The sequence below is a fragment of the Acomys russatus genome, chromosome 29 (genome assembly GCF_903995435.1).
Source record: "Acomys russatus chromosome 29, mAcoRus1.1, whole genome shotgun sequence".
In the NCBI taxonomy this organism is placed as follows: Eukaryota; Metazoa; Chordata; class Mammalia; order Rodentia; family Muridae; genus Acomys; species Acomys russatus.
The window spans coordinates 18,023,621-18,094,318 of NC_067165.1; the positions used below are offsets into that span (position 1 = coordinate 18,023,621).

Below are 70,698 nucleotides of genomic sequence, written 5' to 3' on the forward strand. Positions count from 1 at the left end.
CCTAAATTAAGAGGAAGAACAAGAAACTAGTTGACAGGGATTAAATAGAAAGGAGGGACTTTGAGTTGAGGGGTATTTAAGACAGTGTGGAGAAGAAAAAGGTGCTTTTGGCTTTTAGCTTTTGGCTTTGGGTTTTTTGGCCAAAAGCTGGAAGATGAGCTGGGTGCTTTCTCTGCCTCTCTGAGCTGGTAGGTTTTCACCCCACTATCTGGCTCCTGAGTCCTTATTGGGACTTTGTTTTTTAAAACAACAGAATAGTGTCTGGCTCTTAATTAGTATCAATGGAGATACTTAAGTAAAATGTGCACTACGAATCTGTAGTAAGGCATAGCCCCTTCCTTCTATTCACCAAATTTTTTGTTTGTTTTGTTTTTGTTTTTGTTTTTCGAGACAGGGTTTCTCTGTGTAGCCTTGGACCTCCTGGACTCACTTTGTAGACCAGGCTGGCCTCGAACTCACAGTGATCCTCCTGCCTCTGCCTCCCGAGTGCTGGGATTAAAGGCGTACGCCACGACGCCCATCTTTGTAAAATATTTATTTATATGAGTGTTCTTCCTGCATGTATGTATGTGCATGTTGCCCATGGAGGTGAGAAGGAGGTGTTGTATCCCTTGGAACTGGAGTTACAGATAGTTCTGAGCCACCATGATGTGGGTCCTTTGGAAGTACTCTTAACTTCTGAGCCATCTCTCCAGCCTCCATGTGTAGCCCTGGCCATGTTGGAACTTGCTCTGTAGACTGGGCTGGCCTCGAACTTACAGAGACCCACCTGCCTCTGCCTCCTGAGTGCTGGGATTAAAGGCATGCGCCACCACAGCTCGGCTTCACGTGGTTATTTTACAGATAAAGCTCCCGAGGCACCAAAAGGCTTAATACAGGCTGGGGTGTAGCTCAGTGATTAGTGCTTGCCTACCACTCAAAAAGCCCTGGGTTCAATCTCTGCAACTTAAAAAAAAAAAAAGACTCAATACACAACTCAGGTTGTATAGGTGATAAAAGTCAGGATTTGTATTCAAGCACTTTGAATTTCTCCAGAATTTGGGTTCTTTGTCATCATGTCAGTCTGTTAATTCCACGGTTCTTTGGTCTTAAAATTAGACTGAGAAGAGCCAGTTTGGGAGGTGGAGACAGGAAGGTCATGAGTTCAAGGCTGGCGACAAAGCCACAAAAGAAGACCTTGGGCTACTTGACACCCTTTCTCAAAAATACAAAACAGGAGATGAAGTCTGGTGGAACAGGTTATGATCTCAGCTTCAAGGTCAGCCTGAGCAACTTAGTGAGGCTCTGTCTCAAAAGTTAAAAGAGAACTGGGGGATACAGCTCACTGGCAAATCACTCCGTTAGTACCCATGAGGTCCTGGGTTTGATCTCTAGAACCCTTACAGAAAAGGTACAAGAAAGGGCATAGCAAGCCAGGCGATGGTGGCGCACACCTTTAATCTTAGCACTTGGGAGGTAGAGACAGGCAGATCTCTGTGAGTTCAAGGCAAGTCCAGGACAGTCAAGGCTACAGAGAAACTGTGTCTTGAAAAACCACCACCACCACAGAAAGAAAGAAAAAAAGAAAGAAAGAAAGAAAGAAAGAAAGAAAGAAAGCAAGCAAGCATAGTGCTTCTGAGTTCCTATAGGATTCAGGGGCAAAACAGCGGGTGGTCAGCACACATGGGCTTGGCTTGCTGAGGGTGAGCTCCTGGTTGGGATTAGGGAGGTGACTTTTCTGCCGGCAGTCAGGGGCTGCTCTGGAGCAGGAACCAGGCATTTCTCACTCGGTTTCCTCTCTCCTCTTCCCTTCTTTGGCCCACTTGGGGCTCCCTGCATTCCTTTCACTATGGTAGATGCTGGGGCGCATGCAGAACAGAAAATGAACAATCTGACCTTCCTGTAACTGGTACACAGACAGACAATAAATATGCTAGGTATTTTTAGGTACGCTAAGTGTTTGGAGCAAGGAAGCAGGAAAACAAACTAGAGTATTGGAGCGGAGGAAGGCATGGGCCAAAGCGACTTCCTAGGGAGGTGCCAGTCCTGTGTGTGTGTGGGGAGGGGCGGGTTGCTGTGTTGGTGTAGGGGGCGCTGGCTAGATGGAACAGCAAGTGCAATACTCTGAGGCAGGAGAGAGCCTGATGAGTGTCAGAGATAGGAGAGGTCCCCATGGCTACAACTCATTGTTGGGAGAGATTGATGGAAGCTTCGGTCTATAAAAGGGGCAGGAACCAAATCATGCGGCTACTGTATTTATCCTGAAGACAATGGAAACAGCTGGAGACTTTTTACTCCTCTAGGGTGCTAGTATGTGAGGCAATCCTCTACCGGCTGAGCTACGCCCCAGCCTTGCCATGCCTGGGTTTTGAGCAAGCAGAGACACTTTAGAGTATGGTTTGTTTCACAGAGCAGGTGGAAATAGGCATGGAGGTGGAGGCTAATTCTGGAGGCTGCTTCAGTTGAGTCATCAGCAATCTACTGTATAGAGGGATCCAGAGGTAGATGGCCAATGCCGGTGGGAAGACACAGTGAGCTGTCCTCTCGTCATCTAGCGCTGTATATTGATAGCTAATGCTGTGTCATAGGTAGCTCCCAAACTAAATGATGCAGTGGGCCAGGCATTTAGAGGAGTTGAACACCTTTTCTATTCTTTTTGCTATTGACTCGTGCCATCTACTTGGCTGTATTTGTGACTGGGAAGTCCAGAAGGCATCATGATTGGTCTGGTGCCTTACTGCTTTTCTACATGGCCTTGGCCTCCATGAGGGGAGAATAGGCTTCTGCAGAGCAGGGTGGCCTGAGGGTAGTCAACACACATCTCTTTTTTAATTTATTTATTTTTAATATATTTTATTAATTTATTCATATTACATCTCAGTTGTTATCCCATCCCTTGTATCCTCCTATTCCTCCCTCCCTCCCATTTTCCCCTTATTCCCCTCCCCTATGACTGTGACTGAGGGGGACCTCCTCCCCCTGTATATGCTCATAGGGTATCAAGTCTCTTCTTGGTCACACATCTCTCTTAAAGCCTGGCCCTGTTCTCCTTCTGCCATGTGGTATTGGTTAAACCAGGCACAGGGTTGGCCCGTGACTTAGGAAGAGAGGAAACCTGTCTCCAGTGCGGGGAGTGGCAGCTAGAGTGCTCACCTTCAGCCTGCAACCATAGGCCACTGAATAGCCGCCCCGCTGTGCCTGTGCTGACCCACTTCTCATCTAAATCACGGGATGCTGTGTTGGCAGCAATTCTTAGGACTTTGTTATTTCCCTCTGAACAGGAGAGGAGCAGACTTTGCTGTTGTTTTGCTTTCTTTTCTTCCTCCTATGCCTTTCTAGACCCTAACACATACCAGGCATCATCTAGGGGTTGTTTGGCAAACACACACATCACAACACACAGACACGCACGCGCACACACACACACACACACACACACACACCCTATGAGCTTCGGCGGTCACTAGACAATAGGGACATATCTAAGACTACCTACCCGGAAGTTATACCCTGGTTCTCAATCCCTCTCCCCCTTCCCTGCTTCTCTCCTTCCCCCCTCTGCCTCTCTCCCCTTCTCCCCTTTTCTCCTCCTCTCCCCCTCTTCTCTCTGTCTCTGTCTGTCTGTCTGTCTGTCCATCAGTCTGTCCCTCTCCCTGCCCCTGCCTCCTGACCTGAGTGTTAGGATTACAGGTGTGCACTGCCGTGCCCACTTGGGATCCAGCTCAGCGAACACTTCACCTGTTGAGCTCCTTTCCCAGCCCTGAAAATAAACCTTTAGGGCAGGAGCTGCCTCCTCCTCCTCCTTTCTCAGTCTTTATCTCTCCACCTACTCCCTGGTTTTGTTGTGAGGAATTCATTAGAGAAGACTGATCTGACATGGGTTTAAGCCAACAGAGAGTCTTTATTAGTCAGCCAGGGAAACCCTGGCTTGAAAAACAAAACAAAACAACAAAAAGAACAAAAACCTATGTCCTGGGTTGACATACTTTGGTTAGCAAGACCAGTTGACCAGAAGCAGAACTAGAGAAACAAAAAAGCAAAGTTAGGACATTTAGGGACTTTTATATAATTATGAACTTTTATGGGTTAGGTCTTTGGTTTCATTTGGCATTTGCTGTCTAAGTGCTGAGTTTTATGGCCTGAATGGTATGTCCATCATGTAGTAAGTTAGGCTAAGGTCTGGGAGCCTACTTAATACAGTCTGGGGCTAAGTTATAGTTTTCTTTCTTTTTGTTTTAGATTGCCCATCTAAAACTCTCATACCCAGGGCCTCAGGAGCTTAAGAGGACCCAAGTTCAGTTCTCAAAAACTGCACTGGGAACCTCACAACCTCCTGCAATTCCAGCTGCAGAGAGTCCCAACAGTGCACTCATGTGTACCCACAGACTTAAAAATAAAAATAAATCTTTAGAGGCTGGAGAGATGGCTCAGAGGTTAAGAGCACTGGTTGCTCTTCCAGAGAACGTGGGTTTAAAAAAAAAGAAAAGAAAAGAAATTGGGTGCGGTGGTGCCCAACTTTAATCCCAGCACTCTAGAGACAAAGCAGGAGGACCTCTGTGAGTTTGCAGCTAGCCTAGTCTACACGGTGAGTTCCAGGCCAGCCTGGGCTATCTAGAGAGACTCAGTCCCAAAATAAATAAATAAGTAAGTAAATACATTGTATTCTTTTTGCCAGGTGTGTTGGCCCACACCTGTAGTCCCAGCACTCAGGGAGGCAGAGGCAGGTAGATCTCAGTGAGTTCAAGGCCAACCTGGTCTACAAAAGAGAGTCCAAGACAGTCAAAGTCTACACAGAGAAACCCTGTCTTGAAATTAATTAATTGATTGATTAATTGAGTAATTAAATGAAGGGCATCTCAGTAGGGTGTGGTGGTGCATACCTGTAATCCCAGCATTTGGGGAATGGAGGCAGGAGGGTCAGAGTTTGAAGTCATCCTTGGCTATTTAGAGGGGAGCCTGGGCTACGTGAGATCCTGTTTTTTAAAAACAGGGGGAGAGGGAAGGAAAGGGCTGCAGAGAAATCCTATCTCTGAGGAGGCAGACAGGATTCCCTGGGGCTAGCTAGCCAGCCTGCCTAATCTACCGCAAGCATACCAAGTTCCAGTGAGAGACCCTAATGCAAACGGAGGTGGACGGTTCCTGGGGAGACACACATGAAGCTGACCTCTGGTCTCCACACACAAACACATGTGCAATCAATCCAGCACACACTTGAATACACATACATACACAGAAGTGAAAGTGAAATTTGTTTGGAAGAATACTTACAGATTTCTTTTTTTTTTCTTTACAATTTGTTTACTTTTATTGTATGTGCATTGGTGTTTTGCCTGTTTATATGTCTCTGCGAGAATGTTGAATCTTTTGCATTCAAGCTGGAGTTACAGACAGCTGTAAATTGCCATGTGAGTGCTGGGATTTGAACCCTGGTCCTTTGGAAGAGCAAGCAGTGCTCTTAACTGCTGAGCCATTTGGCTGTCCTGGAACTCACTCTGTAGACCAGGCTGGCTGCGAACTTACAGATATCCACCTGCCTCTGTCTCCCAAGTGCTGGGAGTGAAGGCATGCATCACCATGCCCGGCTACATTTTTCTAGCTAGCAATAGCAATATTTTGCCTTCATAAAGTATTCACATGGTGTCGAGGTTTCTTTAGTCCTGTGCTCTGGAATGCTAGATTGGTCAAATCATTTAAATAATGTTATCTAATTTGGTGGTGGTGGTGGGGGTGGGGGGGGGTACTTTCTGGGCTATCTTTCTCAGTGTCCACAAGGCAGCATTGAAACCTCAACCATAGGCTGGGCATGGTGGCACACACCTTTAATCTCAGCACCCGGGAAGCAGGGGCAGGTGGATCCCGATCGCTGTGAGTTCGAGGCTAGCCTGGTCTACAAAGCAAGTCCAGGACAGCCAAGGCTACATAGAGAACCCCTGTCTCAAAAAACAAAACAAAACAAAAAGAAAGAAACCTCAGCCATGATCAATAAGGATGGAGTGAGTCTTGTGTCCTCTATAACAGCAGGTACTTCTAAGAATATTTATTTAGGATCTCAATAGTTAAGGACACTTGCTGTTCTCTCAGAGGACCCAGGTTTGTTTCCCAGCGCCCACATGGTGGCTTACAGCTCTATCCATAAGTTTAGTTCCAGGGGATCTGATGCTCTCATCTGACCTCTGTGGGCACCTGGCATTCTTGTGCAGGCAAAGCACTCATACACATAAAATAAAAATTAATCTAAAAAAATATTTATTTTTATTTCATGTGTATATATGTAGGCTGGAATGTATGTACATATGCCACATACATGCAGGAGTCTGTGGCGGCCAGAGGAAGCATCAGATCCATTGAAACTGGAGTTATTGACAGTTATGAGCCCTGTGTGGTTCCTGGAAACCAAACCAGGATCTTCTGTAAGAGCAGCTGGGCCTCTTAACTGATGAACCACCTCCATAGCTCTCCCTCCCTTCACCCCCTTCTCTGAGACATGGTCCCTACACAGTCCTGGCTGACCTGGAGTGCACTGTGTTGGTCTGGCTGGCTTTGAACTTCCATTGACTCTCCCGCATGTGCCTCACGGGTGCTGGGATCACGGGAGTCTATCACCCACATGCAGCTCGGCAGTATATGTCCTTATGGTTGTCATTACTGTTTACTGGGGTGGATACACCTACGGAATGCGTTAGGTAGCTCTGGGAAGGGTGATGTGACGCTGCTAAGGGCCCCAGGGAACTAACTAGTTTCGCTGTCCCTGGAATGCAGGCTTTGGCGGTCCCTTGTTTTATCTATAAGTGGGAACAACATCTTCGGCACAGGATGGACAGGAGTGTCTCCCAAAATAACATGTGTAGGAGGGACTCTGAAGACAGGATGAGGGAAGGATTACGTTAGTCTTTGAATGGAAGTAATATGAACATACTATTATGTACACCGCCCAAGCTGTGGTAACAGGAACATACTATTGTGCACACTACTCACGCTCTGGTAGCAAGAACATACTATTGTGCACACCACCCAAGCTTTGGTTCCCCCACCCTGAACCACAGCCAGTGGTTTCACTGCACAGTGAGCCATGGAGAGGCCTAAGGAAACAGAGTTCCCTACCTCAGTTGCTCTCCCTAGGGAGGAGCAGTAGGCTTCAAGGAAAACTTGTAGAGATGGGTTTTATGAAGGCATTTTTGTTTTTAATTTCTTTGCCTATTTGTTTCAAGTTGTGTGCTCAGAGGTGGAGCTAAAAGGAAACAGCCACAACCACAAGCCTATAATACTGAAAAACCAGGTCTTAATTTCTGTAGCTAAAAAAGCATCCTTTCAGGCCATGACCACAGAGAGATCTCTGCGGGCTCTGGACCAAGGCATAATGATGGCTTGCAGTGTGATGAAGGAGGCTGTTACTCTCTGTGGCTCAGCAGCCCAATCCCTGGCCTCAGCAATTACCCGGGTTGCTTAGCAACGCCACCAAAAACCTCCCACTAGGCCCAGCTGGGCAGCAAGTGGGTGCACCCAGCACAGACTGCTTGGCTCCTTGGCCACATCAAGGCTGGATCCAGCCCCGGGAGGGACTCGCCTGGTACCGATGAATGGGTGGGACCAGCTGAGTGAAAAAACCAATTCAGCTATTTGAAACTTACTTGTTTCATTGCCGTTAGGAAGCAACATAAGCGAATGACCAAAGTATCTTCCATCAAAAAAGGGCTGGCTGCCCAAAGGGTGTTAACCCAGCAGTCCTCCTGAGCTAGGTAAAGAAGAGAAGGTGAGCCTGGCTTGGTCTTTCTGCTTCTGAGAGAGAGAGAGAGAGAGAGAGAGAGAGAGAGAGAGAGAGGGGGGGGGGGCAGAGTGGTGCCTGGCTGTAATCCCAGCACTTGGGAGGCAGAGGCAGGCGGATCGAGGCCATGCTGGTCTACAAAGTGAGTCCAGGACAGCCAATGCTACACAGAGAAACCCTATCTAGAAAAACCAAAAAACCCCAAAACAAAACAAAACAAGAAAGGCAGGCAGAGCAGATTGTCAAGCCCATCTCTGCCCACATAGGGGATGGGTTCAGGACCAGCTTGGGCAAATCTAGTTGTAGAAAAGAAGAAAATCAAGGAGGCCTGAGAAAGTGAGTTTGTTTGTTTTTGTTTGTTGTTGATTCTGTAGCCACAAATAAGAGCTTTGGATGGAACGGGGTGGAATGTCAGATTCAGTGATGTTTTCGATGTCTGGTATTCATAGGTCCACTCTTGTGTGTCTCTAGGGCACGGGAAGAGCTTTGGAAGTTGTTAGTGAGTGCCAGCCTGCTCAGGAATTACTCTTCAAGAGGGAGACAGGGGCTGGGGAGGTGGCACACTTGGTAAAGCGAAGCTGTGTACATAAAAAGGCAGGTGCAGTGGTGATGGTGTGTAATGCCAGCGCTGGGAAGGGCTCGGTGAATCATGGCCGGCCAGCCTAGCCAAATAGAGGTTCAGGGAGAGGTGGGAGAGCTAGAGGGATGGTTCAGCAGATGAAAGGGTCTGCTATAACAGTCTCACAAGTTGAGCTCAGAATCTTGTGGGCTCCAGGTGGGTTGGTATCTGTAATCCCAGCACTCCTGTGGCCGGGAAGAGAGTCCCCTGGACGCTGGAGTGTGCTGACAGTGGTAAACAAGACACACTGCCTCAAAAACAAAGAGGAAGACAAGGACCAACACTCAAGGTGTCCCCCTACACACTGTAGCATGTGCACACTCTCACACGCAAACAGGCACACACACACACACACACACACATCATATACCAAAAAAAAGTAAATTAAAAAAAAAGTAAACTGAGACTAATTGAAAAGAGATACCTGAGGTCAACCTCTGGCCTCCACTAGCACATACACATGCACATACCCATGTGAACATGTACATACACCATACACACACACACACACACACACACACACACACACCACATCACATGAACTGGGTGTGACGGTACTTACCAATTTTTGAGAGATAAAGGTCAGGAGTTCAAGGTTACCCTGTCTCAAACAAACAAATCATACAAAAAGGAAACAAAACTTTACTAAAAGGTAAACAGAGACATATCTAACCAGATGATTCTTTTCTTCCTTGGAACCTCCGGTGTTGCCAAGTATTAGCATTGTTGAGTATTGGTATTACTGAGTATTAATAATTCTGAGTATTGGCACTACTGAGTATTAGCACTGTCAAGCATTAGTACTGCTGAGTATTAGTACTGCTGAGTGTTGCTACTGCTGAGTATCAGCACTGCTGAGCATTAGTATTGCTGAGTATCAGTATTGCTGAGCATTAGCACTGCTGGGTATTGGTACTACTGACTATTAGCACTGCTGAGTATCAGCACTGCTGAGCATTAGCACTGCTGGGTATTGGTACTACTGACTATTAGCACTGCTGAGTATCAGCACTGCTGGGTATTATTAGTACTATTAAGAGTGTTAGTACTGTTGAGCATCGTCACTGTTGAACATTATTAAACCTGAGTATTATTACGCTTCAGACGTTCTATTTGAAAAACAACTTTATCTCTGTGCTTTTAAACTCAGGTAGGGACTGAAGTAGAATCACTTAAATTTTTCTGGCCATAAATTAAATCATAACTTCAGGAGATATTATGTGATATGCAGTGAACTGAGGCAGATGAAAGTTGGCCGGGGGGGAACTCTCTCTGATCAAGGGTCTCTTATGACTGCCCCCCCTACCCCCAACCCCCCCACCCTACCCCCTCAACCTCCCACCCCCACCCCTGCCACCCCCCACCCCCCACCCCCCACCCCTCCCCCTGCCACCCCAACCCTCACCCCCTAGCCCCCACCCCTGCCACCCCCCCACCACCCCACTTTCCATTTTTCTTTCTTTTGTTCCAGAGCTTCATGTATGCCAGGCAGGTGCTCTGTCACTGAACTGTGTCTCCAGACATTTGTTTTTTTTCTTATTGATTTTAAATTTTGTTGTTTTGTGTTTTGAGATGGTCTCTCTATAGCTCTGGCTGTCCTGGATCTCCCTATGTAGACCAGGCTGGCCTCAAACTCGCAGAGATTTGCCTGCCTCTGTCTCCCTAAGTGCTGGTGTTAAAGGCCTACATCTTTACACCCAGTCCTATTGATTTGCATCTTAAACAAATTGCAGCCGGGCAGCATTCAGGAGGCAGAGGCAGGCGGATCATTGTGAGTTCCGAGGCCAGCTGGTCGACAAAGCAAGTCAAGGACAGCCAAGGCTACACAGAGAAATCTTGTCTTGAAAAACAAAACAAAGCAAAGCAAAAAAAAAAAAAATTGCACTTACATTTTTTATTCATTGTGTGGGCCACACACAGGCAAGTGCATGTTTGGAGCTCAGAAGACAATTTGCGGGGTTGGTTTTCTCCTTACAGCCTGTGGGTTCCAAGGATTAAACCAAGTTCTTCAGGCTTGGCAGCAGGTATGTTTTATCTGAGGAGCCCTACTAAGTTTTTAAAATTCTTATTTATTTTATTATTCTGTTCTATGTGTACAGGTGTTTTGCCTGCGCATGTATACTGTGTGCTTGGTGCTGCCCTCAGAGAGCACAAGAAGGTGTCAGACTGGAGTTACAGAAGCTGCGGGCCTCCAGGTGCATGCTGGGAATCAAACCCGAGTCCTTTGGAAGGGCCGCTCTTAACCACTGAGCCATCTCTCCACCTTGCTTTAGTTATTTTTAAGGTAGGCAGCAGCTGCTTTGGATAAACAAGCAGAGCTTTACCTTTTCTGTGCTTGGACCGGGTGAGGTCCCAAAGGAAGAAAGTGCTTTCCCTATTTTAATTCCTTGTAACAAACATTGTTTTACTTTTGAGGCAGAGTCTTGCTAGTACCTAGCCCAGATACTGAAATTGTTGTCCCGCTGCCTCAGCCGCCTAAGTGCCTGGGTCACCACATCTGGCTCAGATTTCTCTTTTTCTATTCTGCCTTTGCCTCTTTTTTTTTTTTTTTTTTTTTTTTTTTTAAGGGAGGGGTTCCAGGAATCAACTCCTATTATCAGGCTTGCCCTGAGAGTGCTTTGAGCCAAGGAGGCATTTTGATGGCTCTTTGTTTTTGAGACAGAGTCTTGCTATGTTAACCAGGTTGGTCTGAGCTTTCAGTCCTCCTGGGTCAGTCTCCAGAGACCTGGGATTACAGGCATCTGCTAATATTTTTGTTAAAGAATGCTTGCTAGCTGGGACTGTTTGGTGTATACCCATTATCCCCATATTTAGAAGGCTGAGGCAGAACTGTAGAGTCAAGGCTAGGACCACAGAGTGAAATTATGTGTCACCAAACCAAACCAAGCAACAAGCAAACAACAACAGAGTATCTGCCAACCTTGGGGCAAGGATCCTGATGACTCTTGGTGCCTGGGAGGCCATTTCCATTGAAAACCAATGGAGGCATCCTAACTGCCCACCCAGTTGTTCCCACGGGCAGGGTGAGAACATTTCACAGCAGTGCCATCCCATCCAGTTTTGATTTTTGTGTATATGTGTGGGTGGGGGGCGGGGCATTTCAAAAGAAGAGGCAGCAGAATCTGGCAGTACATTAGGAGGTGGATCATGCTGACAGGAAAGAAAATGCCAGGGACCCTCGGGACCTCTGCTTAATGACTAATGCAGCAGTCAGAGCAGCCAGGATCCACCTGAGTGACATGGTAATGGAGTGACCAAACTGGCAATTGGATAGCTCTTGTTGCTTTTGTATCTCAGAGAAACTACAGCGTGGTGCTGAGCTCATTGCCACCTGCTTTGCCCTGAGGGCCACGCCACACTTCGTTAGGCTTCTAAAAATATGTTGTTGCTCATCTAAAGGGGCCTTCCAGCCAGCGGTGATGGCATGTGCTTGTAATCCCTGCCCCTGGGAGGCAGAGGTAAGAGGACCAGGGGTTCAAGACTAGCCATGGCTACATAGCAAACTAATGGCAACAGGATGTCCTGGGCTATATGACATTTTGTCTCACGAAACCAAGGTTAATTAATTAATTAATTGTCCTTCTATAAGCTGTGCAACCTACGCCCAAGAAAGGGTAAAATAAATCACTTTAGATTAGACTTACTTTGTGAGGTACTACATAGGGAAAATTGATCTGATGTACGCTGTAAAACAAAGGGAACCTACAAGCCGGGAATGGTGGCACGTGCCTTTAATCGAGAGGCAGAGACAGGTGGATATTGGTGAGTTCAAGGCCAGCCTGGTCTACAGAGTGAGTTCCAGTACAGCCAGGGCTCCATAGTCAAAACAAAAAACAGCAACAAACAACTAAAAATTAGAACGGTCATAAAATGTAACATCCAGGACTGGAGAGACGGCTCGGTTGTTAAGAGTGCTGGCTGCTCTTTAGGAGAACCCAGGTTTACTTCCCAGCACCTACATAGTGGCTCACAACCATATGTATCCCAGTCCCAGCGCATCTGGTGCCTTCTTCCGGCATCCGTAGACACCAGGCACATTTATGGTGTACACAGATATGTGCAGACAGATACTCAAACTAATTCCTAAAGGAGGGGAAAAAAAAAAAAAGTCCCCATGGAAGTATTTTTTGGGTTGCTTATGCCTTTTAATTACTATAAATTGTTCCGCATTTTACATCCTTGGAACATAGGCATGTGGACTCATTCAGATACTTTTGCTGGGTAGAATTCTAGAGGTATCTTCATGAAAAGCTTTAAACAATTTTAAAAAATATTTATTTGCTGACCGTGGTGGCACACGCCTGTAATCCCTGCACTTGGGAGGCAGAGGCAGCCAGATCACTGTGAATTCAAGGCTAGCCTTGTCTACAAAGTGAGTCCAGGACAGTCAAGGCTACATAGAGAAACCTTGTCTTGAAAAACCAAAAACCAAAAATTATTTATTATTTATTTCAATATTCTGCCTGCATGCCAGAAGAGGGCACCAGATCTCATGGATAGCTGGTTGTGAGCCACCATATGGTTGCTGGGAATTGAAGTCAGGACCTGTGGAAGAACAGCCAGTGCTCTTAACCACTGAGCCATCTCTCCAGCCCACATTTTTTTTTCTTTTCTTTTTAAAGACAGGTCTCATCTGGTAGCCCTGAGTGGTCTGAAACTGCTTTGTAGACCAGGCTGGCCTCACACTCACAGAGATCCACCTGCCTCTGCTTCCCAAGTACCCAAGGGCTGGGGATAAAAGCACACCTAGCCTGGCTTACACATTTTATATTTACATTTTTATGTTCCTGTTGTGTATGTGCCATGATGTGTGTGTGGGGGGGGGGGTCCGAGGACAAGCTTTTTGGAGTCAGTTCTCTCCTCCCTCTTTTATGTGTGCTCTAGGGGTGGGACTCAGGTCACCAGGCGTGCTTACGCATCAAACCATCTCAACAACCATTTTTCTATTTAGAGGCCACGTGACTGCCTTTCCAAGGCTGCATCACCTTGTACCTCACGTACTGCCCTTGTTTCCACATGGCCTCCTTAGCTATGGGGTCATCAGTCTTTCTCACCTTTGCGACTGTGGTTGATAACATTCTCAAGGTACTTAACTGCACTCAGAAATTCAGGGGTGGGAGAGATAGAAAAAGAACAGGAAGATTGGGAGGGTGGGAGAGATTTGGAAAGCACACCTGTGAGAGTCACAGGCCCAGGTGATGGAGATGAGTCGGCGAGAGGCAGACAGGTAGAGAGGCCCAAGCAGGACAGACGCCGGAAAGATGAAAACGAAGGATTTCTAATGGCTGGTCTGTTGTAACAGCCCCAAGGAGCCCCAGATGGTCTCACTGCAATGTCAGGGAAGGTCACAGACATGAACAGCCGTGGCTCCTCTGAGTGAGCCTGGCATCTATATAGCTAACATGGTGAGCTTGAAGTCATAAAACTTGTGGACATCTTGAAAGGTGAAGTAAGAGAAAAATCTGGGAACATATCTTAGGCTTCTATTTCTGTGATAAAACTCGATGACAGACAACAAACCGTGGAGGAAAGGGTTTCTTTCAGTTTACAGTTCATCATGAAGGGAAGTCAGGACAGGAACAAAGCTTAGCCATGAAGGAAAGCTGCTTACTAGCTCGGTCCTCACAGCTCTTTCAGCTGGCTTTTTTATACATCCCAGCACCACCTGCCTAGGAGCGGCTGAGCCCTACAGTTCGCTCGGCCTACCTATGGCACGCCTTTAACCCCAGGACTTGGGAGACAGAGGCAGGCGGATAGCTGTGAATTGGAGGCCAGCCTGGTCTACAAAGTGAGTCTAGGACAGCCAAGGCTACACAGGGAAACCCTGTCTTGAAAACAAAAACAAAACAAAAGAATAGGCCCCACAGACTTGGCTTTTCGTTTTGCTTTTTTTTTTTTTTTTAATAACAGGGTTTCTCTGTGTAGCCTTGGCTGTCCTAGGCTTACTTTGTAGACCAGGCTGGCCTCCTGAGTGCTGGGATTAAAGGTGTGCGCCACCACGCCTGGCTTTTTTAAATTTTATTTTTATTTTATTTATTTATTTATTTATTTTTGTTTTGTTTTGTTTTTCGAGACAGGGTTTCTCTATGTAGCCTTGGCTGTCCTGGACTCACTTTGTAGACCAGGCTGGCCTCGAACTCACAGCGATCCACCTGCCTCTGCCTCCCGAGTGCTGGGATTAAAGGCGTGAGCCACCATGCCCGGCTCTAAATTTTATTTATTTATTTATTTATTATTATTATTTTAAAGATTTATTTATTATATATACAGTATGCATCAGATCACATTATAGATGGTTGTGAGCCACCATGTGGTTGCTGGGAATTGAACTCAGGACCTTTGGAAGAACAGTCAGTGCTCTTAAACGCTGAGCCATCTCTTCAGCCCTAAAGTTTATTTTTTTAAAGGCAGGGTTTCCCGGTATAACAGAACCTTGGCTATCCTGGACTCTATAGAGCAGGCTGGCCACCTCTCTCACAGAGATCTTCCTGCTGCTGCTGCCCAGTGCTGGGGCGAAAAGAAGGATCTTCTCAGTTCAAGTTCCTCTTCCCAGACACTCTAGCTGTGACAAGATGACATAAAATCTAACCAGAACATGTATCGTTCTACTTTTCTGGTTTCTTTTCTTTTTTCTTTGTGTGTGTGTGTGTGTGTGTTTTGGTTATTGGTTTTTAGATTTTTGAGACAGGGTTTTCTGTGTAGCCTTGGCTGTCCTGGACTCGCTTTTTAGACCTGGTGGCCTTGAACTCACAGATCTGCCTGCCTCTGCCTTCCTGAGTTCTGGGATTACAGGCGTGTGACAATGTGCTCACCTCTAGTTTCTTTTATAAGTATAAGTCTCGGGGCTGTAGAGATGGCTCAGCTGTTAAGAGCACTGTCTGTTCTTCCAGAGGTCCTGAGTTCAATTCCCAGCAACCACAGGGTGGCTCACAACCATCTATACCCTCTAGGGCCCTCTTCTGGGATACAGTGTACATGCAGATAGAGCACTCAAATACATAAAATAAATAAAATCTTAAAAAAAAAAAAGTAAAGCTGCATTGTCAATAGTGTGGAATTTTATTTCCTCATCTAGTGATCATATGTGGTAATTAAATTTATAATGGGGCTGCTTCTGAGGAAGGTAATAACTCCTAATTAAACTTATCTGTCTCTTTACAGTGCTGGGGATCCACCCCAGCACATGTTCACGTACATAAACACTTTACTCCTGAGCTACATTCCTAGCCCTGAACTTATTTAAATGCTTTAGTACTTATGATGGAAAGCTGCCGGGCTCAAGTCCACACTGCTGTTTTGCCAGTTTTTAAGAAGTAGGCAACAGCCAGGCGTGGTGGCTCACAACTTTAATCTCACACTCAGGGGAGGAAGAGGAAGGCATATCTCTGTGAGTTGGAGGCCAGCTTGGTCTACAAAGCGAGTCCAAGACAGCCAAGGCTACACAGAGAAACCCTGTCCCAAAAAAACAAAAACAAAAACAAAAGCTGCAGCTCACAGGACCCCATTTCCACACATTGTCCTACGCAGTGTCTGTTTGCAGAAGCAGATTAGTGGTTTCAAGAGACTAGGATGAGACTATGTGGGGCAGGGGGGCGGGCAGTGACTAATTAATGGGCGTGAGTTATTGGGAGGCTGAGGAAAACCTTTGGAACTAGATCCTGCTAAAGAATGGGCAACATTGTAAGCACGCTCAGTGTCACCAAATTGTATGCTTTAAATGGTTAAAATAGTTTCATGTTACTTAAAAAAAAAAAAAAATATATATATATATATATATATATATATTTATTTATTTATTTGTTTTGTGTGTGTGTGTTGGGGGGGTGTCAATTCTCTCCTTTACCAAGCTGGCTCTAGGAATCGATTTCAGGCCATCAGGCTAGATGCTGAGCCATCCTACCAGCTCAATTTTTTGTGTCATTTACCATAGTTTTAAAAAAAAGTAATTTGGGGCTTAACGTGTATGACTCCCTAGAGGTAACCATACAGCTGGTACATGAAAGAATGTGGCCTTTCTGTTGTTGGGATGGAGTTTAGCTGGTGTCACACCCTGGGGCTCAATTGCTCTTCTCACCCCAGTCTGCTGAGTCTTAGAACTACAGGCCATGGTGCTACACTGGGCTAGGACTATGGTTTTTACCTTGTCTTTGAGACTGGTCTCGCGCATCTCAGAGTGACCTCCCGTAGGCTATGTAGCAGAGGATGATCTCGAACTTCTGCTCTTTCTGATGTTGCCATCCAAGTGCTGGGATGACAGAGCAACCACACCTAGTTTATGTGGCACTGGGGATAAAACCAGCTTTGCACACGCGATGCAAGCACTCTGCTGATCGAGGTACACTCTTAGATCCCAAACTGTGTTTTAATTTTGGTCATCTGACTTCATGGATATGCAGTGTTTTGTTTAAAAGAGTGTATTCAGTTATTTATCTGCTTTATTATTTGTTTAGATAAGGTCTCCAGTAGCCCTGGTCTGCTTGGAACTCACTGTATTGTGGATGGTGCTCTTATCCTCTTTTCTTTCCTCCTCCTCCTCCTCCTCCTCCTCCTCCTCCTTCTTGTTTTAGTTTTTCAAGACAGAGTTTCTCTGTGTAGCCCTCGCTGTCCTGGACTCGCTTTGTAGACCAGGCTGGCTTCGAACTCACAGTGATCTGCCTGCCTCTGTCTCCCAAGTGCTGGGATTAAAGATATGTGCCACCCCGTCCGGCTCTCTTTTCTTTTTCTTTTTTCTTTTGATGTTTTGAGACAGGGTTTCTCTGTGTAACCGCTCTGGCTTTCCTGGAACTAGCTATGTAGAGCACGCTATCCTCGAACTCACAGAGATCTGCCTGCCTCTGCCTCCCAAGTGCTGGGATTAGAGGCGTGAGCCACCATCACCCGGCTTGCTCTTATCCTCTTGCCTCTGTTTCTCAAGTGATGGAATTACAGGTGCTCACCACCACATTCAGCTCATTTATTTATTTATTGTAAATCACATCTATTTATTACTTATTTATTTTTCTGTGTATTGTGTGGAAATTTGTTTTTCGAGTCAGGATTTCTCTGTGTAGCCTTGGCTGTGCCGAGACTTACTCTGTAGGCCAGGCTGTCCTCGAACTCATAGAGATCTGCCTGCCTCTGCTGCCTATGTGATGGGATTAAAAGCATGTGCCACCATCGGCAGTTTAAGACATTTTAATCATCTTTAGCTGCCTCCTAGCTACACGCTGGAAAGACCAGGAAAACAGTTTTCCAAACAGCCCAGGAAAGAGCCCCAGCCTGCGGACCAAAGGCTCACCTGTTTTCGCTGACGTTCATGTCTGTTTTAGGTTAAGGGAGGACCGGCACAATGGCTGCTGTACCCGATGTAGAGATGGAGAGTGTGAATCTGAACACGGAGAGAGAGGGAAAGGAAGATCTGGAGGAGGAGACAGTGAGAGAGGACGGGAAAAGTAAAGACCTCCCCCGGAGCAGAAAGGTCCACAGGATTGTCTCAAAGTGGATGCTCCCTGAGCCAGTCCGAAGGACTTACCTGGAGAGAGCCAGCTGCCTCCCGCCCCCACTGTTCATCATCCTCATCAGCCTGGCTGAGGTAAACACCACCAGCTGAGGGGCCCTCACAGCAGCTCAGACTGGAAGCTGCAGGCAAAGAGGGGCCAAAACCCACCTAGAGAAGAAACTGTGGAGGAGGGGAGCGCAGAGGGTCGATGGCACTGAAACCTCCTGAAACCTCCCAGAGCTAGCTGACTTGCTCAGTCACCGCCAACTCAGGGGTCTGTTTCATCCGTGATGAAAATCCACTGCCCAGGGTTAACCGACTTTACAAGCTTCATTTTAGCTCATGTGGTCTTTAGAAAACCAGGGAGCTTTGGGCCTGCAAATTAGTTTTGGGGTTTTTTTTGTTTTTGTTTTTTTTTTGTTTTTTTTGTTTTTGTTTTTTTTTTTTTTTGAGATGGGATTTGGCACTGTAGCCCAAGCTGGGCTCCAACTCACTATGTAACTCAGGCTGGCCACAAACTCACTATTCCTTTTGTCACAGTCACCTGGGCGTTGGGATTACAGGCATGCATCACCATGTTCAGCTTGCAAATTGGCTTTATCTCATGAAACAAAATAGACTGGTTGGTCAGGTCAGCCTGGGGCATGTATTTAGAACAGTCACCAGCTGCCAGCTGCCTGAGCCTTCAGAGGGAAACAGTGGCAGCTGCTGTGGGTGTCTACTTTGGGATATGTTCTGCAAACTGTACGACCTGCTTAGAGCTCTTGGTTTCCAGAAAGAGGGCAAAGCTCAGAGAGGTGGGCGGAGTCACCCCAGGGTGTGTCTTAGTGACTGGGAAGGGCTAGGCTCCTCCTGAGTTTTGTGATATCAAGGTTTTTCTTCTAGACTGTTATTTTAGGAGAGATTGCTGCTGGAGGCCATGACTTCAGGAGCATTAGGGTGTCCCTACTGTAACCCTCTTAATTCCCACTTACGCCCAGCTTTGGTGTCAGGGACTATACTGCAGGGTTCCCCAGCAGAACAGAATCAATAGGGTGACAGGGAAGGAACTGGAAAGGGAGGGAGGTCTCAGCTCCACAATCTTCAGGGCCAGCGGGTAGGCGGGGGACCCCACGGAGGGTTTTGTGTTGAGTTCAAGGCCATTTGCTGGGGTAATTCCTTTCCTCATGATAAACAGTCTTTTTCTATTAAGGCTTTTATCTGGCTGGGTGGGACGCTTTCACAAGGTGGGGGAGGGAGGGGGGAAGTAAATTAAACATTTACTTTCATCTCAAAAATGACCTCAGATGAGCATGGTGGTACTATCTTGTAACCTCAGAGCTTGGAAACCGAAACAGGAGGATCTTGGGTTTAAGGGAGCCTGGGCTACATAGTAAGTCTGAGGTTAGCCCAGGCTGTATAGTGAGATGCTTTAACTAAGTAATTTACTAACTAGCTAACTAACCAGATAACCAACTAACTTAGTTAATGGATAGACAATACACAACCAATAAAAAAATTTCAAATTCACAGACACATCTAGAATAATGTTTGAATATATATCCAAGTCTATCTGAACCTTGCCAAATTGAACATAAAATGAACCATTGCAGGAACCAAATCTTTTGTGGCAAATGTGCAAGCATTTCCCGAACATTCTTTTGTCAAGGCTGACTGGGATGTTGCTCTCCACTTTCTTACAGGGACCTATTGCAAGGCTGGGAAGCATTAGGCTCCGTGTAGCTGTGTTACCTAGTGGGACTGTGTGTCTACCGGTTCTGAGTATACGTGAGGATGAGGGAGGCGGCGGAGAATAATGGGAGATGATCACATGTTTAAGAATAAGACAAGGCTTTAACCCCAGCCTTGGGAGGCAGAGGCAGGTGGATCACTGTGAGTTCAAGGCCAGGCTGGTCTACAAAGAGAGTCCAGGACATGCAAGGCTACACAGAGAGACCCTGTCTTGAAAAAGAAAGAAAGAAAGAAAGAAAGAGAGGAAAAAAACCAAAAAATAAACAAGACAAGGGCTGGGCGTGGCTGTTTTGCTGTAGAAGGGGGGAACGGAGCTAAGGGTCTCAGCAGTCACAGTGTATGCACCCTTGATGGTTGAGGCATCTTTCCAGTTCCAATTTTGGAATATTTGTGTAGACTTCAGTGCTCCGAAGTCTAAAACTTTGGGTCTAAGGAGATTGTTCAGTCAGTAAAGCACTTCTCTTGCTAGCATGTGGACATGACTTTGCTCCTCAGAGCCCGTGGAAGGGAGCCAGGGGTGGTGGTGTGTGCTTGAATCCCACCACGCGGGAGGTGGAGGCAGACGCATGGATCCCTGAAGCTTGCCAGCCAGCCAGCCTAGCCTCCTGTTTGAGCTTCAGGCCAGTGAGAGGCTCTGTCGCAAAAAGCAAAGTGTGTGGCACCTGAGGAATGGCACCCGAGGTTAACCTGTGGCCTCCACATGTATGCGCGCGCACACACACACACACAAACCTAAAACTTGTTTTTTAAATTTTTATTCTTTGTTTTGTTTTGATTTTGTTTTTTGAGACAAAGTTTCTCTGTGTTATCTTGGCTGTCCTGGACTCAAACTCACAGTGATCCGCCTGCCTCTGTCTCCTGAGTGCTGGGATTAAAGGCGTGCACCACCATACCTGGCAATTTTTTTTATGTGTATGGTGCTCAAAAACTTCAAAAATTGGGGCATTTTGGGTTTCATATTTTATATTCAGGAGGCTGAACCTGTCCTATTAATTTAACTCTAGACTTGACTTAGATTTGATCAGTTTTTCTCACTGCTGTCCTCTTTCTCGTCTTCTGGTCCTTTCCAATACAGGATTTCACACTGCATTACGCTGTCCTGCCTTCCCAGGCTCCTCTGATTCCTGGCGACTTCTCAGTTGGCCTTTCATGGCCTTCATAAAGATAAAGTATATCTGCCAGGTATCTTGTAGAACGTCCTCATCTGGGGTTGTCTGAGGTTTTTCTAATGGTTAAACTAGAATTGGGAGTGTAGAAAAAGCATGGCGCAGACAGCCAGGCATGGTGGTGCACGCTTTTAATCCCAGCACTCAGGAGGCCCAGGCAGGTAGATCACTGTGAGTTCAAGGCTAGCCTGGTCTACAAAGTGAGTCCAGGACAGCCAAGGCCACACAGAGAAAAAGCACGGCACAGAGATAAAGTGTCTTTCCATCACATCACGAGGGAGAGGACGTCACGTGACATCACCAGGACACTGGTCTTCAACATTTCAGGTCCCTGGGCTGTGAAGTGGGAATGGTAAGGGACATTGGTTATATACTCAGGGAGGGTAGGAGAGAACATAGTGACAGACCTCAGAGTGTCAGAAAAGCCAGGAGAAGGGGACTCAGGAAGTCATTACGAGACACCTGCTCATCACGAGGAAGTATAAGCATGGCAGGGCAATGGTGGAGAACTTCAGTGTCATCACCTTCTGAGCCCAGGAAGATCTAACGACTCTGACACAAGGCACTGCCTCTGGGTTTTAATGGGGCCCCGCCTCCAGAGTGATGGTGGTTAACACGGATAATTATCCCTCCCTGACAGCTGGCCGTGTTTATTTATTACGCTGTGTGGAAGCCCCAGAAGCAATGGATCACCCTGGACGAGGGGATCTTGAAAAGTCCCTTTACTTACCGCCCCGAGAAGAGGGAGGAAGCCTGGAGGTTCATCTCATACATGCTGGTCCATGCTGGGTAAGGAATGGCCAAGTCCATGGTGTCAGAAGAGATCCTGAGTCATTGTTAGGCCGGGCAAGGTGGTGCGTGCCTATCGTTCCCGCCGTTGGGAGCTGTGGCAAAAAGATTGTGGCAAGTCCTCATGACCTACATATTGAATTTCAAGCCAGCCAGCCACATGGTCAGGCCTTAAAACGCAAACAAAAACGTGTGTGTGAGACGACTCAGAGGGTAAAGACACTGGCCAAACTCAACTGCCTGCATTTGCTCCCCAGAACAAGGAGAATACTGACTCCTGCCAGTACCCCCCCCCCAAATCTCTCCTCTCTCTCCCTTCTCTCTCTCTCTGTCTGAAATACACACACACACACACACACACACACACACACACACACTAAGATTTTAATGGAGCACACCTTGAATCCCAGCACATTAGGGGAGCAGAAGCAGGTGGATCTTTGACTTGAAAGCTAGCCTGGTCTACACAGAATTCCAGATCAGCCATGGAGAGGGAGGAGTGGAGGAAGAGATAGAAACAAAAAACCCCAAATTGCAGCCCTACATGGTGGTGCACATCTGTAATACTAGCACCCAGGAGGCAGAGGCAGGTGGATCGTCATGAGTTAGAGGCCAACCTGGTCTACAAAGTGAGTCCAGGACAGCCAGGGCTACACAGAGAAACCCTGTCTTGAAACAAAACAAAACTAAACTCAACAAAAAAACTTCAAATTGCCTCTAATCTGTAACTTTTGTTGTTGTTGTGATGATGATGATGATGATGTGTGTGTGTATGTGTGTGTGTGTGTGTGTGTGTGTGTGCGCGTGCGTGCCACATGTGCTCTGGTGCCCTGGAAGCTGTGTTCTGCATAACTGTCTAATGTTGGTATTGATATAGGAACATTAATGAAATGAGACCAAATCACTATCAAACTAAAAGTGGGTCACCCTACCTGTTGGGTGTTGTCCAACTGAATGACCAGTCTGCCTCCCCAAAACACACTCTGTAAAAAGTTAATTTGTGAGCATTTTGACTGATGTGGAGTATGATCTAACTGATTAGCTATCAGTTAGATAGTGGCACGAGGAGGTATAGAAACAGTCCGGGGGGAGCTGGAGAGAAGGCACAGTGGTTAAGAATGCTTACTGGGCATCGTCTCATGTGCGTCTGCAACCCTAGTGCTGTGACCAGAGCAGACAGGAAGATCACTGGCCCTTGCTAGCTAGCAGCCTAGCTGATTAACACAAGCTTCAAGTTCAGGGAGAGACCCTGCCTCAAAGGAATAAGGTAGAGAAAGAGCGATGGGGAGAACCAGTACTCTCCTCTGGCTTCAGTAGGTACAACTGTAAAACACTAGCATATACACTACACACACACACACACTCACACACACTCACACTTGCACATATGCACTCCTGCGTGCACACACCACACAAATGAAAGAAGGGAACAAAATAAGAAAGATAGCTAATGAACAGGAGGGGCTTCCAGTTTTTCTTTCCTTCCTTCCTTTTCTTTCTTCCTTATCTTCTTTTTTCTTTCTTTCTGTCTTTCTCCTCTTCTTCTCCTTCTTCTTCTTCTCCTTCTCCTTCTCCTTCTCCTTCTTTTCCTTTGGCTTTTCAAGACAGGGTTTCCCTGTGTAGCCCTGGCTGTCCTGGAACTTACTCTGTAGACCAGGTTGGCCTTGAACTCATAGAGATCTGCCTACCTGTCTCTGGAGTGCTAAGATTCAAAGGCAAGCTGCCCCTGCTGCCGCAGCCACCACCACCTGGCTTGTTTACAGTTTCTTAAATGTGAGAGCCTTTCCACACCTGCTTCCCAACCAGGTGATGATGGTACACGTCTGCAGTCTCAGCATGAGGGAGGTAGAAGGAGGAAAATCAGGAGTTTAAGGCCCGCATAGGCTACAATCTCAAAAAAAAAAAAAAAAAAAAAGAAGCATCTATGGTCCCCCATGTCCACTGTGATCAGCAAATACCTTGTGGCTATCTCACTTCTTTGGGGGAGCCCTGTGGTATCAGGTGAACTGAATTTCAACCATGTGACCCACCCCACGCTGGATTTAAAATGATTACATTTTTGGTCAGTGGCTGATTAGATATACAGTGCAGGGTGCAAGGACTTGGTGCTGAGGGCACAACCCAGAGCTTCATGTTTACTAAGCAAGTGCTGTGCCTACTCTCTGAGCTGCCCTCAACAACTTATTATTTTTGTTTTCTTTCTTTTTTTTTTTTTTTTTTGAGACAGGGTCTCACTATGTAGCCTGGAACTAACTATGTAGACCAGGCTGGCCTTGAACTCACAGAAATCCACCAGCCTTTCCTTCCCAGGAAATGGGATTAAAGTTGTGTTCTATCACACCTAGGATTTTTTTTTTCTGAGACAGGGTTTCTCTGTGTAACAGCCCTGGCTGTCCTGGACTCACTTTGTAGACTAGGCTGTCCTCGAACTCACAGTGATCTGCCTGCCTCTGCCTCCCGAGTGCTGGGATTAAAGGTGTGCGCCACCACTGCCCGGCTCTATCAAGTTCTTAGCTAGAAATATCCCATGTAAGTCTCCCATGACAACCGCTTGCTGCTTGGATGTCTGACCCGTGTTTGTCTCTGCAGAGTCCAGCATATCGTGGGGAATCTTTTTATGCAGCTTGTTCTGGGCATTCCCTTGGAAATGGTCCACAAAGGCCTCCGAGTGGGGCTGGTGTACCTGGCAGGAGTGCTGGCAGGTCAGTGTCCTGAGGGGAATGTGCAGTCAACACTTCTGGGCTCTTAGGATGGAAACCAAGGTGGCACTTGCTTACAGTGGATTGTTTTACCAGAGTCAGGATTCATTGCACCCTGACACATTATACACATGTCATAACGTGTTAGGGAATCTGGTGAGTGTTAGAGATAATGTGACCTGAGATTAGATAGGTGGTAGAGAGAATACAAGTCGTGCAGATAAGTCACAGTGGCAGCAAATATCTCACATCCCCATAGAGTTTACACAGCTCGAGAAATTTCAAGCAGCTCGGTGTTTGAATCTCGAAGGCCCTGATTATGCTAGAGTAATGATTCCGGAAAGCAGCGCGGGCAGATGTGCATTTAAGGAAGACACTTTTCTGGGTGTGGCACACGATTTTAATCCCAGCACTTGGGAGGCAGAGGCAGATGAATTTCTGAGTTCTGGTCTATCTAGCGAGTTCCAGGACAGTCAGGGCTACATAGATGTCTCAACAAACAAACAAACAAACAAACGCCTTAGTTTTGAGGAAGCTATAGTTGTTTTTGTTGTTGTTATTGTTGATTTTTTTCCAAGACAGGATTTCTTGGTGTAGCTTTGGCTGTCCTAGACTTGCTTTGTAGACCAGGCTGGCCTCCAACTCACAGAGATCCTCCTGCCTCTGCCTCCCGAGTGCTGGGATTAAAGGCCTGCACCACCATGCCTGACCTGTCATCCTGTAAGTTTTAGCACGGCAACGCAGCCACGTCACCCCAAGACACTCTTGTGTAGCCTCTTTCTTTTCAGTCTCCTCCTCCTTCACCATTGACAAGCACTGACCTGCTCTCACGTCTTTGTGTCGTTTCAGGACTGCACACAGTTATTTTTTTTTCACTGCTGAGCAGTGTTCTGTGCTATGGTCTTGTCTAGATGTTCACCCCTTGCAGGATCTCTGGGTAGTTTTATCCTTTTCTCTATTGCTTTTTGAGAGAGAGTCTCTTGTAGCCCAGGTTGGCCTCTTGTAGCCAAGGATTCTTGAATTCCTGATCCTCCTCCCTCCTGAATGCTATGCAAACACTCTGCTGAGATGTGTGTGTGTGTGTGTGTGTGTGTGCGCGTGCGCGCACGCACACGTGCACGTGCATGAGTGCAAGTGCCAGCTGAGGTAGAAACATGGCTCTCTCCTCTCCTTTTTCTTCCTTCTTTTTCTCCATTTCTTTCCTTCCCTCCCTCCTTCCCTCCCTCCCTCCCTTCCCCTCATCCGTTCTTCCTTCCTTTGCTGGAGATTGAACCCAGGGCACTCATCAACCTAGGCAAGTGCTCTCTCCCCCACCGAGTCACACTCCATAGTCACAACAGACTCTGGTTTTCTTGTAGCATCTTTCCTTACTTAGCACTAAAGCGGTGCTTGCCTCTCACAAGAGGGAAGGTGTCTTAGCCTTGTCAGTTGTCTGGAGAAGGTTCAGCAGAGCTGTGGTTCCTTGGAAGGAGGCAGTGGTGCTGGGGATCAACCAAAGCCTTGTATATAGTAGGCAAAGTGTGAGGAGGTGAAGGCAGGAAGATCAGGAGTTCGAGGCCATCCTCTGCTACACAGCAAGTTTGTAAACAGCTTGGTCTATGTGACACACTGTGTCAAATCCCAAAACCAGCCAATCAACCAACCAATCCCAGCAATAAATCTGTCTCCATCTATAATTTGCTTTTAAAATCATTACCAGGCCAGGTGTGGTAGTGCACAGATTTAATTTCAACGGCTCAGGAGGCAGAGATAGGTGGGTCTCTGTGAGTCCAAGGCCAGTTTGCTTTACACAGTAAGTTCCAGCCCAAGGCTCCATAGTAAGACCCTGTTTCAAACAAACACACTTTAAAAACAAGAAAAATTCATTTATTGTCTTTCTATTTATTATCTGGTGGATATGCTGTGGTATAATTCCTTCATTATTTTGTTTTATTTTTGCTTTTTGAGATAGGCTTTCACTACCTAGACCAGACTGACCTTGGACTTATCTCCTGCAACATGTGTATGTGTGGACTCTTGTGCAGGTCAGAGCACAACTTGTTGGAGCTGGTTCTCCCTCTCCACCACGTGGGGCCTAGGGAGTATACTCAGGCCTGGCAGCAGGCTCTTTTGCCAGCTGAGCCATCTCCCTGGCCTGGTTGAAATAATAGCTAGCAAGGCTACAAAACACATCACACAGTGCTTTCGTATGATACCTGTGTCGGCTCTTACACTTCAGCTCACAACTTATTGGGAACTATTTTGTTAATATTTCCACTATACAGACAGGAGACATTAAATAATGTCCTCTGGTCACAGGGTTTTGGGCTCCAGGGTCTGAACTCTTGTCTCTATTTTATTGTTGTTTTCTAACAGACTTTTAAATTTAATATTACTATTTTGGGGGGGTTCAAGACAGGGTCTCTCTGTGTAGCCTTGACTGTCCTGGAGTTGCTTTGTAGACCAGGTTGGCCTTGAACCCACAGTGTTCCGCCTGCCTCTGCCTCCTGAGTGCTGGGTTTAAAGGTGTGTGCCACCATGCCCGGTGACTTTAAAAAAAAAAAAAGTTATTTATTTGATGTATATGAGTGCTCTATCTGCATGTGTACCTGCACACCAGAGGAGGGCACCAGATCTCAGTATAGATGGTTGTGAGACACAATGTGGTTGCTGGGAATTGAACTCAAGACCTCTCAAAGAGTAGACAGTGCTCTTAACCACTGAGCCATTTCTCCAGCCCCTCTTGCCTCTGTTTTACTGTTTCTTTTCTTCTCTTTTTCTTTTGGTTTCTTGAGACAGGGTTTCTCCGTATAGTATTGGCTGTCCTAAAACTAGCTCTGTAGACCATGATGGCCTTGAACTCACAGAGATCCTCCTGCCTCTGCCTCCCAAGTGTTGGGATTAAAGGTGTGCACCACCACCGCCCAGCTTTTACGGCAGTCCTAACAAATGCTTAATGTTTCAGAAATATTGGGGCAGTTAACCTGCATACCTGAACCCACTCGGCACACAGGGGCAAGGTGGAGTTATTGCTTACTAAAATAAAAATGGTCAAAACTTCTCACACTTTAACCTTAGATTTTTCTTTAAATCCTACTCCATCCAAAAATAGTTTTTATTTTTATTTATTTATTTATTTTTATGTTTTTTGAGACAAGGTTTCTCTGTGTAGCCTTGACTGTCCTGGACTCATTTTTGTAGACCAGGCTGGCCTCGAACTCACAGTGATCTGCCTGCCTCTGCCTCCCGAGTGCTGGGGTTAAAGGCGTGCGCCACCACACCTGGTTCATTCAAAACTCTCATAGTTCTGATCTTTTGTATTTTGTTTCCCCAGGTTCCCTTGCCAGCTCCATTTTTGACCCCCTTAAGTCTCTTGTGGGTGCTTCCGGAGGAGTCTATGCGTTGATGGGAGGCTATTTTATGAATGTTATAGTGGTAAGAATTGTGGGAATGGAAGTTTTAGAGACAGGCTGTCAGGTAGCCCAGGCTAGTCTGGAACCTGAGAAGTAGCAGAGGATAGCCTTGACTTTGATCCTCACCTGGATTCAGGATCTTTGCCCTTGTACCTCCCAAAATTACTGGTCCACACCACTGTACCCCATTTCTAGACTTTTAAAATTTTGCTTATTTTATATGTGTGAGCATTTTGCCTGCGTGTGCATATGTGCACGCCTGGAGTCTGTGGCTGTCAGAAGAAAGGCTTGGATCCCCTGGAACTGGAGTTACAGATGGTTGAAAGCTGTTGTGTTAGTGTTAAGACTCAACCCCGGATCTTCTGGAGCCATCTCTGCAGCTCCTGGACTTTGTTTTTCATTTATCAACATTTAGTGAGTTCTTATCTAGGAATTTTTTGGCCTCTAGAAGAAAAAAATGCTGAGTCCAGCTATGGTAGTCTCTTGTGTCACCGTGTCACCAGGATACTGCTTAGTCAGGCTGGACTTTGAGTTGCTTCTCCCTCCCCTTTCAAATAATAAACTTTCTTCCCTTGGAGCTAAATAAAGTCCAATTAAAAATAATATCCTGAGGCCAATGAGATGGCTCAGCACGTAAAGGGGCTGGCCACAAAGCTGGAATATGCCAGTTTAATCCCCCAAACCAATGATGTGGAAAGAGAGAAACCATTCTCACATGATCTCCACACTTGAGACATGGGCATGCCACACACACACACACACACACACACACACACACACACACACACACACACACACACACACTCACACACATACACAGACACATACAGTATCACATACACTTAGACACACACAGAACCAACAAACACACACATATACACACATACACAAACACACCCACTCACAAACACACACACTTTCACATACACACAGACACACACACAACCAACAAACACATACTAACACACACACACATACACACACTATCATATACACATACACAACCAACAAACACACACAAACATACTCACACACAAACACAAACATACAGACACACAGTCAACAAACACACACACTCACATACATACACACACACACACACACAATCACATACAGACACACACACACAACCAACCAATACACACACACACACAGAGACACATAGGCACACATATAGTACATTTTTGAAAATAATAACTTAAAAATAGCCTACTGCTGGCGTTTCCAGTTCTTGTAGAAAATGAAAGAAATGCTCAGATATTAGTTAAGTCTTTGTTAACTGCTACTGGGAAAGAGGGTGAAAGAGTAAAAGAATGTTAACCAGACAGGCCTAGAAGTATTTTATAGACTTAGCTCGCCATGTACTGACATGTTATATATTGATTTCCTATTACTTTTATTTAAGTACTGGCTAATGAAATTGTGTCATTTACAGTATAAATTTAAAGCCTATGTTTGGTTTTGTGCTCCAGAGTACAGCAACATTGTCCTTCCCTGATGCATTTTAAAACTTGGCTGTTGCAACTATGGTTTGCCTTACAAATAATGGCAAATAACCATTGCTTTAAGATAAGTGTGGTGGCTCACGCCTTTAATCCCAGCACTCGGGAGGCAGAGGCAGGGTGATCTCTGTGAGTTCGAGGACAGCCTGGTCTACAAAGTGAGTTCCAAGACAGCCAGGGCTACAGAGAAGCAAGAGGGAGCAGTACTGGGGTGCCGTTGGCCTATAGGTTGTATTCTTACTATTATCTCTTTCCCAGAACTTTCGAGAAATGATTCCTGCTTTTGGAATCTTCAGACTACTCGCCATCATCCTGATAGGTAAGTGAGCTGTGTGAGCACTTCACAGGCTCAGCCTCATCTTCAGTCTTCATCGGAAGGGTGTCTGGGGTTCCCCACCCTGCCGGGAAAGAACTGTCCACGGGTAGAGGGACTTCGGTGCTGTGCCAGGACGAGCTCTGGGTGTGCCCTGTGCATCTTGCGGTAGCTTCACTTACATTTCCTGATTCCTGTTTTCACATAGTAGGAAGTGTATGAGGGTTTTGTTTTTTCTTTTTTCTTTTCTTAAAAATTAATTAATTTATTTATTATGCATACAGTGTTCTGCTTGCACGTACACCTACAGGCCAGAAGAGGGCACCAGATCACATTGGTTGTGAGCCACCATGTGGTTGCTGGGAGTTGAACTCAGGACCTCTGGAAGAGCAGTCAGTGCTCTTTGACCTCTGAGCCATCTCTCCAGCCCTTGTAATTTTGTTTTTTTCAAGACATGGTTTCTCTGTGTAACCTTGGCTGTCCTGGACTCACTTTGTAGACCAGCCTGGTCGGGAACCCACAGTGACCCACCTGCCTCTGCCTATCGAGTGCTGGGATTAAAGGCTTGTGACACCACACCCGGCTGTGTATGAGTTCTGTATGCAAAGGAAAAGCTTAGAAACTATTGAGATGATTCACCTTCTTTTGAAATTTCTCAATTTTTAGGTTTTAGGGCGGCAGGAGAGAGGTTTGAGATATGTTCAGGTACACCAGGCTGCCCTTGAACTTGCTACATAGCTGAGGATGACTTTGTACTCCTCCTTCCTCTGCCTCCACCTTCTGAGCACTAAGATTATGGACGTGTGCTGTCATGCCTGGTGCCAGCGTCCAACCCAGGGTCTTCTGCACTTTAGGCAAGCACTCCACCAAGTGAGTCACAGCCAGGGTCCTGTCTTAGTTTCTTTGTGCATAAAATGTGACCTTTAACTTCACTTGGATGCGTAAGGCAGCCAGTCCTCCGTCTGGTGTCTGCTCCTGTTCTTTTGTTGTTGTTTTGCTTGTTTGTTTTTTGTTTTGTTTTTGTTCTTGTTTTTTTCAAGATAGGGCTTCTCTGTGTAGCCTTAGCTGTCCGCCTTCCTCTGCCTCCTGAGTGCTGGGATTACAGGTATGTGTCACCAGGCCTGGATCTGCTCCTGTTTTCGCTTTTTATTTCCCATCTAACAGCCAGAACGTCCCTTCCCCAGCACTCTAAAAGCAAAGCAAACCAACAATCTCATCAGGTTCATGTCATTCCGTGCCTAAAACCCTCAATGCCTTCCTGTCACCCAGATATCAACGTCACATGTTAAAGTCCTTGGCTCATAGGCCCCTGAGTATCGCTCCCGAGCTCCTTCCCTGGTCCCCTCACCCACATCTTCATCCTTAGCTGGGGTCCAGGATAGTCGGAGGTCTCTCTGAATCACAGGAGGCTCACCCTGGCCTCAGCTGCTCATTTGTCTATCTAGGGTGATCCAGAGAATTTAACTTTAATAAAGTTCCTGGTTCCAAGTATTATAGTTCCTGCCTTTCATCCCAGCACTCTGGAGGCCAAGGCAGGAGGATGCCTGCAAGTTCAGGCCCACTTAGGCTAGACAGTAAGTTCGAAACTAGCCTGGAATATATAGTGAAACTCCATCTCGGACAAAATGAAACACAAGTTCCCAGGGGCTTTTGATATTTCCGGGTTTGGGGGACACATCTGCCTCAGGGTTTCATGCTTGCTCCTCTCTCTCTGTCTGGAAGAGGCATGTCAGCATGACTTGCTCCATCAATGAAGAGGGTTCTTAGCTCTCTGATCTTCCTGTTAAAAATGAGAGCCTGGCTGATAAAACGGCTCAGTGGGTAAAGTGCCTGATGACAAGCCCGATGTCCTGAGTTCAATTCCCAGGACCCTCAAGGTAGAAGCAGAGAATTGACTTTCTGCAAGCTGTCTTCTCTGCTCTCCACACAGGCACTGTGGCACATAGGTGTGTGCTTGTGTGCATGCTCACGTATCCACACACACCTTACATACAAAAGTAATTAAAAATAATAGTCTGAAGGACAGGCTATTTCTTCACCTGTATCTTCACTGTAGTACTCACCTTAACATGGCACACAGTTGTCTTTTGTTGGCCTGATGGTTTTTTTTTATATATATATATATATACAGTCTCCCTCTGTAGCGCTGGCTGACCTGGATGGAGATGAGGCTGGCCTCTAACTAACAGAGATCTCCCTACTTCTGCCTCCGAGTGCTGGGATTATAGGCCTCAGCCAACATACCTAGCAACACACATTCTCCCTGCTCCACCAAGGCATTACCTCCATAAGTCAGGGCCATCTGGTCTGCTTTTTGCTTCGTGTCTCTAGCAGTGTCGTCGGGATTAATAAGTCTATAAATGGGTTAGTGATAATGGCCACTTCATTAGGCTGTTATGAAAATGAATGGATTAATGGAGGATGAGCTCTGAGAACAGCAACTGGCACAGCAGGCAAGTTAAAGATGACACTGTTAAGGAGAACAGGCCTCTGCCCGATGTGGACGTCCTAGGCCTCACTGGGCGTCTTCTCTCCTAGTTGCGTCAGACATTGGATTTGCTCTGTACAGAAGATTCTTTATTCCTGAGAGCGGGTCTCCGGTGAGTTTATTTTATTTTATTTTTCTTTCCTCCCTTCCTTTCTGTACCTGTTTGTGTGTGTGCCTGTGAGCATGAGTGCACATGCACACATACGTTCATGCTGTGTATGTGGGGGTTAGAGGTCTCCAATCTCACCATAGGGATTCTGGGATTCCAGATGTGTGCTGCTGGATTCAGTTTCCTTGCAGTGTTCACTGCTGTATCCAGCTTTCTTACGTGGGTTCCAGGGCTCAAACTTGGGTCGTCAGGCTTTTGAGGCAAGAACTTTTACCTGCTGAGATATCTCTTCAGCTTTAATTTCTTCCTTTTTATTTCTATTTTTTAATTTTAAGAAAAACTATTTACCCATCAAAATAAGTCATCATGCAATCTCGGCGCTCAGGAGGCTGAGGCAGGGCAATCTAGTGCTCAAGGCCATCCTCAGCTACAAAAAAGCAAAAAAAAAAAAAAAAGGGGGGGGGATATTAAATAGAGATTACAACTCCAATTTAAAATCAGTTAGAAAGCCATTTGGAAATTTAAAAATAAAATTCCTAGGGTAGATCTGGGGAGATACCTCAATGGAACCAAATCCCCAGTGCTCAGTCCATGGCAGCCAGGCCATATTCCCGTCCCTTGGTAAGTGGAGACTGGGATCCCAGGACAAGCTGGACAGCTAGTCTACCCGAATCACTGAGCTTTTATTCCAGCACTGGGAGGCAGAGGCAGGAGGATCTTTGTGAGTTCCAGACTTAGTCTATATAGTGAGTTCCAGGACTAACTAGGATTCTTAAAAAAAAAAAAAAAAAAAAAAAAGGAGAGCCTATTTCAGTATATGAAGTGGGTGGATGGAGAGTTGATTGAGAAGAAAAGCTGTCTTCTGGCCTTCATACTCACACATGTACTTGCATATTCATGTGAACCCATAGAAGTACAAACACACATACACACATACGTCTCACACACACATACATGCACAACTCAAAACAAAAGCAAATCAGAGTTCAGATAGTCATTCGGGCTCTCCTTGTCGGCCATGCTGGTAGCCATTCAAAAATAGGTGACAAGGCTTCCCCTGCTCACAGAGACTTCAAAGCAGATTGGAACACTGGCTGTGGTGGCTCATGCCTATAATCTCAGCACTTATGAGGTCAAGGTTATCCTCAACTACATAGTTAGTTCAAGGCCAGAATGAGTTATATGAGGCTATCTTGAAAAAGAAAAAAAGTGCATCAGAATATAGCCATGAGCTGGGCAGAGGTAGCCTTTAATCCCAGCACTTGGGAGACAGAGGTAGGTGGATCTCTGTGACTTCGAGGCCAGCTTGGTCTACAGAGGGAGTTCAGGACAGCCAAGGTTACACAAAGAAACCCTGCCTGTTGGGGGCGAAAAATAACATAGCATCCCAGTGTGATAGTGCACACCTTTAATCCCAGCACTGGGAGGCAGAGGCAGGTGGATCTCTGTGAGTTCAAGGCCAGCCTGGTCTACAAAGCGAGTCCAGGACAGCCAGGGCTACACAGATAAGCCCTGTCTTGAAAAACAAAACAGAACCAAAACCAAAAAACAAAAATTATTTGCAGTGAAATTTTGTGTCCAGGCAACTTTCAGGTTGGCTGGGGTTAGTCTTTGAAGGTGGTAGTTTGTTTTGTTTGTTTTTTTTTTTTTTTTTTTTTTTTTTTTTTTTTTGGTTTTTCGAGGCAGGGTTTCTCTGTGTAGCCTTGGCCATCCTGGACTCACTTTGTAGACCAGGCTGGCCTCGAACTCACAGCGATCCGCCTGCCTCTGCCTCCCAAGTGCTGGGATTAAAGGCATGCGCCACCACGCCCGGCTCTGTTTTGTTTGTTTTTTGTTTTTTCGAGACAGGGTTTCTCTAGACTCCCTTTGTAGACCAGGCTGGCCTGAAACTCACAGAAATCCACCTGCCTCTGCCTCCTGAGTGCTGGGATTATAGGAGTGTGCCACCAAGCCTGGCCAGTAGTTTGTTTTTAATTGTTATTTAATTCTGCATCTCATCTGTCCTGTGTGCTTAGAGAGTGGGTGAAATGGCATGTTTTATTAGGGTTGGTGGTACACACCTATAAGTCTAACACTGAGGAGGCTGAGGCAGGGGGATTTCTATGAGTTCCAGTCCAGCCAGGGTTATATAGCAAGACCTTGTCTCAAAGGGGGAAAAAAGGAAGAAAGAAAAGGAAAGAAAATAAAAAGAGGGGATGGGAGGGGGGCTCAGGATATACAGTGTTTCCTATGCAAGCCTGGAAACCTGCCTTCAATCCCAGAAGCCACCTGAGAGTAGAAGGGGAGGGATTTGACCTCACAAAGTTGTCCTCTGCCCTCCACTTATGCCCTGTGGGATGTGCAACCCACTATAACGCACATACACAATAATGCTAAAAAGCTACGTGAGCAAAAAAGAAAAAGACTCTTTTTTGTTGTTTGTTTCTTCGTTGTTGTTTTTTTTTGAGACAGGGTTTCTCTGTGTGGTTTTGGCAGTCCTGGAACTTGCTTTGTAGTCCAGGCTGGCTTTGAACTCACAGAGATCCACCTGCCTCTGAGTGCTGGCATTAAAGGTGTGCGCCATCGCACCTTGTCTGGGGTGGGGGGCGGGGGGAGGATAAAGGATTTTGTGTGTCCTGTCTCTTAGCCTGAGACCCAGACTTCAACACTGTGATGATGTTTGCACTTGAGGAGAGCCACGGCTAGAACACACGATTAGCGTTTTCTCCGCCCACTTCAATACCCCCCCCCTTCTCCAAAGGTTTCCTTTGCGGCTCACATTGCAGGCGGATTTGCTGGGATGTCCATAGGTTACACTGTGTTCAGCTGCTTTGACAAGGCGCTGCTCAAAGACCCCAGGTTCTGGATCGCGATTGCCGCCTACGGAGCGTTCCTCTTATTTGCTGTGTTCTTCAACGTCTTTCTGTCCCCAGCAAACTGAGTCGCCTCTGGCAGAAGTGCCATGTGTGTGTGTGTGTGTGTGGGGGGGGGAATGGACAACTTTGTGAAGAAGCTCAGTTATCCCAGCGTGTGCCAAGAACATTATACAGAAGATGGGACAGCACCTGACTCGTCACTTCTCAGGGGAGCTTCCAACAGGACGGAAGAAGAAAAGATAAAAGCAAAGATTGTGCCAGCCGTAATGATGCACACCTTTAATCCCGGTGCTGTGGGTTCAAGGCCAGCCTGGACTACAAATTGAGTCCAGGACAGCCAGGGTTACTCAGAGTGAGCCTGTCTTGGAAAACCAAAAAAAAAAAAAAAAAAAAAAAAAAAGCAAAGACTGGGTCTTTCGTGCATAGAATATGTGTGTATTATCCTATGAGGGAGACTTGATATCCTTGGGGGATGTAATTTGGAACTTGTTTGATAAACTCCATGACAACTGTACTACCCTGATAATAAAGACTTTTCTTATCTGTGTTGAACTCTTGTTTTGAGGCAGAGCCTTGTGTTTCACAGGATGGTCAAGAATTGACTGCATCCAGGGAAGATCTGGAACTTTGATCTCTGCTTATATCTCTGCAACTGAGATCACAGGCTTGTGCGACACCACCCTGGGGCCTTTGAGGTCTCATCCTCCACAATCACTTTTGAGTAGACAGAGAACAACTTTTGAGACAGGGTCTCTCTGTGTAGCCTTGGCTGTCCTGAGCTCAATTTATAGACCAGGCTGGCCTTGAACCCACAGGGATCTACCTGCCTCTGCCTCCCAGAGTGCTGGGGTTACAGGTGTGTACCACCGCACTCAGCAAGATTTATTTTTGTTTTTATGTATATGAATGTTTTGCCTATATGCATGTATGTGTACCATCATATGCATGCCTGCTGGATCCCTGGATTTATAGTTACAAATGGCTGTGAACCACCGTATGTGTGTTAGGAATGGAACCGTGGAGGCCCACCAATATTCAGACATGTCCTGACATGTCCAGACATGCCTTACTGCCTAGTATAACTACAGCCATTTTGTATCTTTTTAAAAAAGATTTATTACTTGTAAAGTATTCTGCCTGCATGTATGCCTGCAGGCCAGAAGAGGGCACCAGATCTCATTATAATGGTTCTGAGCTGCCACGTGGTGGGTGGGAATTGAACTCAGGACCTTTTGGAGGAGCAGCCAGTGCTCTTAACCTCTGAGCCGTCTCTCCAGCCCATGATTTTGTCTTTAGTCTCTATTTTGATCATAAGGTGAAAGTTCAAGTTCTCAGGCTCTGCCTGCCTGACTTAAGAACAGACTTTTACTTACAATTTAACACTTGTTAAATGTTCTGCTTGAATTAATGACAGGTGTATGTTCTATTTAAACAAAACCATAATGCCTTGCTATGTTCCTTTCTCCTGGGACAGTGAGGAACTGGAAAGTTCCCCTGCCCTATATCCTAGCCAGTTAGCTTACAATGCTTTGTCTAGCTACCTAGGCACAATGTACCTGGGATAGAATTGATTCTTCATGCTTGGTTAGGGTTTTTTCCCTTAAAAGTAACTCACCTTGAGAATGCCTCAGCATCACAGTCTTGGGTTCCCGATCCAGGCTGTGTTCCCTGACCGGTCAGTACTTGTTCAGCATTCAAGAACCTTCCATCAACTTGAGTCTAGTGTTCAAGTGGTCAGTGTGTGGCTATTCCTGAACCCCAACAGAACCTGTGTCCTCTGCAAGAGCAACATGGGCTCCCACACCCGGAGCTATCTCTCTAGGCCCAAGCAAGGCTGTTTGTGAAGTGTTTTGTATACATGGCTGCTACTTTTTTCAACCCAGAATTGAGAATGCCTAAAAAGCAAAGTACAGTTGTATACCTGTGGGCTTACAGCCACAGATTCAACCAACTTTAGACTAAAAGTATTTAAAAATAATTACAACTGCATTGAACACATATAGACTGTGTCTGTTTATTCTTGTGGCCATGTGTGCCACAGCACACAAGTGGCGATTAGAGGCCAACCTTCAGTAGGGAGTCAGTTTTCTTCTTCCATGATGGGGCCCCTGGGATCAAACTTATGTATCAAGCTTAGCAGCAAGCACCTTTACCCACTTAGCCATTTTTGCCAGCTCATCTACCTTAGTTTTTGAAACTTTGTGGGTTTTTTTCCTTTTTTTTGTTTTTTGTTTTTTGTTTTTTGTTTTTTTGAGACAAGGTTTCTCTGTGTAGCCTTGGCTGTCCTAGACTCATATTGTAGACCAGGTTAACCTCAAACTCACAGCGATCCACCAGCCTCTGCCTCCCAAGTGCTGGGATTAAAGGCATGCGCCACCATGCCTGGCAGATTATGTTTGTGTTATATACACATTTATGAAACCTTGAAATGACTCACATCCATTAATTTTTTTAAAAAGTTATATGCAGGTGTGTGTACCACTGTGCACCTGAATGCGGGTGCCCTCAGAGATAAGAGGCATCTAGTTCTTTGGAGCTGAAGTTAGTTATATTCCACCTGATTGGAAGCTGAGAACCAAATTCAGTTCCTCTGCAAGAGAAGCAAGTGCTTTTAACCACTAAGCCATCTCTGCAGCCATGGCTGTTGTGGCAAGAGATCACATCCTGAGATCTACTAGGTCTGTGTGATCCAGTTGGAATACAGATATGCCTTTAATCCCAGGAGACAGCGGCAAGAAGATCTCCGAGTTCAACGCCAGCTTGGTATAGAGCAAGTTTCAGGTAAAGAAAAGCTTAGGTTACAGGCATGGTGGTGCATACCTTTAATCCCAGCTCTCAGGAGACAGAGGCATGTAGATCTCTGAGTTCTAGTCAGTTCTGCTCAGGAGTTTGTTGAGTCAGTGAGTTGAGTTCGTGACAGTTCAGTTTTGCCAGGAGAGCTTTATAGAGACAGGTTGAAGGGAGAACAAACTAGACACAGGGGAAGACAGAAAGAGCCAGAGAATGAGGAGGAGCCACGAGACTCAAACAGGTTGCTAGAGGTATAGATGAAGCAAAAAGTCAGAAGCCGAGAGAAGCCAGATTGAATCAGTCAACTTGGAGAGGGTTTGAGCCAGAACAGCTGAGTTGAACAAGCCAGCCAGATCTCAGAAAGAACTAGAAAGTATGAGTTCATTCAGCAGTAAGTGTCAGGGGCTGAAAACATTCTAGACCTAGGTTTGAATAGAGGCTAGAAGCTTCCAGGACTAGGCCTAGGTTAGCAGACAGAGGCAGTAAGCCTTGAAGATGACAATTACACCTGGTGAATAAAAACATTCACATTGCAGCTGCTACATCCAATTTTATTCTGGTTTTGTATAGCCCTGGCTGTTCTGGAACTTGCTCTGTAGACCAGGCTGGCCTTGATCTGCCTGACTCTGCCTCCTGAGTGCTGGGATTAAAGGCATGAGCCACCAGCACCCAGCCAATTTTATTTTTAAGATTTACTTATGAGTGTTTTGCCCTTGGGTGTGTAAATACAGTGTGCGCACATCCAGATTCCCTGGAGCTGTAGTTACAGGTGCTTGTCAGCCACAATGGATGCTGGGAATTGTAGTCGTCAAGTGCTGCCAGCGCTCTTAACCTCTGAGCTGTCTTTCTAGCATCTACAACCAATTTTTTTGTTTTTTTTTTTTTTCTTTTGGCTTTTCAAGACAGGGTTTCTCTGTGTGTCCTTGACTCGCTTTGTAGACCAGGCTGGCCTCCAACTCACAGAGATCTGCCTGCCTCTGGCTCCCACATGCTGGGATTACAGGCGTCCACCACCACACTCAGCTCCTCCCTCCAAAGTCAACCCACTGGTATTTTAAGGCTTTTACAAAAACCAAAAGGTTAGAACTGTATTGTTTTATTTTACCACAATAACCAGATGAAGGTTCTTGACTGAGTAACAATCTTTACCTACTTCACCAGATGAAAACTTAGATCGCTTGCTTCTTTACCTTGTAAGTCTCTACTAAGATGTGAAAGCATTGCGTGGAGAGGAAGGATCAAGACACGCCAGCACAGCGACCCTCCCAAACCAAACCGTCTAACAAGTCCAAGTGCTGACAGTGTTATCAAGCGGGCAGTTCAAAGCTGGATTCCTTGAGAAAGCCTTTGCTTTTCTTATACCAACATGTCCCGTTGCTGAAGGTCTGCCTTTTGGCAGTCTTCATTCCCAGAAATATTTAAAACAGACTGAGGTAGAAGGTAAGAGGAGACAGCAAGTGGCTTCCAGGCTGGGCTGGTGTTTCCTTTGAGTAAGAGTTTCCGTACAGCCCATGTAACAAACACCACAGCAGGAACCCAGAGTACAACAGGAGAGAGGCCACAGCATCATAGTTTCAAACATACAAAATAAGCCAGTATAGGCTGCCGTCGGTAAACAAAGCAGCTAATAAGATTCTCACCGAGCTGCATGCATCAGTTATTACATATTACTTACAAACATGAATGTTGAGTTATCAGAGAGCCTACAGATGACGTAGCTGTCTTGGCAAACATTAGCAGGCATGGAGGCCACTGAGGATGGACCTGTCCCTTGGCATCAGCTGTGGATGCCATCTCCCGTTTCCTTGGTAACAAGCAAGTTAATCATCACAATTGTCCATCCTTAAGATTCAAATACCAGCTGTGCGTGGTGGCGCACGCCTTTAATCCCAGCACTCCGGAGACAGAGGCAGGCGGATTGCTGTGAGTTCAAGGCCAGCCTGGTCTACAAAGCGAGTCCAGGACAGCCAAGGCTACAGAGAGAAACCCTGTCTCAGAAAAAAAATTCAAAAATTCAAAATACCCTACAAGATGCAAGGGGCAGGGGCACCAGAAGCAGCAGCTTTGGTGGGGTTGCTGGTTTGTTGAGGTCCTGCTGACAATACCACCCAGACAGGCATAGCCCTGGGAGGAACCCCGATCAGGGCCACTTTCGACTGGTCAAGAGAACACAGAGTTCTAACCTCTGGCTCTGGGTGGTGACATAACGTCTGTCCCAAACATGAGAGCATTACATATTCCTGTCCTCTTCCTCCTTGCAGGTCTTGCCTACATTTATGATTTCTAACCGAAAAGCAGTGGCTTGCTACGCGCTCACCTGTATTTTCATCAGAAGCCTAATGACATGGAAACATGGCCACCCTGACCATCGGGGTGGGCTATTCTCGACGGAGACCATCACCCATGCAGCTTTGCACAGACCTCCATCTCTGAACCTACTTGCTATTTTTGGACCCTGACTCAATAAGGAATATCTTCTTCCTCTTCTCTGTCTCCTTCCTCCTGGCAGCTGGCAAGACTTCCAGCATGTTTGCCCTTTCTTTCAAAACTGTAATAAAATGGTCCTCAAGCTTTCTCCTGAATTCACTTGGAACGTTACAGATAAAACTCATAAGTAAGCAATAATACTGCCTTTTTGTTGACATATCCATACAGCCAAATATCTAATTTTCAACATTCAAAAAAATGTTTTAAGTGAGGAGGTGCTGGAGAGATGGCTCAGAGGTTAAGAGCACTAGCTGCTCTTCCAGAGGGCCTGAGCTCAATTCCCAGCAACCACATGGTGGCTCACAACCATCTATAATGAGATCTGGTGCCCTCTTCTGGCCTGCAGGTGTGCATGCAGGCAGAGCACTGTATATATAATAAATCTTAAACATTCTTCAAACAAAATTTAGGGTCTGAAGAGGGATGGTCTGATGTGTTTTGATGCTGATTAATAAAAAGCCACCACACCTGGGCAGGACAAATGAGGTAGGCGTGGCTAAGGTTCCTGGGCTTGGGGAGACAGAGAGAATCTTGGGAAGAAGAGAGAAGAGGGAGGCTGCCCCATCGTGGCTTAGGAGGAGAAGCACGTGGCCGGCGTGGATAGAGACTTGGCCCAGATGAAGAACATTAGCAAGTATATGGGATTGTGGATGGGAGGTAGCTTGGTAGAAATTGTTAGAAGCAGATGGCATGGGATTGTAGTTTAGAGGGCTATGGCAAGCAGTTTAGAGGATTAATGTCTGCCCTGTGCCAGGTTAACTAAGGTATTTTACAATATAACAAGTGTCTGTGTCTTGATTGATTGCTAGTGGGTTAGAAAATACTACCATAATAGTTATTATAGGTCAAATAATAAACATTGTTAGGCCCTATTGGTAAATTTAACAATAACAAGGGTCAGCACGGTGGTGGCGCATGCCTTTTATCCCAGCACTCCAGAGGCGGAGACAAGCAGATCTCTGTGAGTTCGAGGCCAGCCAGGTCTATATAATAGGTTCCAGGCAAGGCAGGGATACATAGCGAGCCCTTGTCTCAAAAACAAACAAAAATCAACAGCAACAAAACAGCCGGGCGTGATGGCACACGCCTTTAATCCCAGCACTCAGGAGGCAGAGGCAGGCGGATCGCTGTGAGTTCGAGGCCAGCCTGGTCTACAAAGTGAGTCCAGGACAAGCAAGGATACACGGTGAAACCTTGTCTCGAGGGGGGGGGGGGGGGAGAAAAAGAAAAGAAAAAGAAACCCACCAAAACCAAGCAAGTGCAACAAGGCACTTCCGGGAAGGGAAAGCCGGGCTAACTGTTCTGTAACATGGACGCTGTCGGTGAAAGTGAAGAGCCAGTTTCTGGGGAAATGGTGTGCTCTTTCTCCCCCGTCCCGTCCCAACCCCGACCCCCCACCAAGTCCTATGGCAACAGCCCCGATGTTGAAATGGCTTGGGTCATTCGAGCAATGCCGCGTGCCGAGGTCTATTACAAACTGGTCTCATCAGTTGGCCCGCAGTTCCTGAGACTCACCAAAGCAGATGACCAAATGTACTCTGAGTTCCGTGAACATTTCGAGAAGCTCGGGGTCGATGTATTGGACCCATAACTACTCAAATCAGATTCAGCTATAGAGAAGTGGAAGCGTTCTGCTCAAAATTTGAAGGGATCGTAGAAGATTACAACCATGGGACTTTGCTGCGACTGGATTGCTCCCAGGGCGACACCGAGGAGAACACCATCTTTGCGCCCAGGACTCAATTTTTTTGATATTGAAATCACTTGGAACCGGGAAGACTATCACAAAGCAGTTTCCTTCAGTGTTCAGGGCAAAGAAGGAGAGAAAGGGGCTGACAATAAAGAAGAGGAAGCTGAGAAAGCTGCTGATAGTGGAGGAGAAAAAGAGGAAGGAGCCAACAGAGAAGGAGAAAAGTAGAAAACTAACCAAGGAGGAGAAAAAGAAAGGCCAGGGCCGTGGCTGGCTGAACCCGCACGGATCAGGTGCTATGAGCGGACCCCTGTGGTTAGATGACTGCCCTTGTGCAAACAGAGGGCTTGGAAGGACATCTTTCTAGCTAGTAAGAGAAGCTACTCTGGGCATAACAGCCTAAACACAATTAGTGCAGTCTTAGTTAATTGTTGCTCCGTTCCCTGTTTCTTGGCTGTAACTGTTGTTGAATTTGTAAATAAATTCCTTTTGGTTTCTATTTAAAAACAAGAACACCAAAACCAAAATCACACCAAAACAAAAAACCCCACAAACACATTACCAATTATCAATTAGCAGGATAGAAGAATTATCTCAATAATGACAAAATATATGCTATTTCATTTTAACAAAGGCCCAGAATTCATCAAAAGCATCTTTATCTAGGACAATCCTAAAATTAATCTTTGAGATTTACATTTTAAGTTTGCCTAGCACAAAGCAGTTTGGAGAATTTTGAGTACTTAATAAATGTGCATTTTAAACAATTTAATCATCTTTTAGGCTGTCAATTTCTTTTGTAAATCCTATGAGATTCTCTCAGCCCCTGGCATGGTCCGTGCGTTATCTCAGAAGCACAAGTAAATACATCTGTCTCTTTCCACAGGGAGAGAATTTATTGAATAGCAACAGTGGCAAAGTTCAGCAGTTCCCTTAAATTTTTTTTTATTTAAATTGTTTTAATTATGTATATAGGCGTGTGTTGTCTATGTGTCCATGTGAGTGCAGGCACCTACAGAGGCCGGGATGTGTCAAATACCCTGGAGTTGGAGTTACAGGCAGTGGGGAGCCACCTGCTGCAGGTGCCGGGAATTGAACCTGTTATACTCTTAACCATGTCTCCGGGTCTAGGTAAGCAGTCTACGTCATATAATCTGCCCACCTTGGTAGCCTGGCTGCGGTGAATGTGGGTTCTTTCATTCTAACCTTAATTACTAGCATTAACTCTCATATCACACAGCCCAGGGCTCACAGCAAAGATACCTGTATACGCCGACACACATCACAGAATGAGCTGCGTCAGAGTTCAAAGGCTTCTGACGTGGGCCGAGGAAGAGCCGGCATCGAGAATGAGCCAAAACAGTGTCAGGAGGGGTCTGCCGCTGGAGCTGCCGAAGCCCGGTTTGAGCTCCTAGGTATGAAGTTCAGTTGTAAAGTGAAAAGCAGGTCAGGACTGAGCAGAAATGACTGCTCAGAAACAGCCCGGCGAACAGGGGGCAGGAGGTTGAGTAGGCTGTCCACAGCAGAGGGCAAATGGAGACCCAAGGGTTACCCAAGGGATAATAATCGGGAGTCCTTGGTACTTGGTGCACACCTTAGGTATCAAATGACGGGTTGAGGTGGGGCCCAACCATCTTGGTGTTAGGAGTCCATCCGTTTATGGAGTCCAGGCAGGGGACCTGCACCTTTCCTGGGCTTGATGAATCTTGGGTCTGCTTTTCCTGCTACAGTTCTGATCCATCCGCATGCCCCGACAGATTGAAATCTCCCTAATAGACTCATAGCGTTACTCCTTTCCTGCTCCCAGGAATAAGTCCTTTGCCAGTCTTTGCTGGATGGGTGGTAGAGGTGCAGTCTCTGTCTACCCAGGGGGGGCTGCTGTCTCCCTTCTCTCTCAAATATTTCATAAAGGCATGCTAAGATGTTTTTTAAAAATGCAGAAGTGAAGTGGCCAGAGTTTTGAGGTTTTCAGGAACGCCAGCAGCAGAGTGGTTTGCTCAAGGCTGCTTTAGATGCCATCTTAATCACCATAGGACTGACTTTATGTATTTTATGGCCTCATTATAACAGTGACCTCCCTGATACCCCTGCCTCCCTAATTCAAACGGTTCTATGAAGCTGTACTGGCTGAGCATTACCTAGGATGCCTTCCCTGTAGGCCAGAGAGCCAAATGGTTTGAGATCCACCATACAAATGGCATAATAGTTCAGAAATAGTGCTACAAAACTGAAACAGCTCAGAAGAACCAGGAAAGAGGAAAGCCACAGAAAAATGGTTCCATAGGAACCCAAAGTGCTCAAGAGAGCCCCAGACAAAATGGAAGGCAAAGTGTGAGGCACAGTAATTGGGAGGTACAGCTAGGACCAAACTTTCTAAAGAGCTCCAGACAAATTTTGTAAGCCCCTTCATTTCATCCGAGGCAAAAACCGGAGGATGCTGCTATGAGCAATCTTTCCATGTGAATGGTGTCCACTCAAAATGTTCTGGCTGGGTGACTAAAGCAGTCACTGGTGTTAAGGACAAAAACTACATCCTGGTCTCTCCAATCAGCCAGGTTTGATCATCCATCTCCAATTGCCCAGAGAAGCTCTGTCCCTTGTCTCTGGCCTTCACCTACCCAGAGGATGCCCGTATCCCTCCATACACCGCTGGTACTCATGGATGCTGCCATTTCTAACATCAAGAAGTCGTGGGGACCAAAGACTGGTGTGAGCTTCAGCCTAACTCACAACCCTCTTCCCTCTGTCCCCGACCACTGCAGCGTAGACAGTCAGGGTAGCTAAAGACGGGGCTGTGCTGTGAGTTCATTAGTTTCCAGACCAGGGAAAGGTGCGGTGTGGACGCCAGAGGCTGGGGAAACTTTGAAAATGAGTGGTTTGAGAGAAATTTCATAACGGGAAGAGGGAAGAACTACCGACCCTGCAAAACTCCAATCAGCACAGGGGTGGACTAGAGAGGGGAAAAGCCCTGGTCCTCAGGAGAGTGACAGGAGGAAATGAATTTCCAAGCTCTGGGTTCCCACCCTCAGGAGAGCAAGTTTTGTGGCAAGCCCCAGAGAATTTTGGAAGCCACTCCTTGGGCCTGAACCCTTGGACTTCAGACTTCTCAGGGTCACCCCAGTCAACAGTAGGGTGAGCTATGGGCCAGCTAGGCAGAACTGATCCACCTTTGCCAGCAACTGAGGACACCAGGACCTAGTCTTCTAATTTTAGGCTCTGTAGGGAAGGGCCAGGGCCCTCACCCTGATAATTTGTCTTTTGCAGAGTGGCTCTGTCAGATGCTGGGCGTGAAGGGGCTTGCAGAAGCTCTCTGCAAAAGTCCCCGTATGTTTTCCCCAAGAAAAAGCCGGAGGCATTAACAACACATTGAGACCTGCTTTAAGAGTAAGGACCATGGCTTTGCTTGGCAAAATGAACAAGAAAATAGAAATCCACTCAAGTCCACAAGATACCAGGAAAGTGCAGGAACAAGAGGTACCCACAGAAGCCAAAGCCAAATAGTCATGAAGTTGGCTGGGGGAAAAAAAACACTTTTTTCCCCCCAGGAAAAGGGACAGGAGGTAGTGTGGATCCTTTTCAGAGATGTGGTGGGACAGAACGAAGTAGAGAGCCACAGGTCGTGTCCAGACACACCAAACTAGTGACCCTGAGGGACACATCTTGGAGGGTGTAAAGATCCAGCTGAAATTCAGTTAGTGTGGGCAAGCAGTGGGATTCAAGTTTAGAGGCGAGAGAGGAGTGGGAACTGCATGAAAGGAAACGGAAGTCAAGTTAGCCCAATTCCTGCAACGTAAGACCAGCTTTGAAAGAAAAATGAGCGAACTGAGCCTCTTCCGCCAAGTTTGCTGAAGAGGAGGAAGGGCCCCGGGGCCTTGGAGTTCTCAACCAGATAACGTCCTGTCCTCGGCATCAACCAAAGGTAACCACAGCCACTAGGCTCAGGACTGTGACAAAGGGGAGGCCACAAGAAGCCTGTTTAATGGAGAAGTGGCAGCCAGAAGCCCACAATCTGGGACAACCCAGTAATGCTGAAGAGTGGGAGAGCATTGCCCCCAAAGCAGTTGCCTCGGTGAGCAGGGTTGCTCTGCAGAGGCCCACCCTGAGCAATTCCAACAAGGCGCAGGGCAATCGGAGCTGGCACAAACTTCCTTCCTAAGTTCTGTGGAGGGGGTGAGGTCGGCGTTGGGCCCTAGAGATGAGAAGTTCGTGGATGAGAAGCTGGAGGCGTGGGCCAGTGAATGTCACAGCAGCTTATGAGGAAGAGGGGGACTGCCCAATAAGGTAAGAAAGCATCTGCTTGTCAGGTAGCTCTGAAAATCTCCATGGAAACCAAGCACCAGGCAGTCAGTGTTGGGTAGGCACACTTGCTTTGAAAGTAATCATTTCTTTCGAAGCTGGTGACGGTCAATCTCTGGGAAAGAATGGCGTCGGGTGAATTTTAGTTCCCTTTTTGGCAGGAACCGAAACACAAACGCATTTCAGCAGTTGACACTAGAGAAGCAGAAAGTGTCCATCTTTCCTGTCCAGAGCACACAGGTGGAGCCTTGTCGCCCTGGCACAAAGATCAGGGCAACCAAATGCCAGGGCATCCAAGTCTGAGTTTTACCACCTTCCCTCCTTCCTCTAACAAGAAGAAAACGGCCTGTCTGCTTTCCCTTAATGAAAATGAGGACAAACCAAAGGAAATCTGTTTTCAACACACACCCCATCCACTCCTAACCATTCTCAATGTGTGCTGGAGGGTTTCTTTGCTCCACAGCTTAAGGGCCGCTGGAGCCCTTTTAAAGCCCTGCATTCCTGTCATGTCGGGCTCTGCCCAGCTGTGTCCTCCTCACAGCCCCTACGGTGTGGGCCTGGAGACGTTTGGAAGCCGCGCATTCCTGGTATTGCCCAAAAGAGCTCTTTGCTCCGATGGCTGCGCTCTTGGGCTCTTGGACTCATGGGTGCAGCCTACGCCACCACGCAAAAGGGTGAGGGATCCAGGCTGCTCTGGAACATTCTCTGTCTCAAGACTTGGAGGGTTTTGAGCGCTGTGATTCTAACTGGGACAACACTCCTGTGACAGTCAAAGATCTCCTTTCTTAAAGACAACTTCTGTAGGGCACCCTGTGCCTTTAGCTTTCTAACCTTGTCTGGCCTGATCTCCAGAGACTGGCTGGGTTCCTTACATCCAGCTGAGAACATTTCTTCAATATTGCTCGGGCAAGTCTCCCCTTTTCCCAGTGCAGGCGGTCAGTGTATCATGCCCCTCGAGGAGATCCCATTCCTGGGGTTCAAACATCAGGGGGTCTTTTAGAAAGTCCCCTCCTCCAGTCTCTGACAGATGCCCTGGCCCCTAACCACTGGCCTCTATACCGGGAGACCCTGTAGATGGGAGGGGCAACTATTTAAAAAGCTTCATCTCAAATGTCATGATGTCACCATACGGGGTCCTTCAGAAATTGTCCCACGTGTCTGGTTACTTCCAGCCACTGTCTCAAGTGCCAGGTCCTTACAGATGCCCCATCAAAGGAGGCCTTTGAAAAGGAGGTAATTTGCCAGGCGGTGGTGGTGGCGGTGGCACGCCTTTAATCCCAGCCTGGTCTACACAGTGAGTCCAGGACAGCTGAGGCTACACAGAGAAACACTGTCTCGAAAAACAAACTAAAAATAATAAAAATTAAAAAAAAAAAAAAAAAAGAAAGAAAAGGAGGTAATTTGAAAAGTAGCAACCGAACTTCTGAGGGTGAGCTTTTGGCTTCGGCACTGGAGGGAGGGTCCTTATGAGCACGGGGAAACCTCCGGATGAAGCCAATTCTCCAGTGGTTTCCTGTAGCTGTCAGCGCCATGATCAGCCACTTAAATCGTTTTTTTAAAAGGACATCTTTGAAAATGTTGCAACCTCAAGTCGCTGGAGGATGAACTGTTGGCTTCGAGTTCCTTTTGAGAGAGAGAGAGGTCTCCTTTAGAAGTCGCATCTTGAGTCCCTTGCCAACAATAAAGGACCTCCCAATAGGAGGTATGCCCACGGAGGGATCCCCAGTACGAAGTGTGATCTTCGATCAGCCATTCCAACAAAAGAAAGGCCCCGTCAATCACTCCAGATTCACTACTTTGGTTAATTCTAAAGAACTGGGGTGAGTTTGCCCCTCAGACCACGGAGGAAGGTGACTGTTGTGTTCCAGTCTTTTAGGCTCTTAATCAAGCCGGCACCCCTCTCCTTTCTGACTTCTTTTTCTCCTTCCTTCCCTGGCCTTCCTTGCTGTAGACAGATGGCTCTGCCAGCAACAGCCCTGCGCGAGCGGGTTGAGGCTTTCAGCAGCCGCTAACGGTAAACCAGTAAAACGTCCCTAGTTGGGCTCGGGGCGGCCCCGCCGATGGAGATTCCAAGCCCTGTGAGCTGTTCATCAGCGGGACTCAGTGCCGACCACTTTGGGGCCTCCAGGACTTGCTGCACCACGGGGCGTTGCTGAATCCCTAGACTAAGGTCTCTGGTTTGGTGGTCACCTACCTATTCAGCCAGGGTATTTCTCCTTTTCCCGCCAAATGGCGCCTTGCAGAGGGCAAGTCCCCAGGGGAGGCCCACGTGACACCTGAGCCTCAGGGGTACAGGGTAGTGTAAGGACCAAAAGCTGCAGCGGTGACTATGGGAGTTGGTGATCTTGTCAGCTCTTCCCCCGGTTTGCCCTTGGAGTAGCCTCTTCCAAGGCTGCTTACGCAGGAGGGTTACCCCTATCTGGTGACATTCTTAGCTTTGGGATGGTGGAAGCTAGTTGGCACCTAAGGGTACCTTTTTGTTTTGTTTTGGGTTTTGGTTTTTAGTTTTTCAAGACAAGGTTTCTTTGTGTAGCCTTGACTGTCCTGGACTCACTTTGTAGATCAGGCTGGCCTCGAACTCACAGAGAACCTCCTGCCTCTGCCTCCCAAGTGGAGGATACATTTTTAACATTAACTAAAATGTTTTTTAAAAATAAAGATGTACTTCCTTATGTATATGCGCAATCTATTTGCATATTGCCTGCAGTACAGAAGAGGACAGGGCATCAGATCTCATTACAGATGGCCGGGAGCCACCATGTGGTTTATGGGAATTGAACTCAGGACCTCTGGAAGAGCAGTCAGTGCTCCTAACTGCTGAGCTATCTCTCTAGCCAGAAGGAAAACTGTTTTATGATTCCATTAACTTGTGAATATTTTGCCAGTATGTGTGTATATGCGCCATATACATCCCTGGTGTCCTTGGAAGTCAGAAGAGAGCTTTGGATGCCTGGGAACTGGAGTTACTGTTGTGAGCCACCATGCGGACGCTGAGAGGCAAACTCTAGTTTGAATCGTTTCTCCAGCACCAGTTTGAAGATTTTGACTTTGTCACACCCATGCTCAGGCACAGAGGTGGGCAGTGACTTTCTAAGGGACTGAAAGTAGTCCAAGATAATTCAATTCTGGTCTAAAACTTTTTATTTTCTTTTATATTTTGTTTTTTTCGAGACAGGGTCTCTCTGGGTAGCCTTGGCTGTCCTGGACTCGCTTTGTAGACCAGGTTGGCCTCAAACTCACAGTGATCCGCTTGCCTCTGCCCCCGAGTGCTGGGATTAAAAGCGTGCGCCATCATCACCTGGCCTTCTAAAACAGTTTAATGCCATCCATAATCTTGAAGTTTAGTCATTTGGCCTTGTGGAATTTTCTAACACTGGTGCAGACTCTTCCCCTTTCCCCCTCCCTCCCACCCCTTTCTTTTTCCTCTTTCTCTTCGCCTCCCCCTTTCTCTTCCCCTCTTCTAGGAACTTCAGTTCACAAAACTCTGTTAGCAGTGACCAATGTCTTGTGGGAGGTACTGCCGGAGCGCACAGAGTTAGCAAGCCTCAGCACCCTCTAACACAATTAGCAAGGACAAGCAGCAGAGTGCACCTTTAATCCCAGCACTCAGGAGGCAGATTTCTGTGAGTTGGAGGCCAATTTGGTGAGTTCCGAGATAGCCGGGGCCAACTGGAGAGATATTAACATTATTAATATTCAGAGGGGACCATCTTCCCCTCCCACCCCCCACAAAGATTTATTATGTATACAATGCTCTGCCTGCACGTACAACTGCAGACTAGGAGAGGGCACCAGATCTCATTACAGGCGGTTGTGAGCCACCTTGTGGTTGCTGGGAATTGAACTCAGGACCTCTGGAAGTGCATTCGGTGCTCTTAACCTCTGGGCCATCTCTCCAGCCCCAAGAGAGCTGATGAAGTGTCTTAAGTTGTGCCTCTTAGAAGGGTTGTATAACACAAAGTGCCGGCAACAACATTAGCAGAAGAACCATGCACCCAGCCTGCACTGTAACTTAGTTTTTACTTTTGAAGCACAGTAACTTAGTTTAGAGTCTTTGGCTCACTAGGTGTGCTGGTGAGTTTTGTGTCAACTTGACACAAGCTAGAGATACTGGAGAGAGGGAAGCCTCAGCTGAGAAAATGTATCTGTAAAGTACACCTCTAGGTCAGCCTGTAAGATTTTTCTTTCTTTTTCAAGACAGGGTTTCTTTGTGCAACCTTGGCTGTCCCGGACTCGCTTTGTAGACCAGGCTGGCCTCGAACTCACAGTAAGTTCTGGGATCAAAGGCGTGTGCCACCACTGCCCAACTGGTGTGTGTGTCGGGGGGGGGGGGGGGCGGTAATCTTGATGATAGCTTGATTATATCTGTAACTGAGACAATACCTTGGAGGGATTTTCTCCATCGGGTTAACCTTCTTCTCCAGCTGTGTTGCTGCTCTCCCCTGTGGCCACCATCATTTGCTGCCAACAGAAAGAGGTCTTTCCTGTCTTCCAATGGGGACTAGCATTGCTCTGGAAATCACCCATTCCGTCCACAACAGGTTGACACTGATGAGGCATTCATGCTCCGGGATGGAGCAGCTAACGGGTTCTTAGCCTCTCTATTGGGAAGACAGCCACTGGCCAGCCAGGACAGAATGCTGCCAGAATGTGTCCTTTCTCCTGGTGTGTGTCTGTTTGTGTGTATATGTGTGTGTGTGTGTGTGAGTGTGTATGAGTGTGTGAGTACATGTGTGTTAGGATACTCACACACAGGTCCTAAGCACCCATGTGGAGGTCAGATGACCACTTCAAAGTGTTGGTTTTCTCTTTCTACTAGTTACAGGAATCCAGCTCCTGTCATCAGACTTGTGTGGCGAATGCTTTTATACTCTGAGCCTTTTCAGCGGCCCTTTTTACCAGAGCTCTTAGAGTCAGCCTGTGTGCTGAGAGCTCTAACATGCCAGGCAAGGCCACCATCCTGGGACTCCCCAGAGAACTCCCTCCCTCACACCTAGCGGCCAGCCTCCACACCACGCCTGTGTCCTCCATATACTGATGTTTTCCCTAGATGCTGACATTCCTAACACCAACAGACATGGGGGCCCAAGGCTTCCCTCAGAATGTGGGTCAGCCCAGGTCACAGGCACCTTTCTCCTAGCCACGCCCACTGCATCACAGACAGGCAGGACAGCCAAAGTTGTGACTCTCTGAGAGTTCATTTTCTCCAAACCCAGGGCAACAGTAGAGCCTTGACAGCAGAGGCTGGTGACCTCCAGAGTGTTCATCTTGTAGACAGACTGTGCCAGAGAGAAGAAAGCTAAACGCTGAAGAGCTCTCCCATCACTGTGTGGGATTCATCAGGGAGGGACAAAGCCAAAGTCCCCAGAAGCGTGAGAGGGAAAAATGAATTGCCAAGACTTTGGCTCACACAGAAGACTGTATATTACTGTAAGCCTCCAAAGATTGGGCAGTCAAGTCTCAGGGCCAGTCACAAGGGCTCACTTTGCTCCACAGGCTGTGAAACTCCTCAGAGCTGTGCTAGACCATAGTGGGGTGTTGGCTAGTGTGGGTTCTAGCCACACAGAGATGACTGCCTTTTTACAGCAACTGGAGGAACCAGGCCATCACCTCCTAATCGGAGCCTCTGCTTGTGAGAGCTGTGCCTCAGACACTAAAGCCATCCCCTCATTAATCACCATAGAGATCTTGCGGAAGACCAGTGGTAAACATCTGGTGTCAGGGGAGGGGCGAGGAAGCTCCTTTATAAAGACAGGGGGTAGGGTGTGGCCAAGGAGAGACCTTGAGGCAATGCCACCAACAGAGACCCTGGGTAAAGGAAGAACAGTGACCTTCCCTAATGTATATATTCGAGAAGAAAAGCCTCAAAGCTCTCCACTACAGAGCCACGAGGGCTTGTGGAAGAACTTAGTCATAGAAGATGACAGCATATCACCCAGGACTGGGCCAAAAATGCTGTCCCAATACCTTAAACCTGAGTTTTTTGAACACCAAGTCCTGGAGGGAATAAAAATGCAGACCAAGAAAAAGCCATTGATGCAGGCAACATTGCCAGCTTACAGATGGGAGAGGAGCCATAAGGAGGAAACACAGACTTTAAAGCAGAAGATGAGGAACAAGAGAGCTAAGGAGATGGTCTGGCTTCAGTTCTTACCAGATAAGTCATTCTTGGAGCAAAGGCAGAGGGATCTGAGCTCACTGTTTTTGGGAGGAAGACGTCTGCTAGACAAGAAAAAGACCAAAGTCCTTCATTTGAAGGCGGGCTCTAGAGCAGACAGAAGGAATCTACAGTCACTGGCTCAGGGTGACAGCAAGAGGAAGGCCACAAGGAAACAGTCAAAAAAGGAGAAAAGGAAGATGAGGATGGAGTGGTGGGATCCCACAGTCTGGGGTGCTCCAGTCATACTGGCCAAGCGTGAACGATTTCCTCGCAAGACCTACTCAGAACTCAACACTGGCCTGAGGAAGCTTAGCTTTCCCATAGGCAGATCAAGTTATTAAATGCCTGGGATTTTGTTTTTGTTTTTGTTTTTTTCTGCCTCGAGAACATTAAAGGTCTCCACTAAGGCCCCGAGGCTGTGGTTTCTGCCCAGGGAAGTAGTCTGCTCAAACCCAAAGGCCACCTAGCTACCTCTTACAGGGCACCCTCCTTCCCACCCCCACCCGTTTCTTCTGGCTGGCCCTCCTCAGACTGTGTGCATCATCCTTCTAGGGGTTTCCTGGGACCTGACACTGGTGAGTCTTTCCTGAGCCTGGTCTCTGCCTGTAACCACTGGCCTCAGATGAGGTCCCGGGAGCACCCACTTCTCCAAAAGAAGGTCTTTCTGAAAGTTTGTCCTCAAATGCCTGCTGGGCATCCTTGCCTGTAACCACAGGCCCCAGGCTAGAGCATCCTTTGTAGGGTAGGGCGCTCTCACCAAACTTGTTCTAGGATGTCCTGATGGGACTGGGGGGGGTGCAGTGTGGTGTCCCTCAGAAGTTGCCCTTGAGTCTTGTTACTAGCACCCACAGACCATTGTCAGATTCTTTGAAGTTGCTCCACCTCTGGGTTGGGGGTGCGGGGGGGGGTCTTCTCTATCAGACTCTTTCAGAAGCTGTAACTTTCAGGCTGTGTGTGTGTGTGTGTGTGTGTGTGTGTGTGTGTGTGTGTGTGTGTGTGTGTTTGTGTGTGCACACGCGCGCGCGTGCGTAGCATCCTTTGGTCCAGTGTCTGGAGATCCTTTGAGCAAAAGAATGCCTACTTAGAAGTTGGACCTTGAGACCTTTGCCAACATTTTAAGACCCTTTTCCTGTGGAGGGAATGTCCTGCTAGGAATTACAGTCTTTGACCCTCCATCTTTACAAGACCCGGGCCCCTTGGGTCGTTTTGATGTGCTGGGAAGGGCTAGGGTGAGTTTAGTCCCAGGGTTTGAGCTCTCAGTGCTGGCACCTGTTCTTCTTGCTCTTTTCATTCCTTCTAGACCCTTCCCTCAAATTCTTACCGCGGCTTATGGTGGATTCTGCGGGCAAGGGCTGGTCCCGAGCTGTGAAGAGACCTCAGGGAATGCTAAAGGTGATAATGGCAGTGTGTAGGGGTAAAGCTGGGCCCTGCACACGGGTCGAGTCGGCCACTCTGAGGTACTGGGATGGAGTCTGATGCCTGTGAGTCCCCAGACCAAGTGCACTGGCTGCTGGTGTTTGGTGGCCCTACCCCACGCAGAGAAGGTTTGCACGCAAGGCTCCCTCTGCATGCAGTGGCGTAAAGCCACGTTGGAGCGCTGCAGAGGGCATTGTACCACTGCCAAGCTGATTGAGAACTTGCAAGCTCAGAGTGGTGCAAAAAGACAGATCATCATCACCCACAGTAGTGGGCCGGAAGCGTGACTTTGACTGCTAGCGTATCAAGAGGCAGATGGGGTGACAGAGCCCCAGTTGCATCCACCCAGTGTCACAATGTGGAGGTTCCCAAGGACTACACCTACGGTGGTGGGCATCATCCGGGGGCCGCAGGAGTGACACCAGGATAGGAGTCTCAGGGTAGCCAGGGGACTTGAGTGGCTTCAGGCAGCTCCATCCTCCTTGGAGCAGACAATGAACGGGTAGCTGCACTCTCGATTGGTCTCACAGAGGTCATGGCTGAGGAATAAATGTTGACTGTGCAGCTTGTTCTAGAAGGAAAACTATAAGTGCCTAAGAATATTGATTGTTAAGCTTCTTTCCAACAGCCCAGGTGGTTCAACTCTTTTTCTTTGTTTTTGTTTTTTTTGAAACAGGGTTTCTCTATGTAGTCTTGGCTGTTCTGGACTCGCTTTGTAGACCAGGCTGGCCTCGAACTCACAGCGGTCCACCTGCCTCTGCCTCCCAGAGTGCTGGGATTAAAGGCGTGTGCCACCACGCCCGGCCCAGTGGTTCAACTCTTAAGTCCCTTTCCCTGCTAACCCTAGGCAGTCTCTTTCCCCCTCCCTCTTCTCTCTTTTTTTGGATTTTCAAGAAAGGATTTCTCTGTGTAGCTTTGGTTGTCCTGGACTCACTTTTTACAACAGGCTGGCCTTGAACTCAGAGATCCCCTTGCCTCTGCCTCTCTGAGTGCTGGGATTAAACGTTGCACCACCACAGCCCTGTGGCAGTGTCTCTTATGCTGCTGCATACTCTGGAACAGAAAGGGGTGGAGGTAGGGGTATAGGGATGTCTCTTGTTTGCCTGTCACTTGTCTATAGCTCCTTCTAAAGGCACATTGGGCCCCACACGCACATTTTTATATATTTAATTATTTTGGTTTTTCCAGACAGGGTTTCTCTGTGTAGCCTTGGCTGTCCTAGACTCATTTTGTAGACTACTAGGCTGGCCTCGAACTCACAGAGATCTGTCTGCCTCTGCCTCCTGAGTGCTGGGATTAAAAGTGTGGGCCAGCGTTTCAATCATTGTTTCAATAAATCATTTTGCTTGATTGTATACATGCAATAATTTTCCCTAGTTTCCATTCCGTACCATATCAAGGTATTTTTGAGTCTCTGTAAATCCCTGGCTGGCCTGGAATTTCCTATAGAGAGTTAAACTTACAGAGATCCACCTGCCTCTGTCTCTTAAACTGCTGGGAATAAAGGTGTGCACTGCCCTGCCCAGTCTGTTTAGTTCTTCGTTTGCTTGTTCATCTGTTTTGATCCTAGTCAGAGTTCTGTTTCTGTGAAGAGACATAACGATCAAGGAAACTCTTGTTAAAAAAAAAAAAAATTTAGTTAGGGGCTCGCTTACAATTTCAGGGTTAGTCCATTATTAGCACGGCTGGGAAAATGGTGGCATGCAGGTGGGAATGGTGCTGGAAAAGTAGCCGAGACTTACATCCTGACCTCACCTCCTAATCCTTTCCAACGGTTCATCAACCTGTGCCTAAATAGTCACATATAGGTGCCTATGGGGGCTATTTTCATTCAAAACATCACATTGTTGTTTTTGTTTTATTATTATTATTATTATTATTATTATTATTATTATTATTATTATTATTATTTTCTGGGCAAAATGGCTTTATTAGAGTGCCAGGATCACAGTGGGACTTAGGAATTAGCGTTGGGGCCCTTCTTCTTGCCAAAGGTGGGCATGACATTGACAAAGCAACGGTTGTACTGCATTCACCGCTTGGCCCGGCCTGTCCTCTTCCTCCTCCTCCTCCTCCTCCTCCTGCTGCTGCTGCTGCTGCTGCTGCTGCTGCTGCTGCTGTTTGGCCACCTTGGGAGGTTGACCTCTCACTTTTCCAGCACGAGCCAGGGAACCGTGGACTTTACCTCTCAGCATGTGGCCAGCCACTTCCAGAGTGGTCAGGGCCTCTACACCACACTGGCCTAGGTGGCCTCATCCTCCAGCGGCGAGCCTGCCAGAAGCATGACTTGCTCTTTGGGGGCAATGCCTTCCAGTGAGGCCACATGAGCTTTGATCTGGGCGACTGTCTCCTGGCCGGTCACCTCAAGGGTGTGTAGTTCCTGGGCGCAGACAAAGAGCTGCATGTTGGCGACTAACCCGCGGACGGCAATGCAGCTACCGCAAAGATGGAGTCAAGAAAGACCTTTTTTTTTTTTTTTTTTTTGGGGGGGGGGACACAAGGTTTCTTTGTATAGTCTTGGCTGTCAAGGATTAACTTTGTACAGAAGGCTGGGCTCGAACTCACAGAGATCCACCTGGCTCTGTCTCTCCAAGTGCTGGGATTACAGGCAAACACCACCTTGCCTGGCACTTTTTTATTCTCCTGTTAATTCTCTTTTTTAAATATTTGTACTTTATGTGTATGGGTGCGTTGCCTGTATATATGCCTGTGCGCCGTGTGCATGCAGTGCCCAAGGAAGCCAGAAGAGGGCACTGAATCCTTGTGAAATCCTTACAGTTTGTGACTCGCAAGTTGTCAATCACCATTTGGTGCTAGTAATCTAAGCCAGGTCCTCTAGGAGAACAGCGAGTGCTCTTAACCTCTGAGCCATCTCTCAGAGGTATTAACTCTTAAGGGACGAGACAATAATATGTATTATTCTTTTCTTTGGGGGCCCATCAGAATGTCATGTCTCTACCTAGGGTCACAAGTATTCCATTCTTTTGATCAGGAGGCCTATGGTATGACAAACTTGTGGTTTCTGTTCTAACGTCACCATGAAAAGCAAAAATGATTTAATAGTGTCTTTTTTTTTTTTTTTTTTTTTTGGTTTTTCGAGACAGGGTTTCTCTGTGTAGCCTTGGCTGTCCTGGACTCACTTTGTAGACCAGGCTGGCCTCGAACTCACAGCGATGCGCCTGCCTCTGCCTCCCGAGTGCTGGGATTAAAGGCGTGCGCCACCACGCCCGGCTCTATAGTGTCTTCTTATGTAGGATCTGTGTAGAAAAGTAGATGGGGACTCTCCATAACATGTTATATAAGTCTGAGCTAATGAAGAACTAGATTTATTATTACAGAAAGAACAGGTTTGTTGCAGGATATTTGATCCTATTGTGATCCCTGAGATTATGAACTGTAAATCCTTGCTTCTTGTAGTTGAGCCCTAACATACATCTTTAATCCAAGAGATCTGTACATAGGATTTAATAAAGTTAACTCTAGGTCAAGAGATGGAACAAGAAGCCAGCTGACAGGGATTAAGAGTAGGAGGGTCTTTGAGCTGAGTGGCATATAAGACAGCATGGAGAAGTAGAAGGAGCTTTTAGCTCCTTAGCTCTTCGGATCTTCAGCTCCTTGGCCTTTGGCTTTTGGGGCTTTTTTGAGCTTTGAGCTAGCAAGCCTTTGGCCTTGGGTTTTCTGGCCCTTTCCTCCTGGGCTGTCAGCTGAGACGGTGAGCCTTCTGGGCCGTCTCCACTGGCATGTGAGCTGAGTAGGAAGGTCAGCTGGGTGTTTGCTCTGTTTCTCTGAGCCAGCAGGTTTTCACTCCAGTATCTGGCTCCTGAGTTTTTATTGGAAAAAATAGAAAAATTGGGAATTTCATTTAAAACAACACAGGTTCTCTGTGCTCTTGGATCTAGAGACTATATAGTAATTAGGAAAGATGGTCCCTTAAGCTTAGGGATGAGATGCTTAAACAGGCCACATGAGGTTAACCCTCAGGAAAGAAGCCAAGACTACACAGAGAAATCCTATCTTGAAAAACAGAAACAACGTCTTTTCACCATCTCGGCGCCTGTTGGGAACAGGACTTCTAAAACGCGACTATGTCTGGAAGGCTGTGGTGCAAAGCCATTTCTGCTGGCTACAAGAGAGGTCTCCAGAACCAAAGAGAGCACACAGCTCTTCTTAAAATTGAAGGTGTTTATGCCCGGGACCAAGCTGAATTCTACTTAGGCAAGAGATGCGCTTATGTGTATAAAGCAAAAAACAACACAGTGGCTCCTGGAGGCAAAGCAAGCAAAATCAGAGTGATCTGGGGAAAGTTAACCCGGGCCCGTGGAAACAGTGGCATGGCTCCTGCCAAATTCCGAAGCAACCTTCCTGCGAAGGCCACTGTACACAGAATCTGTGCGATCTGTGTTAAATCCTTCCCGGATTTAAACTAATGAAAAGTAAATAATAATAAAAAAGAAAAACAGAAACAACAACAATAACAAAACTCAAACAAAAAAGGTATAAATAATTTATATTGGTCATATAAACATTGACATGACAGATGTGTAGGTTTCTCGTATTCCAGGAAGCACCCAATTCTCCTAGTTCCACAGCTCAGTTACCCTGTAAGCATTTTAGCCAAGGAAGCCCTAATGCCTTTTAGTTGTCTGGCTTGTAGCTACTAATCAATGGTAAACAAAAGTTTTGTTTGTTTAAGATAGTGTCTCTGTCTTGATCAGTGTTCTAGTGCTGTGAAGAGATGCCATAACCAGGGTAACTCTTTTATTTTATTTTATTTATTCTATTTTTTATTTTTTAATGTGCATTGATGCTTTGCCTGCGTGTATCTGTGTGAGGGTGTCAGATCTTGGAGTTACAGACAGTTGTGAGCTGCCATGTGGGTATTGGGAATTGAACCTGGGTCCTCTGGAAGAGCAGCCAGTGCCCTTAACCGCTGAGCCATCTCTCCAACCCCCAACCAGGGTAAGTCTTACAGAGAAAAGCATTTAGTTGGGGCTGGCTTATGCCGCAGAGGTTTAGTGCACTGTCATTGTGGCAGGGAGCATGACGACACTCATGCTGATGAGGCGCTAGAGAAGCAGCTCAGAGCTTGAAGTCTGGATCCACAGATGGCAGGAGCAGAGAGACACTGGGCCCGGCTTGAGCTTTTGAAACCTCAAAGCCCACGACCAGTGACACACTTCCTTGAGGCAACAAGGCCACACCCACTGCAACAAGGCCACACCTCCTGATCCCTCTCAAGCAGTGCTACTCCCTGATGACCAAGCATTCAAATATATGAGCCTTTGGGGGGCATTTTTATTCAAACTAACAGAGTCTTACTATACAGTACTAGCTGGCCTGGAACTCACTCTGTAGACCAGGCTGGCCTTGAACTCACAGACATCTGCCTGCCTCTGCCCCTCAAGTGCTAGGATAAAGATGTGTTCCACCACTTCTGGCATATTTTTTTTTTTTTAATTTAAAAGGACTTATTAAAATTCCACATGGACACAATTAATTATATAAGTGATGATAGTACATTTAGTAAAATTAGAAAAATTAAAAAAAAATTCCATATGGCTTCAGAGTTTTGTTCTGGTTCAGACAGTGGTACCACTATTAAAAGAAGGTAGAGACTGAGCCGACAGGACAGCTCAGCAAGCAAAGTCTATTCCCAGGTCCCACATGGTAGAAAAAACCTGATTCTTGGAAGTTTTTCTCTGACTACACACATAAATTAATGTAATAAAAAATTTTTTTAACAGAAGGTAGGGATAATTTAAACTGTAGGCTGGGGAAAGGCATCTGTCACTTCCTGTTCATTGTCAACTTTGTCACAGAAGCTGCTAGTGGAGATAGAGTCGGCTCCTGGTGTCCTGGCTGGGTCTTTGGCTCCTGGTGTCCTGGCTGGGTCTTTGGCTCCTGGTGTCCTGGCTGGGTCTTTGGCTCCTGGTGTCCTGGCTGGGTCTTTGGCTCCTGGTGTCCTGGCTGGGTCTTTGGCTCCTGGTGTCCTGGCTGGGTCTTTGGCTCCTGGTGTCCTGGCTGGGTCTTTGGCTCCTGGTGTCCTGGCTGGGTTTTTGGCTCCTGGTGTCCTGGCTGGGTCTTTGGCTCCTGGTGTCCTGGCTGGGTTTTCCTTGTGTAGCCTCTGCTACTCATGGGCCAGGCAAGGGACAGGGAGAGGCTGCAGGCTGAGAGTTCTCCAACCAATGGGTTAGTCAGGTAACAGTCAGCCATAGGCATGACAGTGAAAACTGATCAGAAAGTACCAAGGGAAATTTTTAGCAGTAAGGTAGGAAAAATGTATTTTCTCATATGATAAATTGGAGGGGAAAAAAAAAAAAAACCAAAAGAAAAAATGTGTCAGGCGTGGTGATGCACCCTTGTTATCCCAGCACTCGGGGAGGGAGAAGCTTGGAGAACTTTGTTAGAGGCCAGACTGATTTACAAAAAGTTCTGCTACATGGAGAAACCTTGTCTTGAAAAACAAACAAACAGCAGAGGCAGGCAGATTGCTGTGAGTTCAAGGCCAGCCCGGTCTACAGGTGAATCCAGGACAGGCAAGGCTACACAGAGAAACCTTGTCTCGAAAACCAGAAGAAAGAAAGAAAAAAAAAAAAAAAAAAAAAAAAAAAAAAAAAAAAAAAAAAAAAAAAAAAAAAAAAAAAAAAAAAAAAAGAAAGAAAGAAAAGAAAAAAAAAAACAAATGAAAAAGAAAGAAAGAAAGAAAAAAGAATACCTTATTCAAAGCAAAATGATAGTGCAGATTAGAAAGGAACATACTGTCAAGATTGACGTGGGCGTGGGGAGACCTGGAGAAATGGCCCAGAGCTAGAGCACTTGCTGTTCTTCCACAGTTTAGTTCCCAATACCCATGCCAGGGTAAGGGTTAAAAATGAGCTGCCAGGCAACAGACATGACATGGATAAGTTTACTATACGAGTTTATTATTATGAGAGCAGGGAAGGGAGAAGGGCACCCCAGAGAGAAAGAGATAGACATCATTCACACAGAGGACACAATTTGCCTTACCGTGCATCCACCTAAAACCAATCTAAACTGGTTCATCCTGTTGCACATAGTTGTCAGTTATCTAGAAAATGCTAAAAGAAATCAGTTGCCTGGTTTAGTGTAGTTCTAAGCACAGTTTGGTGTTGGTCCAGTTCTTGGATTGTGAAGAGGTTGCTAGGCTCTTCTTTTCTTTTTTAAGAGAGCAGAATGAAGTCTATACCCCTAGCCATGTGCAGTCCCAGGTTGTTAAAATAACTATTACGCTTAAAGGGCTAGTAACCCAAAACCATCAGGTGGGCTGAGAAACTCCAGACAGGAAAGCTGACTTGAGATAACACCCTGGGTGGGTTAGGATGCAGGCACTTCTGACAAAAGAGCAATAGATCAACCTCCTTTGGCATTTACCACAGGGCTGGGTAGTGTGTGTGTGTGTGTGTGTGTGTGTGTGTGTGTGTGTGTGTCTGTCCTGCAGATAGAAACTTCCACCCCAAAGTTCCCTCTTTAAAAGTCTCCAGCCAGCCGGGCGTGGTGGCGCACGCCTTTAATCCCAGTACTTGGGAGGCAGAGGCAGGTGGATTGTTGTGAGTTCGAGGCCAGCCTGGTCTACAAAGCAAGTCTAGGACAGCCAAGGCTACATAGGGAAACCCTGTCTGGAAAAACCAAAAAATAAAAAAAAATAAAAAAAAGAAAAGAAAGAAAAAGAAAAGAAAGAAAGAGAAAAGGCTCCAGTTGCCGGTACTACGGCACACAGTATTCACCCCCACACAGGGACTGATGCTCTTTCATTGTTCTGTGGCCAAAGTTCACGGGGCTTTGGGAGAGAAGGATTTTGGGAAGGTGAAGCAGGTACCAGAGGAGGAGAAGGAAGAGGGTCACTATGGGCTAGAAAGGAGCCATGTGGGCCAAGAGGAGGAACTCTGAAGTCCCACATGAAAGACATGGCCCAGATGAACAGCCTTAGTAAGCATTTTGGGATTATGGGTGGGAGGTAGCCCAAACAGAAATGATTAGAAGCAGATGGCATGGGATAGAGGCTGGGAGATAATGGAAGGGAGCTTAGGAGGTAATGTCTACCATGCCCCAGGTGAGAAGGCTGTTCTAAAATCTATCAAGTGTCTTTATTGATTGTGGAAGTGGGTAAATAATACCTCTGTAATAATTATAAGCCCAATAATAAATATTAGGCCATACCACTAAACTAATAGCAACATGCCATTTCAAGGCAGTCTCACTGAGCCACTGAGCCATCTCTCCAGCCCCAAGACTCCACATTTTGATGGTTACATTAATCACACCAGTGATTTTTTTTTTTTTAAGTTTTTCAAGACAAGGTTTCTCTGTGTAGCCTTGGATGTCCTGGACTCACTCACTTTGTAGACCAGGCTGGCCTTGAACTCACAGCAATCTGCCTGCCTCTGCCTCCCAAGTGCTGGCATTAAATGTGTGCGCCACCACCTCCCGGCTCCAGTGATCTTGAGGTTCTTGTTCTTCTGTCTGGCTTGGTGTAACCCTCAATGACCGAGCTGAGCCTGAAAAGCCTTTTCTGCCACAGAATAGACACCCTGGTAGCCTAAAGCCCGTCATTTTAGCGGCCTGGCAGCTCACAAATTGTTCTACAGAACAGAGTGCCTCAGAGAACCCTAGAGACCATACTGACCAACAGATGGCCCCAAAACAGCTCAAAGGGAACCCAGAGCCCTCAAAGTAAATGAAATGCCCCAGTGCACTAATCAGAGAGAAACTTACTGTCAGGGGTGGGGGTGGGGGCGTGGGAGGATGTTCTTAAATCTAAAACAGACTTCAAATGCTCTTCCCCACCGCAGTGAAACACAGTGCAGCTGGCCTGAGTTGGGAAGCCATGAGAAACGTTCTGTCAGGGACGTGATTTGAGGAGCTGCTGCGAGTCCTTCAAGCTTTTCCTGTCCCTTGGGGTTGGGATGGGAATGACTGACACCCAAAATGTGTCTTTTTCTTCAAGCTTGTTCTACACAATTGTTACCAGGGTTATTTTGTGTTACTTATTAGCATTATTAGAACTGTGGGGGAGAGGTGGGGGATGATAACGCAGGAGCACAGAGGTCACAGCCTGCGTGTGGAGGTCAGATGACCACTTCAAAGTGTTTTCTCCTTCTACTATAAGTTACAGGAATCCAACTCCTGTCATCAGACTTGTGTGGCGAATGCTTTTATACTCTGAGCCTTTTCAGCGGCCCTTTTTACCAGAGCTCTTAGAGTCAGCCTGTGTGCTGAGAGCTCTAACATGCCAGGCAAGGCCACCATCCTGGGACTCCCCAGAGAACTCCCTCCCTCACACCTAGCGGCCAGCCTTCCACACCACGCCTGTGTCCTCCATATACTGATGTTTTCCCTAGATGCTGACATTCCTAACACCAACAGACATGGGGGCCCAAGGCTTCCCTCAGAATGTGGGTCAGCCCAGGTCACAGGCACCTTTCCCCTAGCCACGCCCACTGCATCACAGACAGGCAGGACAGCCAAAGTTGTGACACTCTGAGAGTTCATTTTCTCCAAACCCAGGGCAACAGTAGAGCCTTGACAGCAGAGGCTGGTGACCTCCAGTGTTCATCTTGTAGACAGACTGTGCCAGAGAGAAGAAAGCTAAACGCTGAAGAGCTCTCCCATCACTGTGTGGGATCCATCAGGGAGGGACAAAGCCAAAGTCCCCAGGAGCGTGAGAGGGAAAAATGAATTGCCAAGACTTTGGCTCACACAGAAGACCAACAGCTGCCGAAACCACCCAAAGATGGAGCAGCCAGGCATTATGGCCGACCATTAGGGCGCAGATCGTTGCTCAGGACAAGAACATCTGGACCTCCCAACCCAAGAGTAGAGGCTTGGGTGCTCTGTGGGCTAGCCAGGCAGAGTCATTTCCCCTTTTCCAGAAACCCAAGGAAGGAGGATGCCACCCCCTGCATGCTGGCTCTGCTGGTAAGAGTGTGACTCCAGCTGCTGAGGGCTTTTCCTCATTAGTCATCAGAGAGATGTTACAAAGTGACTTTGCTAACTGTGTGGAGCTAGAGACCAGAAAAGGCTCCCTTACAAATCCAAAGGAGGCGTGGACAGAGAAAACTCTCAAGGCAACAGCACTACTAGAGACCCAGGGAAGAGGGAGGCCAAAGGTGACCAGTCAAGGAAAAAAAATGCAAAACTCTCAAGGTCAGTGCCATATGGACGTGTGGAAGGACATAATCATAAAATATGGCATTGTGTCACCAAGGAGAGGCCTGCCAATGGTGTCCCACTACCCTAAACTGACCAGTGATCTTGAGGGACATGTCCTAGAGGGAAGAAAGATCCACCTGAAATCAAGGCCACCAGTCCAAGAGCAGTTGTCCGTGTCTAGTTTGGAGGAGCGCTGGGAGGAAGAAAGACAGACATCAAGGAAGGAGAAATTGAAGGCTAAGAGAGCTTCTGAAAGGGAAATCCAGTACCGGTTCTCGAGAGAAAAAACAGTCCTCCAGAGAAAAATGCAGGAGTTGGGGCCAATGCCCGTGGGGGGAGCAAGTTGCCTGGACAAGAAAAAGACCCAGGCCTCGGAGCTGTTGCCCAAGGACCATGTGAAGTCAGGGCCCAGAGCGCAGAGAGGAAAAGTTCAGACAATTGCTCAGGAGGACAACAATAGTGAGGCCAGAAGAAAACAGTCAAAAACGAAGAAAAGGAAGCTGAGGATACAGTGGTGGGACCCCACAGTCTGGGGTGCCCCAGTTACACTGGCCAAGCATGAATCACCTCCTGGCAAGACTTGCTCAAAAGCCCATGCTGGCCCAAGGAAGCTGGATTTTCCTGTAGGCAGATCAAGTTATCAAAACACTGTTTTTGTGCTTTGAGAACATTAAAGGTCTCCACTAAGGCCCCGAGGCTGTGGTTTCTGCCCAGGGAAGTAGTCTGCTCAAACCCAAAGGCCACCTAGCTACCTCTTACAGGGCACCCTCCTTCCCACCCCCACCCGTTTCTTCTGGCTGGCCCTCCTCAGACTGTGTGCATCATCCTTCTAGGGGTTTCCTGGGACCTGACACTGGTGAGTCTTTCCTGAGCCTGGTCTTTGCCTGTAACCACTGGCCTCAGATGAGGTCCCGGGAGCACCCACTTCTCCAAAAGAAAGTCTTTCTGAAAGTTTGTCCTCAAGTGCCTGCTGGGCATCCTTGCCTGTAATCACAGGCCCCAGGCTAAAGCATCTTTTGTAGGGTGGGACGCTCTCACCAAAGTTGCCCTAGGAGGTCCAGAGGGGAGGGGCTGTCCCTCAGCAGCTGCTCTTGAGTCAGCAGTGTTGGGGGGGGGGGGATGGTCTGATGTATTTTGATACTAATTACTGCTTGCTGGCTCTGTGACCCACCTTTTGATTAATAAAAAGCCATTCCAACTGGGCAGGGGAGAGGAGATAGGTAGATAGGTAGGGCTAAGGCTCCAGAGAGAGAGAGAGAGAGAGAGAGAGAGAGAGAGAGAGATGGAGAGGGATTCTGGGAAGAAGAGAGACCACCACAAGAAAGAAGAAAAAGACCAGGAGAGAGACCTGAAGGGAGAGGGTACGAGGCCGCCATAGGTTAGATGCAGAAGCACATGGCCAGTGTGGATGGAGAATCTGGCTCAGATGAAGAACATTAGCAAGTATTTGGGATTATGGATGGGAGGTAGCTTGATAGAAGTTATTAGAAGCAGATGGCATGGGAGTAATTAGAGGATTAATAGCTGCCCTGCCCCAGGTTAACCAAAGCTATTTTAAAATATACAAGTGTCAGTGTCTTAATTGATTCCTAGCCGAGCCTACAGATAATACAGATAATTTTTAAAACAATACAGCAGCTGCTTTGAACTGCTAAGAGTCTTTCCAGCCCCTCTAGTCATTTGTATACTAACACAATGTCATGTTATTTATGTTTTCAGGGGAAACAGATTGGACACCCTGATTCCATGGCAGAACCTGGGCGTGGTGCTCCATGGCACGGCTTCCCGTATGCCCTCAGGTTGACTAGACGGTTTTTGAGGAAACCTGCTTGTATCCTAGGCCTGAAATGTTTTAATCATATGTAATACTTTACAGAATTCACTTTTAATAAATCATTTTGTCGGGGCTGGAGAGATGACTCAGTGGTTAAGAGCGCCGCCTGCTCTTCCAAAGGTCCTGAGTTCAATTCCCAGCAACCACATGGTGGCTCATAACCATCTGTAATGTGATATGGTGCCCTCTTCTGGCTTGCAGGAGTACATGCAAGCAGAGCACTGTATACATGATAATAAATAAATAAATCTTTAAAAAATAAATCATTTTGTCACTGTTAGGATTCTGCGACAGTCAGCCTGTGATGTCACTACTTACCTGCCACGGGGGCGTGGCCCTGCCCAGGGCCATATAAAAGAACAGTCCCTCCCCGTGGCTCTCTCTCTCTACCTCCCTCTGCTCTCTCTTCCTCTCTCTCTCCTTTTCTATCTCTCTACCTTCTACCTATCTCTACCTCTCTACCCCTCTCTAGATCTCTCTACCTTTCTCTCTCTCCTTCCCTCTCTCCTTCTCCTCTCTCTGGGGTACCCTCCATCCCCCCATCCTTCTCCTCCATGTTCATCTAATAAATTCTGTATAACATAATATCTGCCTGGTACCTTGTATTTTATCATTCGCCTTTTATCTTTAATTTTTCTATAATATAACAGTCACTATGTGTGTAACAGTTTTTCCTAGAATCAATTCCTTACTGTTTAAAGAATAACTCTTTTTCTGTTAATTTTTAAAAAATGTGGTTTGGGGTTTTGTTGTTCATTTTGAGTCCTCTGTTAATTCTTTTTGTTTGTTTGTTTGTTTTTCAAGACAGGGTTTCTCTGTGTAGCCTTGGCTGTCCTGGACTTGCTTTGTTGACCAGGCTGGCCTCGAACTCACAGCGATCTGCCTGCCTCTGCCTCCCGAGTGCTGGGATTAAAAGCGTGCACCACTACGCCCAGTTCAACTTTTTTTTTTTTTTTAAATGACAAGGTACTATGAAGCCTCGCCTGGCCTTAACCTGGATGTGTATCTATATAGCTGTGGATGATCGTGACCTCATTCTCCTGCCTCAGCCTACCAAGTACTGAGACCCTCAGTTGCACCACCATGCCGAGTTTCTCTGTGGTTCTGGGGATGGGGCCCGGGCATCTCTATACTCTTTCCACTAAACCACATTGACCAGCGTCCCGTCTGGTAACTCTTGAGCTTTTTGTATTTATCCTGTCACTAGAGAAAGAGCCTGGTTCCTAGTACCCCGACACAGTTTCAACAACCTGCCTTCAGCAAATCAAGAGACACCGTGAAATGAAGAAAGGGTCAGCACTGAGGAGACAGTGCCACAGCTCCCCAATGTCACTCTCATCATCCTGAGAATTTCCCCTAGACCCTTTAATACAGTCCCTCACGTTGTGGTGACCTCCTAACCATAAAATTATTTTGTTGCCACTTAATAATTGTAATTTTGCTACTGTTATAAATTATAACATGCCTGGCATAGTGGCGCGCAGGCCTTTAATCCCAGCACTCAGGAAACAGAAGCTGGTGGATCCCTGCAAGTTTGAGGCCAGCCTAGTCTGCAAAGTGAGTCCAGGACAGCCAAGGCTACACAGAGAAACCCTGTCTGGAAAAAACAAAACATGAGAGAATGTGTGCCATTGATATGGGTGAGACCATGTCAAGGACTCCCTACCCTCAAGCCTATAGGAGAATAACTACTTCCACCCCCACCCCCTGGGCTCAGAGGGATGGCAAAGGCTTTTGCTGGTCTGTGTGGGGACGCTGACAGTATATGCAAGAAAAACGTTCACCATAGCTTCCTTGTTCTTGGCTACAGCCTGAAGACTTCTCCACAGACTGCTCCTTAGATTAGCTAATTGCCTCCTTGATCCAGCTGTACACCGTAAACCCCGCCTCCTTGTTCAGTTGTATGCAGTAGCCCCGCCTTCCTGCTCAACTCTGTAGGGAACACACTGCGCCTTTAGGGTGCCAAGGTTTCTCCATCAGAAAACCCAGACCACCCGATTCCAGCTTTTCTGTGTGTCTGTCTGTGTTCGGCATTCCATTTCCTTTACCACCCTGAGTTGGGTCCAAGACCCCAGAGCTATGCAAAGATTCCACACAAAATAAAGCAAGACACATGAATCCCACATGTGGCTTTCGCAACCATGAGAGCAACCTGCTTGAGGAACAGCATTTGAGCTGAGCGCAGCCATCATGAGGTGGTTCCAGAACAGCCTTGGATGAACTGACACGGCCCTAAGTGAAAGCTGGAGGTACCTGGGCTGCACAAGGGGTAGCGTGGCCTTTCCCTGAAAACAGGTCTCTGGTGAGATTTCTAGAAAATTGCAGGCTTATGACAGTTTTACAGCTGGAAAGGCAGAAGGGCGTTAGGCAGCAGTTAATTGTGCCAGAATTCTTGCTCAATTCTTGGCAGAGGCTTCGATCGGATTCCAGAGTCCGGGCCCCTCAAGTGCATTGGCCTTTACTCCTGGCCATGTTAGGAAGACAAAGTGATGTAAGGACTGCTGGTATCAGTCTCCGGATATGAGGGAGCCAGCCAGGTCACCTGTTTTATCAGGTCTGAAGTCTCTGCACATAACAGAAGTCAGCAGAGGAAGGGCCTTCCATGTAGCATTTCAAAGGGGGGTGCAAATCACTTAATGAGGGGGTGTTCTGAACCTGGACCAAAACCTGAGATACCAATGTAAGTCCGTGCTAACTGAACATCATGGTGAGTGTTCACAGGCCTCCTGGGAGATGAGGTGGCACTTAACAGCTCATACATTTGCCAGGCGTGGTGGTGCACCCCTTTAATCCCAGCACTCGGGAGGCAGAGGCAGGTAGATCGCTGTGAGTTCAAGGCCAGCCTGGTCTACAAATGGAGTCCAGGACAGTCAGGGTTACACAGAGAAACCCTGTCTTGAAAAACCAAAAAACAGCCGGGCATGGTGGTGCACGCCTTTAATCCCAGCACTCAGGAGGCAGAGTCAGGCAGATCGCTTTGAGTTTGAGGCCAGCCTAGTCTACAGAGCAAGTCCAGGACAGCCAAGGCTACACAGAGAAACCCTGTCTCAAAAACAAAAACAAAAACAAAAACACACACGCACACACAAAAAAATCCAAAAACCCCAAAACCAAAAAACAAACAGGTTGGGCGTGGTGGCGCACGCCTGTAATCCCAGCACTCGGGAGGCAGAGGCAGGTGGATGGCTGTGAGTTCGAGGCCAGCCCTGGTCTACAAAGTGAGCTAGGACAGCCAAAGCTACACAGAGAAACCATGTCTTATAAAAACAAAAACAAAAACAAAAACAAAAAACCAAAAAACAAACAAAGAAAAACCAACCCATGCCTTTGAGATTCTGTTTTTAGTAGGGTAGGCTTGTGGGAATCCAAATCATGACACAATCGCCATAATCTCATGAAGTAGACCTCTGATTATCTCTGATGCCTTTTTGCTAAGACAAAGCTGCTGCTTCCCCCTCCTCCTTTCCTTTTTCCTTTCTTCTTCTCCTCCTCCTCCTTCTCTTCCTTCTTCTTCTTGGCTTTTTGAGACAGGGTTTCTCTGTGTAGCCTTGACTGTCCTGGAACTTGCTCTGTAGACCAGGTCTGATTGCCTCTGTCTCCTGAGGACTGATTAAAGACATGTGCCGCCACCACTTGGTTACCCAAGTATCTTACAGTTAACACAAATGACACTGTTAGCAATGATCTGAATGGGAAAATTATTCCATTTCAATCCAAATGTATGTATATTTCATGTGGACTAAATCTGGGAAATCACACAAAGGGATCTCTACATAAAGGCCCATCTACAATTCAACTTTGAAATTTATATTTTAACTTTTCCTAGCTTAAGTACGTTTAGGACAAAAGGTTAATAAGAGTTTCTGAGTGTTTGCTAAAATACCTTCTAACAGTTTAAGCACCTCTACATTTTAGGATACCCTGTCAATCCCATAGGCTTTGCTTTCTCAGCTTTAGTTCCCAGGATTAACACTTAACAGCACGAGGTCCATTTCATTTCACAAGGTGACATGCCCAAAACCAGTGCTTCAGTCACTTAACATTTAAATAGGCCTGGGGGCCTGGAGAGGTGGCTCAGCGGTTATGAGCACTGACTGCTCTTCCAGAGGTCCTGAGTTCAATTCCCAGCACCCACATGGTGGCTCACAACCATCTATAATGAGATCTGATGCCCTCTTCTGTCATGCAGGCAGAGCATTGTATACATCATGATTAAATAAATCTTAAAAAAAAAAAAAATAGGCCTGCTTGAAGTAAAGTCCTAGCCAGCCTGATCTACAGAGTGATTCCAGGACAGCCAGAGCCACACACAGAGAATCCTTGTCTCAAAAAACTTAAACCAAACCAAAGCAAACCAAAGCAAACAAGCCAGTTTTCCTTTTAGTTTCAAGTCAAATACTCTAAATTCATTCATCTTAGCGTATCTTTTTCAGAGAGAAAAATACAGAGGAGGCTGCTCCTACTTAACAGTCTGACAATGTCTCCCAAAGACTCACATTTACACACACACACACACACACACACGCACACTTACACACATACACCTTTTAAATGGGCACACCAAGAATGAGGACTTTGGTATTCAGGTAAAGAAAAATTCAAAAGTCAAGTGGCCTGGGTTAAGTAGTCAGTTATCTGCAGGGACTCAGGGAGGACTGGTTCGGCCTCCTGTTGCTTTAGATGCGCACCAGGGACTAGCCAGCTAGAGTTCTCCTTAGGGGGCACCAAGTAGTCTTAATGGTTCTTGTTTATGTAACTGGAACAGAAATGTCCTTGAAACTCCTGTTTCTCTATCTCAAATGTGTTAAGGAGGGGGTGCAGTGGGTTGCTTTGCGGAGGGAGTGGCTACAAAATTACCCTTTAGGAATGAGCTTTCTCAGGAGAAAGGACCTTCATCACAAAGCAACAGCACACTACATTAGAAGACATAATGGGCCTTAAAAGGAAGGAGAGGCTGCCCTTCAAAATTTGGG

At 46.8% G+C, this 70,698-nt stretch overlaps 2 protein-coding genes and 2 pseudogenes across 2 annotated transcripts; 3 read left to right on the forward strand and 1 right to left on the reverse strand.

Moving 5' to 3' along the window:
- Positions 1 to 17,688: 17,688 nt before the first annotated feature.
- On the forward strand, positions 17,689 to 34,968 carry Rhbdl2 (rhomboid like 2). Its single transcript, XM_051171398.1, has 7 exons — positions 17,689 to 17,931; positions 21,376 to 21,524; positions 24,114 to 24,226; positions 27,537 to 27,637; positions 29,376 to 29,436; positions 31,969 to 32,030; positions 34,768 to 34,968. The coding sequence occupies exons 1-7, from the start codon at positions 17,689 to 17,691 to the stop codon at positions 34,945 to 34,947; spliced, it is 909 nt and encodes a 302-aa protein (XP_051027355.1). The 3' UTR covers positions 34,948 to 34,968.
- Positions 34,969 to 41,468: 6,500 nt separating this feature from the next.
- Positions 41,469 to 42,085, forward strand: LOC127211478 (protein PBDC1-like; annotated as a pseudogene).
- Positions 42,086 to 55,678: 13,593 nt separating this feature from the next.
- LOC127211490 (FAU ubiquitin-like and ribosomal protein S30) lies at positions 55,679 to 56,128 on the reverse strand (annotated as a pseudogene).
- A 1,651-nt stretch (positions 56,129 to 57,779) lies between these two features.
- On the forward strand, positions 57,780 to 58,148 carry LOC127211960 (60S ribosomal protein L35a-like). The gene has a single exon (XM_051172047.1). It carries the CDS (start codon positions 57,807 to 57,809, stop codon positions 58,146 to 58,148), a length of 342 nt encoding a protein of 113 aa, XP_051028004.1. The 5' UTR covers positions 57,780 to 57,806.
- Positions 58,149 to 70,698: the final 12,550 nt, after the last annotated feature.

What these genes read in the sequence shown, in the direction of transcription:
- Rhbdl2 (XM_051171398.1), top strand. Translation starts at nt 17,689, where the DNA reads ATGGCTGCTGTACCCGATGTAGAGATGGAGAGTGTGAATCTGAACACG. An exon ending in CCTGGCAGGAGTGCTGGCAG is followed by an intron (nt 24,227 to 27,536) that starts GTCAGTGTCCTG and finishes TTGTTTCCCCAG; the next exon opens with GTTCCCTTGCCAGCTCCATT. An exon ending in TTCCTGAGAGCGGGTCTCCG is followed by an intron (nt 32,031 to 34,767) that starts GTGAGTTTATTT and finishes CCTTCTCCAAAG; the next exon opens with GTTTCCTTTGCGGCTCACAT.
- LOC127211960 (XM_051172047.1), top strand. Translation starts at nt 57,807, where the DNA reads ATGTCTGGAAGGCTGTGGTGCAAAGCCATTTCTGCTGGCTACAAGAGA.